The 69,883-nt window shown below is 41.0% G+C and overlaps 6 protein-coding genes across 10 annotated transcripts in view; 3 read left to right on the top strand and 3 right to left on the bottom strand.

The window, feature by feature from the left end:
- Positions 1–7,729, bottom strand: part of lonrf4 (LON peptidase N-terminal domain and ring finger 4) — a 13,850-nt gene extending 6,121 nt beyond the window's left edge. Inside the window, exons 1-8 of the mRNA XM_030062293.1 lie at positions 7,423–7,729; positions 5,372–5,490; positions 4,525–4,647; positions 2,983–3,171; positions 2,754–2,880; positions 1,524–1,599; positions 1,062–1,176; positions 123–244 (exon numbers count right to left, since the gene is read on the bottom strand). Of these exons, the coding sequence (XP_029918153.1) occupies positions 123–244; positions 1,062–1,176; positions 1,524–1,599; positions 2,754–2,880; positions 2,983–3,171; positions 4,525–4,647; positions 5,372–5,490; positions 7,423–7,720 (1,169 nt within the window). The 5' untranslated portion in view covers positions 7,721–7,729. The remainder of the gene's footprint in view (positions 1–122; positions 245–1,061; positions 1,177–1,523; positions 1,600–2,753; positions 2,881–2,982; positions 3,172–4,524; positions 4,648–5,371; positions 5,491–7,422) is intronic.
- A 2,486-nt stretch (positions 7,730–10,215) lies between these two features.
- Positions 10,216–12,044, bottom strand: med7 (mediator complex subunit 7). The gene is made up of 2 exons (XM_030062294.1): positions 11,913–12,044; positions 10,216–11,157 (listed from the first exon to the last, which is right to left on the bottom strand). The coding sequence occupies exon 2, from the start codon at positions 11,146–11,148 to the stop codon at positions 10,384–10,386; it is 765 nt and encodes a 254-aa protein (XP_029918154.1). The 5' UTR covers positions 11,149–11,157; positions 11,913–12,044; the 3' UTR covers positions 10,216–10,383.
- Positions 11,112–20,513, top strand: itk (IL2 inducible T cell kinase). Of its 2 annotated transcripts, XM_030062291.1 has the most exons (19): positions 11,193–11,540; positions 12,009–12,094; positions 12,854–13,012; positions 13,166–13,270; positions 13,469–13,550; positions 13,842–13,967; positions 14,277–14,314; positions 14,638–14,789; positions 14,920–14,985; positions 15,088–15,142; positions 15,707–15,786; positions 16,273–16,415; positions 16,722–16,796; positions 17,213–17,381; positions 17,464–17,680; positions 17,777–17,841; positions 18,039–18,157; positions 19,689–19,846; positions 20,008–20,513. In XM_030062291.1, exons 1-19 carry the CDS (start codon positions 11,531–11,533, stop codon positions 20,071–20,073), a joined length of 1,971 nt encoding a protein of 656 aa, XP_029918151.1. In that variant the 5' UTR covers positions 11,193–11,530; the 3' UTR covers positions 20,074–20,513. The 2 variants fall into 2 exon arrangements, with proteins under 2 accessions (XP_029918152.1, XP_029918151.1); XM_030062292.1 differs by lacking the exons at positions 11,193–11,540; positions 12,009–12,094 and adding an exon at positions 11,112–11,173.
- An 887-nt stretch (positions 20,514–21,400) lies between these two features.
- cyfip2 (cytoplasmic FMR1 interacting protein 2) lies at positions 21,401–46,655 on the top strand. Its single transcript, XM_030062290.1, has 30 exons — positions 21,401–21,549; positions 27,034–27,183; positions 27,271–27,360; positions 28,472–28,549; positions 29,216–29,317; positions 29,541–29,722; positions 29,869–29,965; positions 30,901–31,029; positions 31,133–31,237; positions 31,336–31,424; positions 31,593–31,830; positions 32,729–32,881; positions 33,249–33,388; positions 33,602–33,749; positions 34,570–34,723; positions 34,941–35,097; positions 35,202–35,298; positions 35,419–35,495; positions 35,614–35,722; positions 36,017–36,136; positions 36,386–36,585; positions 36,675–36,762; positions 36,950–37,093; positions 37,253–37,343; positions 39,403–39,533; positions 41,406–41,478; positions 42,019–42,113; positions 42,285–42,523; positions 44,180–44,327; positions 44,463–46,655. Exons 2-30 carry the CDS (start codon positions 27,067–27,069, stop codon positions 44,628–44,630), a joined length of 3,759 nt encoding a protein of 1,252 aa, XP_029918150.1. The 5' UTR covers positions 21,401–21,549; positions 27,034–27,066; the 3' UTR covers positions 44,631–46,655.
- Positions 46,656–47,583: 928 nt separating this feature from the next.
- hmmr (hyaluronan-mediated motility receptor (RHAMM)) lies at positions 47,584–57,732 on the top strand. 4 transcript variants are annotated; one of them, XM_030062785.1, is made up of 20 exons: positions 47,584–47,731; positions 47,983–48,084; positions 48,188–48,279; positions 48,401–48,475; positions 48,659–48,847; positions 49,281–49,367; positions 49,778–49,889; positions 50,019–50,084; positions 50,440–50,513; positions 51,744–51,817; positions 51,898–52,241; positions 52,342–52,490; positions 52,626–52,861; positions 54,874–54,990; positions 55,119–55,325; positions 55,417–56,100; positions 56,247–56,316; positions 56,475–56,651; positions 56,827–56,992; positions 57,150–57,732. In XM_030062785.1, exons 1-20 carry the CDS (start codon positions 47,686–47,688, stop codon positions 57,164–57,166), a joined length of 3,084 nt encoding a protein of 1,027 aa, XP_029918645.1. In that variant the 5' UTR covers positions 47,584–47,685; the 3' UTR covers positions 57,167–57,732. The 4 variants fall into 4 exon arrangements, with proteins under 4 accessions (XP_029918645.1, XP_029918644.1, XP_029918643.1 ...); XM_030062784.1 differs by having other exon boundaries at positions 51,898–52,265; XM_030062783.1 differs by having other exon boundaries at positions 51,898–52,265; positions 52,321–52,490.
- Positions 57,733–58,027: 295 nt separating this feature from the next.
- On the bottom strand, positions 58,028–60,696 carry insb (preproinsulin b). Its single transcript, XM_030062134.1, has 3 exons — positions 60,670–60,696; positions 59,037–59,237; positions 58,028–58,292 (listed from the first exon to the last, which is right to left on the bottom strand). The coding sequence occupies exons 2-3, from the start codon at positions 59,224–59,226 to the stop codon at positions 58,147–58,149; spliced, it is 336 nt and encodes a 111-aa protein (XP_029917994.1). The 5' UTR covers positions 59,227–59,237; positions 60,670–60,696; the 3' UTR covers positions 58,028–58,146.
- Positions 60,697–69,883: the final 9,187 nt, after the last annotated feature.

Below are 69,883 nucleotides of genomic sequence, written 5' to 3'. Positions count from 1 at the left end.
AGCATAAGAGCAGGCGAAAAAGAAAGCGGGGAGAGAGCGAGATTAAGACGCATAAAAAGCGTAATCTCATCATAGTGAAGCGCAGACATGGAGTCTGAGGTGTGATACTTAGAGGTGCCTACTTGGAGAGCTCAGCCATCTCGGCCTCGTGGACCTCTTTCCTCTCGGCCAGCTGTGAGGGAAAAAGGCGAGTCATGATGTCCTGTAGCAGCACTGTGGTGTTGTACTTTCTGTTTTTGAAGTACTGTAAAAGGGAAAAAACAAAGGAAATCAGGTAAAATCAAAAATACTAAATTAAAATACTACTAGAAAATTCTTACAGTGTAACTATTCATTGTTATGTAACAACCAGCACAGCCACAACCACAAACTACAGCAACAGCGTAAATAAGCATACAGGACGCTGTATAGTCCCACATCACATTTAACACAGTGAAATAAGAACTTTTTCAAACTGCCCTTTTTTTTAAACCAGATATTCAACTGGATTTTGGATGTGTCATGATATTGTGATATGGCATAAGCGTTAATGCCTCCTGATTTTTAAGGCTGTATCACAATAAAGCGGTGTGGTTTGCTGAACTTAGTAGGCTGTTTTGCTCTTTGCTCCTTCCTGCTTGGTCATCATATCAACACTGCTAATGACTTTGTCTTTATTCTTGCCTTTATTGTGAAGACTATGAAATTATAATAAAGAACATGACTTGACTCTGTACGTAAATATGTCTAGTATGTAAATATGGAAGCACCAGGTATTTCATCAAAGACACTGTGACATTTCATTTTGGTCCACACTGTATCATATATATGCCTATATAAATGCAGTATAATACGATAAATGGCTGTATTGTGGCAGTGCAAACTTATTCATGAAGAATGTTGTGTGATACCATGTGAAGGCATTTGCACGGTGCAAATGAATTCGCTGTGCCGTGGCAGTAATGCAGCATTAAGCATTACGTAGCCTCTAAAGAGGACATGTTCTTGTGCTAAAAGCAAGGTGTAGGAACCGTGTCTTCCCATTTGGTCTAAAATAAGTGTAAGTGTCTGTAGGTGGTTACCTCTTGTAGAGGCTGTTTGCAGAGCGGACAGCGGAGATTGTGGTCCAGGCTCCTCTCGATGCAGTTCTTACAGAAAGTGTGGCCGCAGGGAGTAGTGACTGGCTCATAAAACAATCTTCAGATAACAGGCAAAGAAATAAGGCTTAATCAGTGAGAACAGCCCTGCAGACAAATGATTACACTGTGGTACTAGTTCTATTTACAGCTGATTCACCGCCTATGCAGCAATGGCCATACAGCCACTGTAGTGTGCTTTTGGGAACACAGCAGCATATTTATTTCCTTCATAGGTGGAAGGCAGATGTGTGTGTGTGTGTGTGTGTGCGCATGTGTGTGTGTGTGTGTGTGTGTTGAATATTAACCAGAGACCGAGAGACGAAAGTGAGACTGCAATGTGATAAGTGGTGTTACTGCAGTGCAGGAGCACACACTAATCCATTATTGATCAGAATTAGTCCTGACCTGATGCAGAGGGGGCACTCGAAGTCTGACACAGTGAGAACACCCAGAGTTTTCTCTCTGGCCTGACTGCATTCACCTGGCAGAGACAGAGAGAGAGAGAGAGGAGACATAACACACTGGATCATTTTCACTGCTACGCTTTTTATGAGATTGCCTTGATGGATAGGGACAGATTTTATATTCAGTATCATGATATTTTACACCATCTGGTGGGAGTTTTGGTAATGATAATGGTACTGATGATGACAAATAGATTCATGATGCTGGTGATGATGATAATAACGATGATATTTGTGAAAGTAACAATAACGGTGCACTTTTTTCTCCATCTGCTTACCTTTATAATGGCCTCATTATTGTTTATTTGTTAGGAAAATTATTCAGTTAAAGGAAAATTCCACCCTAAAACACACTAACACTGTTTAAAATATTGATTGGTGACTTGAACAGTGTAATTTCTGTTTTCACTAGTGATGCACACAGAAAGCAAATGCAGCGACATATAATGGAGCTTCATAAGACAAAGAAGCGTGTTCTTCCTCTTCCTATGCTGCATTTCCCCTCGTATGTTTGTTCCCTGTAACACCGCTGCAAATCACTGAGCCTACAAAGAAAACCTTGCTCTTTTATTTTTAGGACAGGACCAAAGAAGTTGTAGGGGGTTGAATATTCATTAATCTGTTTGCTGCGGTCATCAGGCCAGTTCAGAATAAAATGGTGTTTGTGGTTAGTTGCTACAGTGACAGCAGATGTATAGGAAAGTAAAGTGTGTCACACTCGCTTGAGAACTGAGTAGATATGTTGTGCTGTGGCTGCTTGCTGAAAGTAGTGATAAATGTTAATAGTTACCACCTACTGGAGCGTGGAGATTAGCCTGGTGCAACAGCCACAGCTCTTTGCAACTGCAGCAATTCACATAAAAATGGCTACTGCCCCAACCAACCTGCCATGATATGATATATTTTGAAGTCCATTCTCCTCCAGTTCAGGTTCTGTGGGCTGGCCACTTACAACTGGCAGAAAACACTTTGGTTTTAGATCAATGACATTTTTTCCTCTACCAAACACCATTGTACAAACTGCCAGCAGAAATGTAATATAAATCACCAATCAAATGATTTAAATCATGTTAATGTGTTTATGGCAGGAATTTTCCTTTAAGAGATTTTAAAAGTCAAAGGTGTAATGATTACTCCTGTGTGTTTCCACAGTATTTGTGTACATGCATACCCCTGCCATGGCCATCTTCCTTCCTCATCATCATCTCCTCGTCTTCCTCAGCAGTGGGGAGGAAGGAAACAGCTTGGCAGAGGCTGAGGCAGCACTCAGTGCTGGTGCCATGTTTCACCCTGGAGGCCTGAAGACGCACACAGCAACATGGCAAGGTCATGATTTATATGTTCACACTGACCCCTGGTGATGAAGTGCACATGTTAGAATTACATATTAGAAAGCTTACCTGGTGCACCTCTCTCCTGCCATCACTCTCTCCCTCGTCACCCAGAGGATGTTTGAGGCTCTCAGGGTGTGTTGGCCCCTGGGAACCACTGAGGCTGGTGATGGGGCAGGGCTCTTTCAAGTACTCAGACACCACCTGCAGGATACAGGGAACTTCTTCTGGCACTGCCATGCCCTCTGCCTCCAGAATCTGTAAACCAAACCCACGCCATGAAACACAAGGTTACATAAGAGCTTTCACTGTAATAGCACCAGAGGGTATTGATGTAAACTAAACCTACGATGAAAACTGGTCACAAAAAATGGAAACAAAACATTACAGCAAGACTTTGTCAAATAACTGAAAAACTAACTAAAATAAAATATAAAAAATACATGCAAAATGTATTTTTTTCCCATCTGCTGTCAATGCACAAGGTAAAAAAAAAGGTAATGCTGTAATGCATCTATTCTGAGCTTCAGTCATTATACCTTCAAAAAATACACCCCAACCAAAAAGTCAGTGCTGAAACTTAAGAAACTAGAAATACCACCTCATGATTTTATGCCTCTGCCAACCAGTCAAGTGTCAGTTTACATCCATGTCTGTATTTGTAGTGAAGACTTTGAGGAATTTAAGTGGTGTTATGGTATTGAATAATGGCCAGAAAGGCCATTATCCTATTAGACATTTGTATGCCATGATTAGCGTATGAATTCTTGGGTTATTGCCAAAAAAATGTTTTGTGAGGTCAGTGACTTTGATCTCTCACCTTTAACCCCCAAATTCTAATTAGTTCATCCTTCAGTCCAAGTGGACGTTTTGCCAAACTTGAAGAAATTCCCTTAAGGAATTCCTTAGATATTGCATTCATGAGAATGAGACAGACAGACAACCCAAAAACATAATGCCCATGGCCATGGCATAAAAACAAACAAATAACTTAAAACTAAACAGTTGTTATATATGAATAAATAAATAGATAAATAAATAAGTACTAACTAACTAACCCCACTTAAAACTAACTAAAATTAAACTGAAATTGAAATAAAATTTAAAATCTTTATTAAAAAAAAAAAAAAAAAAAAAAAAAAAAACTAATCAAAATTCCCAAACTATAATAATTTCTATTACAGGAGGCACAAATTTGTGTGCATCTACTACTATTGGAAATTTTTGCTCTAACCCCTGTTTGCAATCATGCAAGACGGGCTTACAAGCCATAGTGTGTCTGATAACAAAAAAAAAAACAAAAAAAAAAAAACACATTTATCGTGTACTTAAGATTTCATCCCTAAAATCAACTCAAGCGCATCATTCATGGGAATGTGTCACGTTTACAAGGCTAAGATTGTGCGGTGGTAATCTGTTTGTGCTGGTGCTCCAACTTTACAAAGCCAAACACTTTCAGGTGGCAAATTCATGTTTTTGTCAGAGTAGCACAGCACCCTGAAAGTATATACCTGTACAAAGACAGACAATGATAGGCACTCTGTATAATACAATAATTTGTACATGTCCTAAGTGAAATTAACCTTGGAGTGGTCAGTGAGCTGCACTAACCTTTTTGATCTGGCTCTTGGCAGGGACAAAGTCGGCCTGGAGTTTTAGGCAACGGTGGAACTGGAGGAGAGCTTCTGTCTGCCGGCCCATTCCCAGCAGTACATTCCCTTTACGAAAGAAGCCCTGCACAAAGACAACAGCACAATCATCACACACCACTGCCTGTGGAGGTGAATGGCCTGTCCTTAGCATAACAATACAATGACTATACACATTTTACAACCAGTCAGACATATATAAGCACATTATTAGAGGAGTTTTATTCAATGTTTTTTCCCCCCAGAAAGCAGAGAAAAATAAATAGGAAATTAACATTTTCCTGCTGCTGCACTTGCTGTAAGTTGCTTGTGTAACAGCACTGGCTAATGACATAAAATATAAAATTAATAAGTAGCTTAACATTTAATGAACACAAAAATGATGTTGACTGTTTATTAAACTGTCTGCTGTTACAGTGGCAACTGGACACCGACCGAGTGATTCAGTTACATTATGACATAAGTAGCTCTTTGCATAACATTTGTAAATGACATAACATCAATAAAAGCTAACAGGAGTGCTCTATAAACACATCAACTTTGTAATATGTGGGGGAGGGACACATCCTGTCCTGTTTCACTGGTTATGTGCCGAAATTGCCAGACAAACCAGTGGAGTGATTGTCCGTGAGTTACTAAACTGCAGCTTGCAATTTTCTATCAATGATGGGGAAAAAAAAAGATTTTTTCTACTGCTGCAGCGAAAGACAGCAATAAATAAATACATAAATATATACATACATACATAAAAATTTAATGAAAGTTTTTAAAAATTACACATTTGGCCACCACAGTTATCTGTGCCTCACCTCAGTCCAGTTAGGGCGAAGGCAACAGAGGTAGTCCAGGTCTGTCAGGGCATCAGCGAATCGCATCAGGCCCACATTAGCTTCTGTTCTGTACACCTTCATACTCATATCATCTGGGGCTAATGTCAACAAAGGAAGAAATAAGTGAGAATTAACACTGATTAAAAATTAAATTGATTGAAAATTAATTTGAAGTTGTCCTTAAACTATAATCTTACTCCCCATTCGGTATCAATATTGGTCTCTTGGTCATATCACAGATTTAAATGTTAGTTTCAGATATCCATGTCAACATGTGTTCACATTTCTGAATTAAACAAAGCATCCAATCATGCATGACACATGCATGAATTATGTTGTATTGTGTAATCTCACTTGATATATAACCAAGTCACATAACCTCAGACTTCTTTAGGAGTTTTGGTATTCTTTAGGTGTGTCTCGAAGAGGAAAAACAAGACTCCTGTGACACTAATGTTCCAGTAAGAATATGCATGCACGCAAGGCAGGATCCACCATTACTGAAGTTTTTCAGGTTCATCTGCAAAACCCTAAATCATAGTCGACTATGGTTTCACAAAGCCCACACAATGAGGCAATGAATGATAAACAACCACCTCAGCCTTACATCTTAAATAAGGATGTGAAAATCCTCCTGTGAAAATCTGCATGTCGATCGTTACACAAGAACCTATAGTGCAGAAGCAGCATGCAGAGAGGGAAAATTCTTAATTTAATTGGATTGGCAGAGACGGCGGGCGTGTAGGTAGTTCTCCAGTACGTTGATTCACTATAGCACAAACACTCCCACAGTCCCCAGACTACATTCTGACTAGATAAAGAAACTAATCTAGGGCAGGAGTTGTCTCTTTTACTCTCTGGCTGCTGCCTGCTGCAGGAAGAAAATAAGGTCAATTGCACTGACAGACATGTGGAAAAGATAAGTGACGACTGTACGGATACGACAGAATCAAAACCTGATGACTTCCTAGGCTGTTTCTGGGACCCAAGGCATTCATTTAGTGATGTGAAAATGTTACACCACCAAGGCTAACCCAGTCTAGTGTATTTGTCTGTCCATTCCGGGTTACTCTGTCTGGAATTTCACTGCTGAAATCCCTAGAAAGCACTCTTTCTAAAAACATAAATAAATCATCACTGCCAGTGTTCAATATCTCTCCTAGACAGTCGGCCTGACAGCAGGAGCAGCGCTATTGCAAATTGATGGGGGTGAACTCTGCTCTGAACTTTTACAGCCCTATCATGTGGTGAACCATGTCTCCCACATTGTAATAAATATTGCATTGCTTACAATGTTTGATGTGTTAACCTACAGCACTGATAACTGGAGGATTAAAATGTTGCATGTGTCAGGAGAACTGCTGTGCATCCCAAAGACAAGTGAAAACAGAGCCCACAAATGGGCTCTCCTGGGTATCCATGTGCTTTAAGCATCGTGCTGCAAACTCGCAGAGGGAAATATCAAATCAAAACTCTTGACGTGAAATCTGAGATGCTGAAGGGACTTGGACATCTTCGCCAAACATAGAAGCAGCTCCTGAGTGTTTGCTGACCCAGTTATAGTGTTCACACAGTGAGGACAGATCAACAGAATCATCCTCTAGCATCCACATCTGTACTGATAGGGTTCCCTTCCTTTCTTTCACTGCCACCTGTCTTGCTGTGCATAGTTTCACTGGGTTGTGGAGAGCAGAATGGGACGCACACCCCATCCTTTGGGCACAGGCCAACCCGAGCAGTGCGTAAAACTAGAACTCTGAACTCCAACCTGTCTCGATTTTTTACTGCAGTGTTTCCTTTCCCTCTGCTGGGGTAAACAGGCTTTGTTTCAACCAGAAAACATCCACGTACATCTGTCTCTGCGCTTAACCTTGGCGGCTGTCTGTCAGACACAGCCTCATCTTGCGTAATATAGGAAATATTTAATTGTTTACTCCTCTGTAACACAGGCCTTATATCATGGGTTGCATAAGATATTTTTTTCGTCCACCTTGCTTTAGTTTCAGGTTTGTTGCGCAGATCCCTCTTACCTATATCTAGCCCCTCATTTGCGATGCGTAAAGCTTCCGTGAACTCGTTGGCTTTGAGCTTCTCCTGGATATGGCACTTCATCTTTGTCTCGTCGGGGTAGCACTTTTCAACGACACTGATGAGCAGCACGTTGTTCTTAATGCTTCTCACATCTCTTTGCTTTAACCTCTCCTTGCACGATGGGCATTTGGACGGAAGGTAGCCCCCCACGCACCTACGGCAAAACGAGTGGCCGCACGACATGGTCGCCGGCTCACACATCAGGAAGAGGCAGATCGGACACTCCAGCAGATCCATGGTGCTCCTCTTATGTCACCACAGCAAATCGCCCGCTGTGAGAAGTGTTGCAGGATTTTGTAGTTACAAGACTGCGGCCGAGGAGTGTTTTGTTTCTGTCTAGAGATTCTGCATGGGCGATTTAGGCTAAATATTAACGCACTGACAGCTACACAGTATTCCCTCTTTGATCACAGTCAGCCGATCGGTCATCGGTTTAACAACTGCTGGTTGGGCCTCTCAGGAAGGCTTTTTTCATCTGAGTCTAACTTTTACCGTACTTATCAGCTTCATCCATTGACACTATCCATTGTCAATCATAACTTAGTCTTTGGTTTGGGACACATAATGTCTTCCCTTTCCTAGCGCGATAAATAACTCCCGGTTCCAGTCCGTGCGCCGCTTTCCTCGCCGCTCCGAACTCCATCAACGCAACACGAATCCAACTGGAAATATTAGAGGGTGAAAACTGCTTTCGCTTTAGTAGTAAATTATCCCGTGTCCGTTTTTAACCCCTGCCGCGATGCACCTAGATCCACAAAGCTAGGTTACTGTGTAACACCATTTCATTACATAAATAAAGACCATGTGACGCAGCAGCGGTCGATCCGATTGGACGAGAGGCTGGCTTACCACCCTGTTGTGAAACCTAATGATGCCGAGTTTCATAACATAATTTCTGCGACAGTGTTAAGTTCTCGGTTTTTACGTTGAAAGTCATTTAAGCAAATATGAGTACCCGAGTTGCGAGTGCACTGGCGGATCTGCTCGTTATGACACTGATGATGACTAAAATTTCAAAGTGCAGGCAAACTACAGAGACCCGGGAGGCTGCCTTAGGGAATCCCAGGAAGAGGATAATAATAAAAACAACCAGGGGGGGTGGGGTGGCGAGCTGATGACATAAACCTGGTTCCCATCACCGTCGTGCACACGTTTAATGTTTACTGACATTAAAAATGCGCTGGCAAGGTGTGCTTCTTAAAAAACGTCTTGATATACATGGTGATTTTGGTGCGCCTATGCATTTGTGCAACTACAGAGAGCTGGCATTTCAGCTCTCGACACAAGTTAAAACTAACCGGGGAGGTTCAGTTTACCCTGTTACTGCTTGTAAAACTAAGTTTCTTCTTTCTGTGGTTGAAGGCTTGACAGGCTGGAAGCACGCTGCAGATCAGTGACATTACAAAATCTCGGTACATCAGTTATACAAGGAACTGTCAGGTGAGGTGAAGTCTTCATCGGGAACACTGTGTGAATGGGATGTGGCAGACTGGAGGCAGGAGTTTGCTTACATTTAGAGACTTATCATATTCACATTATATACATATATTCTGATTGCCTCAGACACAATGTATGTTGCATGTGCTTTACAAAACGACGTGTCTGACACAGCAGTGCCCTACCTACTGTAAGTCATTTTGCAGAAAAGCTTTTAGCATTCTTTGCAAACATTCACCACAAATTCCAGTATATCTTTAAGGTAATCTTTAGTAAAATTCATCCTTGAAAGATGTTTTGAAATTCTTGTCATCTTGAATTGTTCAACCAGTGCCTGTGGAACAACTTTCCAAAGAACATTGGCTTGATAATTAAAACCACCAAGCATTGCTTTTGAGCTTTTAACACTCAGAGACAATGACAGCCTGAACTTGTGCACTCACATAACGCCTGTTGGCTTTATCTCACAGTAATGCTAGAAGGTTTGAATCACAGTGCATTATGTGTACTTGTGAAAAATTACCCTGGGAACTGGCAATGTCCGATTTGAAAACAAAATCTGTATTGCCATCATCATTAATCCACTGTCAACTAACAATTTACAAAAAAGTGTCATTTGGCATGAGAATAGACTGTAGCAGTCAACACCGAGAGACGTGGGGCTGGTTATTCACAGATTGGGCCTTGTCCTGGAAAATGAAGAAACTAATCCATTTCCGAGTAAATGCCCATGGTCAAAGGCACACACCTGACATGAGTTATATTTTTTTCTAATTAAACACTTGAATCAGAGCTGAGCAAGCAGCCTGGTGCAAAGTTTTCTTGTAACAATCATTTAGGAGCAGCTTGCAACACAAAAATGTTGTTACATGGAAGGGAACAATGTTAAGAGTGTTAAGCATTTTTCTAGGAACCTGGGAGTAAGAGCTGAAGGAGTGGGGGTGGTAGGGATACATAACTACAACACGCTAACCTTTCCCTGACCTCACTGTTGCAACGCAGCACTAGATTAGTAGTGTGACAGTCATGCTGACACCCCACAAGACTTAAAGAGACTTAACCATTTTGCAAAAATGGTGGGCATTAAAAACATGGAATTCTCATGTTTTCCTTATACAAACTGACAAAAAATAAATAAAATTAGGCACAGCATCATATCACTGCAAATATAATCTGAAATAAATTGTGGTGGCAAATTGCATTACTGGATTTACACCCAAAAACTGAGAGCATCACAACAAAATGCAAATGTTTATTTATTTATTTATATCTGTAAAATTTTCAGATACTTTGTCTTGAGTTGTTATATCGTATTTATTTGACAGTTTTTAAATAAACATTATCCAGATGGGATTTCTGGCTTAACAAAACACAGGATAATCATAACTAGACAAATGACAATATACAAAGAAAAAAAATCTTACAGCATACATGCCCATGAAAGCAACTACTCAATAGAAAATTTAGGCAATTTCATCAATAATACTGCACATAGCAGCATCTTTGTCCCATACTTTGTCCCTTTTTGAGGCAGACATGCTCTTGTCCTGCTGCCCCACTGCCATACAGCTGCCCCCTGCCTCCTCCACATCCATAGGTTCTGTTTTCATTCTAGGGCCCAGCCCAGAGGAGCCTCCGACGCTACTTGCTGAAGATGCGCTCCTCGAACCATCGCCGGGTCCATTGGGACCTTCCATTTGGGGTAAGTCATCAGGTAGAGAGGCAAGGCAACTCTGGATCATCTCCACCACCCTCTCCAGATGTTTCTGGAACCTCTCAGCAGTCTCTAGTCTCTGTCTCTTCTGCACCTCCATCATTACCCTCAGGGTCTCTCTGGCTTGGTGTGGCCTGTACTCATTTATTAAGTGGTGCATGTGAACAAACAGTAGCTTTAGGTCCTCTAGCTTCTCCTCACGCTTTATACTGCCAGGGCTCCTGATCAGGATGTCCAGCAGGTCCAGGAAATTCACCAGAATGGACATGTTAAGTTTCTTAAGCTCCCGTTTGTGGTCAAACTGCATAGGGTGGAGCCTCTCGATGCCCTGGCTCTCCAGAGGTCGTATGATGAGGTCATCACACTGGAACTGGTTGCCAAACATCATGTAGCTGTCTCTGATGGGCGGAGGCGGCTTGGGGGCCAGACCCTTGCGGATGTTGTCATCTGTGTACTCCTTGATGTACTGCATCGGTGGAGGGGGCAGGGCACTCACCTGCTGTGGTTCTCCCATGGCGGTGACCTGAAAGAACAGCACGGTAAGGTGCATCAATCCTCAACTTGTTATTCTTACAATAATCCTCCACCAAAGCAGACAACAGGAGATGGAAGTCAGCAGTTCAAATCAACTTTAAAAAGCTGAGTCATGTATTTTAACCTCATGACACCTCTTTAGGCATACTTGTTGTAAGCCTATACTGGAGGTACAGATCCTCTATAACATAATAATGACACACAGTGAGAAGCTGGTATTGTGCTGAAGTGCTGCTTAATGGATCAAGTATTTGCTGATGATAATGGCAACAAAGAACACATACTGATCCTCCTAACAACGCAACTTTGGCCAAGAAAACAGTCATCTTTTACGCAGGGAAAACATTACTGCAATCAAAAGAATGCAAACCGGTGATTTAGTATTTGCTACTTGACTAGATACTCATTTAGCACATAATTAGCTTTCACATTAACTAGCGGCTAACAACTTTCTGATTGTTCCCGTTTATTTCGGTTTGCTTGTTTTATACGCCAGGAGTAAATGACAGCTACGTACACATAATCTGATTGGCCACCAAACTAGCTGCATTATGTGAGGTTAACTTATGTGTTGGCTAGGTTTAGCTTAGCTTTACCTTCATGTGTAACGTTAGCTGCTAGCTAATGTTAGCCGGGGAGATTGTCTCCAATTTACTCAATTCAGTAAAAATAAAAACAAGCTAAGAAGTTGTCACATACGGTGATGTAAATGAAAAAAATGGTGACGACGAAACATTCACATACCTCTGAAGTAACTCTTTGATTGCTGAATGTGCTATTTAGAATAATTTCACAACAGTAGTTTAGCCGATGTTTAGCTGTTGTCTGCTCCACGGATAGGAAATACACGTCCCACGGTACGCCAATCTGATTGGTTCAACTGGATACGTCATCAGGTTTTGGCTGTACGGATTGGACCGTACGCGGTGAGTAAACCAAACGCTGATTGGTCGTAACATTTAGAGGCAACGTTTGTTACAATAGTACGGGTATCGATGGCATGCACAAACTGAGTAATAAATATAGTATGCTAATCTCTGTGATCATATCAAAGGATGAAGTCATTAAATATTATATTTTATTTTAATTAAATTTTACACTGATTGCTTAAAAATAATGGGGGATCCTCCATTTTCTGTGACCAAAGACAGACATATTCAAAGACATGGACTGCACAGTATTGATCTCATACTTTCCAGTTACTGCAACACAGCCAGAGAAAGCATTTGTGTGTACCAACCATTTGTGTGTGAGAACCAACAACTGAGAAACCACCGTTCTTGTGAGCACATTTCAGGTTGTGAGGAGATTTTGGGTGGATTTTGGATTCTATCTTACTGGTGAGGGTTAGGGTTAAGGTTAGAATTAAGGTTAAGTTAAGGTTAGGGTAAGGGTTAGAGTTAGGAATGGGTTGGTTATGGCTAAGATTAGGGAAAGGCTGCAGAAAATGAATGTGTACCCATTGTTGTGTATGTGTGTGTGTATGTCAGGCTGTGTGTGTGTGCAACGCATTGCAGGCCCTAGCTGAGGATGTGGCTTACCTACTGTAACAACTTTGCGCCGGAAGTTTCATCTGCCTATGGCTCATCACCAACTAGTTTTTTTTTTTTTTTTTTTTTTTTTCCTCACTCCAAGCTGCTTAATCTCTCCCTGTAAGTCACAACCCATGTCTGCCTTTCCCACAGTGCTGCAGAGAGCTGTTTACCATGTACCCCAGGGTTATCTTGAAGGGAACAATGATCAAGAAATCTCAACAGAAGAGAAGAACATCACCGTGTAACTATAAGGAGAGGTTTTTTGTGTTGGACACCCAAGAACTGAAATACTCTGAACGTCGGCCTGGGGTGAGCTGCACTGTGGTTTTATTTTCATCGTATTCCTGCATTGTTAGAACTCTTTGGCCTAGAAATTTAGGCTCTTGGTAAGCAGCTGTAATGCTTTGTAATATGGATAATACGGAGCAGAGCAAATATAAGGGAAAGAACATATCATTTCAGAAAAAGCCCACACTGAAAGGTTGCATTGAGCTGTCCAGGATTAAATGTGTGGAGATTGTGTGTACGGACATCCCCATACCATGCAGCTACAAGTACCCGTTTCAGGTGAGCTTCAATTACAATTACAATTTTTCAAAAAGCACAGCCCTCAGGAAGAAAGATCTAGTCTCCATGCTTGAATATTACACTTAAATCTCTAGGTTGCTTGCGCAACATAGTGTGTTGTGGAAGTAGAATATCCATAATATGAAATAATAGAAGATAACATAAGTTTTTATTTTTTGGCTGCAAATATCTCTCCAGGTTTTTCATGACAACTACTACCTCTACATTTTTGCCCCAGACAACGATTGCCGTCAGAGATGGGTCAGGGCTCTCAAAGAGGGTAAGCAATTTTTAAAACGTAATGCTTTAGGCTTTGGTTGAAGGGCAACCAATGGTGACGAAACTTGGTTGGATATCATGATTAAGTCGTTGGAACTGAAATGTCTGAGGAATAAATAAAAATCACAGCAAAACGAGAGCAGCGTGTTACTCAAGCACCTCTTTTAGTTTATTTGCCGATAACACCTCTTTGCGTGTGCGTTCTGTCATTCTGTTCTGCCACAAATTAAAAATGTTGATTTGTTCATATGTGTGTTTCCTTCAGTATGGACTATTTTTGTTCCCTATGTAGAGACAAAGTTTAACAGTTTGGTTGTCAAATACCACCCAAACTTCTGGTTGGATGGAAAATGGAGATGTTGCTACCAGACAGAGAAATTGGCAACAGGCTGTCATGAATATGACCCAGTGGGTTATGGTTTGTATTTTTTCTTCCACTACTTTCATCTAAGGTTGAAACTTGATTATTATTATTTTTTTATATATATATATTTAACCAAAAGCTTTCTCATCCAAATGTAGGAGACAGGTTTGAAAAATGTGACGTAAAATAATGTGATAGGCTTACTCATTTGAGCTGGATGGCAAATTTGGAGCCTAGATACTATTTTTGAACTTGTTTGAACATGTGAATATTCTCTGAAATCCAATGTAAAATCAGTTTTTTTTTGTTTTTGTTTTTTTGTAACTACAATTCTACAATTCTGTATTTTTGTTTGCTCCACAGCTTCAAAAAAGCCTCTCCCGCAATTACCGGACCCAGAGGTACAAGTTCGCCAAACATAAATAATATGTGCTATTACATTATTATTGTTGCATCAGTCAACATTGTTCATATTATCACTTGACATAAGGGTTAAGTGAAAAATTAGTGAGTGGGTGTTTACTCTCTAAAACTCTAAAACCCTCTAAAACTTTTAAATTAGTTTCATAGAAACATTTCTGTTGTTGTTCTCATTTGTTTTTATCAGTACTGTACTTTGCAGTCATTGTTCTCTCTCCTAAATAATATTACTATAATAATGGGGACTATGGTATTTCTAATAAAATTTATGAGGGTAGGTTTTCTCTTTATCTCCGTCTGGCAGAGGACCCTGCAGGATCCAGGACAGAGGGTGGTGGTCGCTCTCCAAGACTACTCACCGCTCGGAGACAACGACTTGCCTCTTCAGAAGGACCAGGAATACATCCTGACCGACAACTCCAACTCCGACTGGTGGATGATACAGGATGACAAGGGGTACAGCACATCAGGACCCCCATCCCATTCTTTGTCACTGCTTTCTTTGTTTTCTGATGCTGAAGAATATAAGCTGAAATCGTATCTCTGTTTACGTACCACGTCTGTTTTCTTTTCTGTCTTGCAACAGGAACACAGGGTTTGTACCCAGTATATATGTAGCTGAAAAATCAGGCGCCAACTTTGATCGGTTTGAGTGAGTATGATTTCAGTGCTCTTCTACCCTTTTCATTATTAACTTGTGGTTAAACATATATCTATTCCAAAGATCTGATTGATTTAATTTTCTCTCTCACAGATGGTACAATAAAGACATAACCAGAGGGCAAGCGGAGGAACTGTTGATGAAGGAGGTAAAAATTATGGCATTTTACTCTGGGATGCAGTGATTATCCAGCATTGTGACATTTATTTATGCTTTCAGCCCTATAATTTCAGCAAAAATGGATGTATGAATGAGTGACTGAACGAATGAATGGATGAATATCGTGCTCCATATGTAGTGTTGAAGGTATTTCATTAGGAGAAAGTAGAACAGAGTATCTGTACGACTCAGTTTAGCAGTCTGATGTGACTTTGCGGCCTTTCCTACACCAAAGTATAGTTTGCATTTGCAAGATGAATCCAAACACACATACATATTGAGAATGTGAAATGAGACAAAAGATGTCAGGTCTCAAAACCACAAACTTTTGCTCCGATTCAGGATTTCCTGCAGTAAATGTGCTTCTGCATGGTTGTGCAAGCACAGGGTGAAATAGTATAGGCTAAGTGCTATCCATAAACACTGACTACCAGCTTAGACCTGGTATAGATTGCAGGAAACAGAAAAAAGGTCATCAGATTGCTCTTATACCTGTATTACAAATGTATTCATTAATGCTGATGACTCTATGTTTTCAACACTTTATTTTTAGGGGAAGGAGGGTGCATTCATGGTACGTGACTCAAGACAAGCAGGGGTCTACACAGTGTCGGTCTTCACCAAAGCGCCAGGGTAATGTAATGTCCCTTATATCTCTAATCTGATTTTATACTAAGCCATATATTTGGCATCAAGTGTGGTATTGTTTTGGTTTTTATTTTGTCAACTATTATCATAATTTTAAGGGTGCTTGTCTTTCAAAGGCACTCACGGGGAACGTAGGGTTAAAATGCCTTTATTGCAAATTGGGCATTACTACATTCACATAACATAACATAACATAAAAGCAGCGTGCCACGGCTGTATCTTATCATAATGATATTTTAATAAATGTCTAGCTTAAATTTTGGCCAAAAGGATGATGATTTCTGTCAGTAGACCTGCAGGACTGGTGTCGAATCCAAACACAAATGAACTGAAATCATTTGCATTGGCCTTGTCTTGTCTTTTATGTCTTTTTTTTGCCTTTTAAACTTATTTCATGCTGAATCTGTTCAGTTAATTTTTTTCCATTTCATACACTTACATTTTATAAACAGCATTTTCATTTACTCTCAGGTCAAATGGAGAGAAGAATCCACGAGTGAAGCATTATCAGATCAGGCAGACAGAAACAGCAGAGTCCTCATTTTACTTGGCAGAGAAGTACCTGTTCAACACCATTCCTGAGCTTATTCATTACCATCAGCACAATGCTGCAGGTAACTGTGGCTTTGCTTGTGCAGCAGCACTGCATGCAAACCACTAGAAGCTAAAATGTTTTTTTTTTTTCTCTCAGTTTTGCAGTTTTGTTGCAATCGGGGGCAGAAATGGTCCCTATCTTTCCCTATCTCTCACAGCACAGTGCACTACTCATATAGCTTTTCAGAATTTACCAGTCTGACACAATATAAATGTGATCCTCTTCTAGTTAAAGCTGTTTTTTGTGCTGTCCCGCAAATTCTTGAAATTACTCTGTCAGGGTCTGTGTGTATGTATCTCTTCATGTCCATACATCAACTCCACAGGTCTGATAACACGTCTGAGACACCCTGTTTCTCAGGACAGAGACTGCTCCCAGCACCCTGTTAAACTCCCCAAAGGTTAGAAATTAATCTGCTTATAAAGCTGAAGATGGGTCCGCTTTTTGAATTGGTGCTAAACATGTAATAATTTGGGGATTGTGTTGGGCATGTTGACCTACTTTGGATGAAAATTATATAAAGCTATCATCTTGTTAGAAAGTAATTAAATGCAACATAAATGACTTGACTTTTTTTTAAAATGACTTTTGGTACAGATTAAGAAATCAAGGACATTAGGTACAACCCATGTGTTGTGGTGATGTAACCACAACACATGCACAAAGAGCTGTAAAGCCTGGGCAATGAGACTCGAGTGTAAATTTTTCAACAAAGCACTTGCCCATGTACTGTATTTCCCAATATGCTCCAGTGGTTAGCCTCAAGTGATTAGGATTACAGGTCCTGTGGTTCACTATACGTTTGCTGCTTAACAGATGAGTGGGAGGTGGACCCCTCAGAGCTGAGCTTGGGGCAGGAAGTGGGCAGTGGCCAGTTTGGGCTGGTGCTGGAGGGGAGTTGGAGAGAAAAGAAAGTGGCTGTGAAGATGGTGAGAGAAGAGGCCATGTCAGAGGAGGAGTTCATAGAGGAGGCACGGATCATGACGTAAGTGCTCTTCATAGTAGTAATTCATATCATTTAAGAGTAACTGGAACCATTTAGCCAATATGTGTATTTGTGTTACCAGGAGGCTGTCCCACTGTAAGCTGGTCCAGCTGTACGGTGTGTGCACCCAGCGTTCTCCCATGTGTCTGGTGTTTGAGTTCATGGAGAACGGCTGCCTGTCAGACTACCTGCGGGCCAGGAGAGGGCGTCTGTCTCAGGACACCATGCTAGGAATGTGTCTGGATGTCAGTGAGGGAATGGCATATCTGGAGAGCTCCAACTTCATCCACAGAGATCTGGTAGCCCAACAAATAGCAAAGCTTTTGAAATACACTTGCATATCAGAGCTGTTGTTATGATAGTTTACCCTTCATCTGTTGCCCTTTCCTCTCCAGGCTGCCAGGAACTGTCTGGTCTCGAAGAACAACGAGGTGAAAGTGTCTGATTTTGGCATGACCAGGTATGGTCGTCGGTTAAGATTATGCCTATTGGAGACACTGTTTTGAGCCTTTGTAAAACTACAGTATTACTATAAATGTGCAACCTTTTTAATGTATGGCTTATATTTTTCTTACAACTGCTTAGCATAATGATGAGTATGTGTGTGTCCGTGTTTGTGTTTGTATGTGTGTGATGTATCCACTCCCTGTACTGCAGATTTGTTTTTGATGACCAGTATACAAGCTCCCAGGGCTCCAAGTTCCCTGTGAAGTGGTCGTCTCCAGAGGTCATTAAGTACTGCAAGTTCAGCAGCAAGTCTGACGTCTGGTCATTTGGTGTGTCTGCCTTTCTGTTTTTCAGTTATTTTTTCTTTGTCTGACTTGCTGTCTGTCAAACACGTCCTCCTCCTCCTTTGTAAAGATGCACTACATAAAATAGGATTGACCAATTGAAGCAGTGAAGACGCTTAAGGGGGATTTCACACCTTAAAGTCGGAGCCACAGTTGAAGTCTTTTTTACGTTTTATACATTTGACCCAGATAGTGTTAGTTTCACATCACAACTTTGCAAATGCATTAAAGAACTTGACATACCTACATCCTGCCATTATCACCTATACGTGGAGTGTCTCCCTAGACTTGGCATTGATTGGTTTGTGGACAGGCATGCAACATTAGTGTGTTGTCAATTCAGTGGGTGGCCTTGTATCGCAGTTTGAATTAATGAAGTAAAATAAATGAACAGATTAATTTTGTTGCCACTATTTACCAGAGGCACCAACTTCAACCATGATACTCAAGAGTAGTTTGAATTCACTACAAGGTTACTATTTGGACTCAAAAGTTTCTGTGTAACTGAGAAAGTTAGCTTTGTTCCCCACAGACAGACAGGGTTCATTTTGCTGCTGCGTGGGAGGTGGGTTAATTGGTCTGAGGGTCTGAACCATCCAAAGAAATGTTTTCACACTAACCATGGTCATGTTTTATCCTGACCGAGCCCACCTCTTTTCGGGAGTTATCACACCTGTCATTTTGGTTCTGATCAAACTGAAAAGTCGAGACCAAATGAGGTAGGTGAGAAGGGGCCCTTAGACTCAACTGACAAAAACTTGGAGCGATCTATCTGTGAGTCGGTCTGACAAGGAGAAACATGTCGACTCATCTTCAAAATACATGCTTAGTTTTTGTCAGGGTCCTCTCTTCAGTCCACCCAATCACAATTTTGCATAGTGCATCTTTATCAATATAAATAATTTCAAGGTTCCACATATAGCTTTTAAAGAAAAACACAAAGTTACTAGGCCCACTGGTTAACTTAGCTGTTAATAGTAATATTGTAGATCATTTGCTCGGGTGATCCATACCATTTAGCATACACCATGTCAAGTGGTAGCTGAACATTAGCATTGTTACAGTGCGCAGTGTGAAACTCAGATTTTATGGAGCAGATCTAATGCTGTTAAGGTATTTTAAAATCATATGCATCAATCATTTTGTGCAGAATATTGGTAAAAGTTACAGAAATATGACCAATGTTTCATGCATAAGAATGTATGAATAATATGCCAGGAACTAGTTTTTGTGTTTGCATAAGAAATAGTGAGTATAGAAAGAGATCACTGTGCAGCGTATAAGTAGACTACAGCATGTCCAAAAATAAACCTGGCTATCAGTTATATTGAGTTCATAATTTTTAATAATAATGTGTAGCTTTTTGTTATTAAGTCAGTCTTCTTGCTCGATTGATGCCAGCACAGTGCTAGTTGCTTAACATAGTTTATGTTAAAGAGCAATGGTGAAAATGATTTTCTGAGTACACCTACATCATTTTGGTGTTTATGTTCTCTTTCTGTCCGCCCCCCCTCAGGTGTGCTCATGTGGGAGGTGTACAGCGAGGGCCGTCTTCCCTATGAGCATCGCTCCAATGCTGAGGTGGTGGAGTCTCTGAACGCAGGTCTGAGGCTCCTGAAGCCTCGCCTGGCCCCAGACGCCGTCTACCTGCTCATGGAGTGGTGCTGGAAAGAGGTGGGGACAGGCACTACATGCACACAATCTCCCATGACAAGACCCACTTTCATATAAATATATTAGAGAGAAGAAATGAGTTGTATGGAGGAGAATACAGCCTGTGATGTGTTTAAATGTCTGCACTGTGACTTACACTTTTCATGTTGTGATTTGTACAGAAACCGGATGATCGCCCATCCTTTGCTCTCTTGCTGCACGAGCTGGCCTCCCTCTCAGACCTGTGAACCAAGATAAGACTTTATGCTGAACAGAATATGCCATACTGTACAAAATAAATGTATTTGTCTTATTTATTGATTTATTTTCTATTGGTTGTCAAGTGTTGTTGTTGTTTTCAAAGCAGGGTGAAGCAGTACCATGTGGTAACTTTACAAAACAATAATTTTCATTTCTCACAGGTGTTTTTTTTTTTTTTTTTTTTTTTTTTAGCACTCTCGGCTTTTGCACTTTATATACTGTAACTGTGTTGAACAGCTATGGTAGATTCTGATTATGTCCTCTAGAGGGCACACACGACCCACCCATACTGTCAAAATCATTGCTAGTTTCGGTAAATACTAGATATGATCTCTGTACATTGAATAGGACAGATGTTATTTGACCCACTGTTAATTACAATAACGCACTGACAATGACAATAAAACTTTTCTACATGTTTTCAGCACCAGCAGTGGTGGTTTATTTATTTATTAATAACACAAGCAAAGATGAATGTGGTTTTAAAGTGAACACAAACAGTGATAAGAATTTTGTTCTTTATGATGTGCCACAAAGTGTAACTGTAAAAGTATTTAAATTAAATATAATGGGTATATAGTGCATACTGTACATAAAAAACACATAATCAAGAAACATCACAAACATATAGATATCATCCTGTTGCCAACAAGCGGTGCAACTGAGCCAACGACACTGAGAAAAAAAAATCTGCAGGATATTGCTCTGGTGATTGAATTTTATTCAGTCCAGATGTGTCCTCTCTCTCTGTCTGTCTCACACAGACAAGCTTCCTGAGCAAAAACCATCCAGCAAAGAGCAAAAGCAATCTAATGAGATACATTTTATAACTATACTTTATGAATATCACAGCAATTAGAGGCCTCCTTAGGATTTACATAAGAATAATGAGCCTACCACAGCCATTTAGTGTGACATATTTAGTACATCTCACTGTATCAGTGGGTAAAAATATAGTAGACATACTGTTTTTTGTTTTTTGTTTTTTTTTTTTCGTAGGACAGGACAATGCACTTTGGCTGATTTTTTTTTCAAGTATCAAAGTTCTGCGCTCCTCCCCTCCTTTCCATGTGAATCCGGGTTGCAAGTCTGACATCAGCTTGCACTCGCCACATGTTACATTTTGTGCATAAATCCTACCCCTGTGCGTTATGTTTATTTCAGAGGGGATGGGGATGATGATGATGAGAAACACACAAACTCAAATGCATGGAAGCAACATGCCTGGGCCCCCTCAGCATCAGCTCCACACGCTGTCACTGTCCCTTTAAGAAAATGCACTTGCAGCCATTTTCTGCTCTTTGTGTGGGGTGGATTAGCACTGGGGTAGGCACTGGGCGAAACGAGAGCATCAATCGGCAAAAAAGGCGAGAAAAAACCTCAGGAATCCTTGAATCCCCGTCGCAGAGCGCGACACCGTCCGCCCGTATTTTTTGATCGCCGGACGGACATGCAATTTACAGGTAGGTGTGCAAAATGTAGCGGGATGGAGCTGCAGCGGGGCGATGTGCGCTGTGTAGTGATGATGGCTGGAGACCTGTCGGTGAATTGTAACATTTTCCTCTCGCGTCTAGTGCATCTCTCCCCTTCTCTCGGCCGCTTTGATACACACACAAGAAACACGATTAATCACCATTCCTCCTTTAAGCCGCCCTACGTGTGCCGCATTCAATCTCCCTGTTTCCGCGGATTATTCTAACACATGAATGGGATCCCCGTTAGCCTACATTGGCATCGTAGCTTACTCCGAGAGATGGGTGGGGTGAGGAGAGGGTTCCCGTGTAGCAAGTGCACCGATGACTGATGATTTACGGAGAGCATAAACAAAAATTTCTGCACTGATCGTTGTGTATGTATATATATGTGTGTGTACAGATATGGTATTTTCACTGCGCACAAAGAAGGGGTGCGCGTAAAGATGAACGCGAAAGATGCTGCCGTAGCTGGTTGCAAATTTCAGCCTCACCTCTTTCATCATTTTTTTCTTTCTTTTTTTTTTTTTCTCCATCACCCCCTTGGTCTGTCGGCCACCAGGAAACCCTATTGCCTGTATGTAGGAACTGGTGAGAGACATAACGCGAATAACAGTCATCCTAGGCGGCGGGCGTGACGGCCTTTTTAGTGATATACAAATGACAGGTTCACCTACTTCCGTTTCTCGAAACACTGTTTGATGGTGTGCCGAACTCTTCATCGGATCTATTTTTTTTTCTTTTTCCGTGATCTGATGAGACACCCGTCGCCAGTGATCACTGTGTTGGAGTAGACACGTCAACCTGCCTCTGAACGACCTGTGAAAATATAAGCGCCTCAACCAGGGGTGATGTAATGAAAAGCTGTAGATATTTTGGCCCTAAAATGACTCGAATCATCCTGTAGACATATAGCTAGTGGCTGTATGTCTGGTATTCAGTTATGCTTACATTTTTCCCTATTTGGTGTTATGTTATTTCGATCTCCTATGATACCACTGTAATATTTCTACTAAACGTCAAGGTTTCACTGTAGCCTACTGGCCTTCAAATGATTTAGCATATGATTACTGCAGCTTTTTTTTTTTTTTTTTTCTTTAATCTGACAGTGACAGCATGATCTTGAGCAACTCTTTGCAAATAGTGCCCTTGCTGTTTTTAAGATAAATGTTTGGTCAGTGTGAACTTCAGTAAATAAAGCAGCAGATAAGGCCCTGAAATTTAACCATTAAACCATTATGAACAAAATCAACTGCAGAAATGCACCAGTTTGTGCTTTTGTCCTTAGTAAGTTAAGTTTGTTATACTTAATTAATCCCCCATTGGAAATTGTTCCTCTGCATTTGACCCATTCTGGTTACTAGGAGCAGTGGGAAGCTGTGCACAAAAGCATAAATTACATCAGTTTAATACTTCTTGCCATGACATAGTCTATACTATGGCTTTAAATTATATTTTATTTTTATACTGAACTGGTAGGTAAAGTATTCTGCAAACAGGTTAAGTGAGTTTATGTGTGTTAACCCTCCACAGTATCCCTGCCTCCACCTCTACTCTTCTCTAGCTAGCCATCCCTTCACTGACCTGCCACAGCTTGGTCATGTGAGCCAGGCTTATGTATTTTCTCCTCCTCATGAATATTCATGTGCTGTTGATTGGTGATGGTCTAAAAGGGGAGCGTGACATCGTAGGGATCATTAGACAACAGCAGTTTTGTGGAGCTGTTTTTTGGGGTTTTTTTTTCGTGTGACAAGCAGCCTCAAACACACATACCACCGCCACTGTCCTACCATGTCATACTGACTGTAGTCTGCATAGATCCTGCTTGGGAAAAAGACACTTGATCGGTGTCTGTGAGCCATCTATCTAGGATCATGTATGTGCGTGTGTGTGTGTTTGTGAGTGTGAGTCAACGGATGTGTTGTAAATGATCATGTGTGGGTGTGTTAATGCTCAGGATTCCTTTTCCTCTCCACCAATCCGAGCTCAACTGAGTGTGAGGATGATAACATATTACAAAGATGGCCTTAGGGGAGATCCCATTGAGCGGTGTGACCCCAGACTTGACACACTTTCCCTTCTCTCTCTCTCCTCTCTCTCTCGCTCTCTGCCCATGCAGAAGTGCATCAACACTGTGAGAGCTAATACTATTACACAAATGCCTAACAACAATATTTAGATTTTTCCCCCCATTTTCCCCCCAGACTGTCATCTGTGCCATGCTGCTTCTTCCTTCCTCCATATTTAGAGCTTCATTCTCGTGTTCACTAGTCTTTTTTTATGTGTGTGTGTGTGGCTTGTATTTTTAGGGGTCTGGAGAGCCTCCTCGGCATCCTCTACACTCTTTTCTACACCCACTCTCTTTTTTGCTTTCTGTCAAGACAACAGTGTAACAGAATTTGCTTGCTTTATTACTGTATCTCATTAGCACTGAGATTATGTCTTTTTATTTGTGATTCAGTTTTATTTATGTCCCTTTTTCACGCTGAATTGTGTTTACATTTACTCTGGATGACAGTTGAGTGAAGATTGTCTTATCAGATTGTGGAGATGGTTTAGTGGCATCACAAGACTAAGCCTACAAGCCTACTTAATAATGATGTAAGGTAAGCCACACGGCATTTACTGTGTGTGTTATCATTGATGATATGACTGCTCATTAGGCAAGCATTGATTTCCTATGTTCAGTTTGGCCAGCAGTCCAACTATGAAAATGATAAAGAGTGCAGTTTTCTTGTGTGGTCTTACTGTGTCATTCCGGTATAACATAGGCCTATAGCTAGGTTACTAGGAATGCAGAGGAGAATGAAGGGGCCCATTGCTGTGTTTGGATACTCACACTTGCATACACACACACACACACACACACACACACACACACACACACACACACACACACACACACACACACACACACCAACTGTTGAACAGTCTCTGGTCCTGGGTGGGAAAGTTTATTCAGCCAACCCAGACTTCTGACTGAGTCTGTATTCCCAAGCACAGATGGGAGTTCAGTAGCACTGAGCATGTTTGTCTGCTTGACAAAACCTCTTCTGATAATTGCTGTAGCTACATGTTTCCCTCTCTATGAGCTTACAAATTTATGCTGTATTAGTCTGTTATGAGGACCAAGGCTATACCTTTAAATACCCTCTTACATGATTCATGAGTATTTTGATCAATCTGTGTTGGGGCTGAAACATATTTCTTAGCCCTAGTGCAACAGCACTAATAACCAGCCTGTATTCCAGCTTTTCCAGCTACCAACTTTTTTTTTTTTTTTTTTTTTGTGGAGCCAGCTAACGGTGCGTTTGATAGTTACATTTAACAGGAAACCCCACCTTCCTCTGCTTCACCCCATCTGCAGAAACTCAACATTAGTTGTGTTCATGTGAGCATGATCAACCACAGCACATCCCTTGTGATATAGACTGTTATCCACATATGCTTCTGTGAATGAGTGTCAGTGCTGGCACTGACGGCAAGCAGGGTCTGCTCTTGTAATAGGAGGCAATTTTACAGTTTGTAGGGTGTCAGCTAAGAGTGGTTTGCTGCTTCAGTAGGGTCAGAAGATTACTTAGATTAGCCAAGCTTAATTCCAGTGTTTAGATTAGGCTAGGCTACCTGCCTATTAAAGAGAAAAGACAAGATCATCAGGGTTAAAGTACATAATGAGATTTCTTACACTAATTAAACTAAGTGGTAAAGGCGTCAGCCCAAATTTTCAGACTAGGATGTGTAATGAAGGCATTGAGTAAAAGCTACAGTGCTGGATTTTTGCCCTGAACTTCAAAATTTGGGTTAGTGGAGCCAGCACCTGGTCAAAATCGTGTGTGCTTAGCTTTAGAAACGCAGCAGGTGCTTGTTGTCAGCAGGCTGCTGTTTTAGTTTTGACACTCGTATCTGTTGGCTTCAGCTGGTGTGTAGAAGGATTGGTGTTATAGACTGAGGTGGGGCCAGCTATCTGTGCGGTGGTTCCTCTGCGTGTAGATGACCTCCAGCCTTTTAAAAAAAATGACTGAATAGGACTTGGTGCCTTGATATTATCAATATCCAATAAACTGGCTTCACAGTTTTGCAACTTAGTGCCACACTGAAGCTAGGATAAGCTGCCATTAGGCATATTACTATCACAGACTAGGTTTGTGTCTTCCATCACAGTAAACCCTCTGTCTGCCTGCAGCCGGGAGTCGACAGACAACTCCTTGCAGCATTCTCTCCCTCCTTTCCCCTCTCTCTTTGGCCCCTGGCCTTCTCAGCTCTGGTCCTCACTCTGAATGTTCACTCTGGCTGTGGATATTAAGCCGATTATCAGCCATGTCAACCTCGTCTGTAAGATTAGAGGTAAAACAGACATTTATGGGAGGCACATGATAATAGGGGTGAGTTGGACGCGCACACACACACACACACAATAGTTTGCTGGACTGGTGATTTATGACGAGACAGCAGTACAAGGTTTTGTCCGGCAGAGAGAGAACCATTTTAAAAGGGTCTAGCTGTTTAGTGCAAGGACAAAACAGATGCAGGACAATAAATATTATATTATACTCAGAGTTTGCTGTATCCTTCAGTATATGTTAAACTGCCTAATAGCATTGTACAAAAATACCTGTGGTAAATGTGTCAGTTCACCGATATTTTTTGCCATAGATGCATTCAACAGCAGATCCTCTGCTTCTGCAAGATAGCCCAATTTGTGTTTGTCAGATGTCACGCACCATGTGTGACACAGTTTTCAGCCTTCCTCTTTTTCAAATGAATAAGGTTGATAGGCCTTGCCTTATTTTTGTATTCACGGAACAGATAAATAATTCCATTAAATCTACCTCAAATAATGGGGTGCTCTGGTGGCTCACTGCATAAGAGCACATACCATGTGTTGGCCCTGAATGCAGCGTCTGGGGTTTGAATCCGACCTTAGGCCCTTTGTTGCATGTCATCCCTTCTCTCAACCCCCAGCACTTCCCGTCTTGCTCCACTGTGTCTGTCAAATAAAGCAGAAAGGCCAAAAAATAATCTTAAAAAAAAATCGGCCTCAAGTAAAAGATATTTTTCAAAAGGAAACAATGAGTGGCCTGTGCGGTTGTGCCCTTACTTCCTCTGAGTGTTAGTCATGTACTATGGGAAAACAAGGGGAGGGCACAGGTGCAGACAGACATGCAAAATATTGTTGGGGCCCACATGTGGTTTCTGAAGAGGAAATGGAGACATCTAAATCAGTTCAGACAATATCTGGCATTTTTATTTTTAGAGTGGGAAGAATTTTTCTATTATGTGAGGGTGGTATACTTGTGAGTGTTTTGTGAGTGTGAATTCTCTTCAATGGCTTCAGGATCTGCCACCTTCATCCATTCTATTGATTCTGTGGTGTTGGAAAATATTCTGTTGGTGATCAGCAGTCCCATCCTGCAGCTTGTGACTTTCTGGCTTCTTCTTCCTCCGCATCTCATGATCATCTCTGATTTCTGTCAGACTGGGGTGTTGTGTGAGTGACCCCTCGTTACCATGACGACCCACGTAACCCTGGAGGATGCGCTGTCCAATGTGGACCTGCTGGAAGAGCTGCCGCTCCCAGACCAGCAGCCATGCATCGAACCCCCTCCCTCCTCCATCATGTACCAGGTATACACACATACACACACACTTGCACGTGCACCCATGCATGCAGCCATTTCCAATTTTAAACTCTTCTCCTTCCTCCTTTTGCAGGCTAATTTTGACACCAACTTTGAAGACAGGAATGCATTTGTGACTGGCATTGCACGCTATATAGAGCAAGCTACAGTCCACTCCAGCATGGTAAGAAAAAGCACCAGGGTTCCAGTTTCAAAATGGCATGTTATGACTTGCCATGCTACATATGTGTTTGTAGCATGGCATTTTACCCGATCAAAATGGGGTAAAATTGGGGAGTTGGCACAATGTGCTGCAAATGCTCAAGCTTTGTTTTGCTATTATCAGTGCTTGTCTCTTGTTGTCATTATATGCTCTCGATGTCTCAGTGAGCACAAAGCCATTTGTGAGAAGCACCCATACACAGTGAAAGAGAGCCTTGTTTTTGGGGGGGATTACTTATCATTTGGTTCCTCTCTAACGTTTTGGCTTGGCCTGTGGCAGGACACACACACGCACACATTCCCACACCCTTTACACACTGGAGAACCAGCCAGTGGACCACTAAACCTCTTTCTCCTGATGGGGGATGAATGGAGAGTGTGATTTGACTAGCAAAGAGGGGAAGTGGCGATTTACTTAACCTTATTTAAATCAGGCAGTCCCATTGAGGTGAAGCCAGGCTATTTGTGGACTCATCTCCTTTAGCTAGAGGGATGGAGGTTTCTGTCTCACCTACTTCTGACCGGAAAAATAGTTTCCTTGCCAAATTATTTATCACACATCCTTTATCTAACATGTGAATGGTTTGAGATGTTGGGTTTATTTCTGTTGTGTTAAAAGCATATGCCACAGTTACTTGAAATATTATCAAAATTACAGTGTGGCTAACTGCAATATCCAAATCACAGGAGCTGCAGTTTTTTTTTTTGTTTGTTTGTTTTTTTTTTTGATAAAGGTAAAATATGTGACATTGTTGTAAATAAAATATTATGGCACTACAGAGACACCCTTGGCATAAAAATTGTATTTCCCACATGTAAGAAAACATGTTTGTGTGGTTTCACAGCTTTTTCAGTGAAAATGAAAATTATAATGCAAAAATGATCAATGATAGTACTAAATTCATCAGTCGTCAGTCATCTCACAATCGCAGTATCTGTAAAATATGACTTTTTTTTTTTTTACCATATCGTTCAGCCCTAATGCCACATCCACCATAGTTTCAGCTGAACGTAATGCCGTAGCTTTGCGTTAACAGTGACATTTTCTGTTATATTTTGTCTGTTCGGGACAGAATGAAATGTTGGAGGAGGGACACGAGTATGCTGTAATGCTTTACACATGGAGAAGCTGCTCTAGAGCCATCCCCCAGGTAACACTCACTCACACACACACACACACTGATACACACGTAAACTCACACTGTATCCATTTCTTTTTACTTCATCTCCTTCATGATGTTTCTTTGCCTCCAAATTCGTCTTTGTCCGACGTACTGACTCGACTAAATAAAGATGCAGCGATAAACACATTCTAATTTCTATGCCTTTGAAAAATGAATATCGTTGGGACTTAAAAGGGGTGTTGTCTTACAGTGTCCGTCAAATGTTAAGTTACACCCGCTAGTTCCTCATATTGTACACGTTTAAACTGGGCTGTTACTTTAGTCATTCACACACACAGACCATACTGTATAGTGTACCACTGACAGCTTAGAATATGTTGAATCATTATAAATATTTATGCACACATATTTCATTCTTTTTTTAACACTCACAGGATATAAATATGTTGATAATGCTGTGAATGTTCACTATGAGCTTCAACATGAAGAGTTTTCTCTTCACTATGAGTTTAAAAGAGAGCAGCATGTTCCTGTTTGCAAACACTAAACACCGTGCACTATAACCTCGACATAAACTATTTAGCCTTGACCGTATTGATCAGATCATTCAAGATATTTCGAAAGAGACCATCACTATTTGTGTACCATCCAGCCATAGAAAACTGTGTGACAGTGCCCTCTTGTGTTTTTCAGGTGAAATGCAATGAGCAGCCCAACAGAGTGGAGATCTACGAGAAAACAGTGGAGGTGCTGGAGCCTGAAGTGACCAAACTCATGAAGTTTATGTACTTCCAGGTAAGACGGAACCAGAGCAGCTATTAATGGTGGACAACTACAGGTTCAACTCACTGACAGCTAGTGCTGATCTTTGTAGAAAATCTAAGATAATTACTGGGTAAAACCCCTTATTTTAGCTCATTTACTCAACTTACCTGCCCATTTTGTAGGACATAACAAATAATGGTGATGAAATGGCCAGCAATCGGTTCCAAACATCTTGATTTCTCTGTCTTCCCAGCGGAAAGCCATAGAGCGTTTCTGCAGTGAGGTGAAGCGTCTGTGCCATGCCGAGAGAAGAAAAGACTTTGTGTCTGAGGCCTATCTACTCACCCTGGGCAAGTTTATCAACATGTTTGCTGTGCTGGACGAGTTGAAGAACATGAAGTGTAGCGTCAAGAATGATCACTCTGCCTACAAAAGGTAATGTGCCATAAAAATAGAAATATTAAGGGATTCACTACACAGATGGCTATATCTTATGTTGTTGCATCAAGTGTAAACATTGTGGAATGACTCCTTTCTTTGCACAGCCAAGTTTAATATTACTTTTTCCCCTGTGTCCCCAGGGCAGCCCAGTTCCTGAGGAAGATGGCCGACCCTCAGTCCATCCAGGAGTCCCAGAATCTCTCCATGTTTTTAGCCAACCACAACAGGATCACTCAGGTTGGCATGCGGCTATATCCTCACTGTCTGACTAGTTCTTTTAAAAGACCTATTTTCTTTTTTTGGACCGTCTAACTGTTGTAATTCAATTCAAGACCGATTCATTTGATTCACTTTATTAAAATGATTTTGTAGGCTGCCTATATGCTTAAATTACTTTGTTTAAATTTAGTCAAAATTAACATCTGATGCAGCTGAATTACAAACCCATACATTAGAAAATGAAATGATGGAGTTGATGGATGCATGAATCACTCACATTTTCCCTGTATCTTATGGCTAAAGGTGATGCTGCCTACATGTGTGAATGGTTTGTTCAGTCCAAATGAAAGAACAACTAAGCTACTAATCTCTATACTTGAAATGAATAAATCATATAATATTGCACTTGCATCTTGTAGTATGCTAATTAGTCCTAGTAATGACAGGAAATTTGTGGGAATGTTGTGATGGTGGTTGATAAAGCTTGTTTTTTGAGAGTGGCCTCACAGCATTGAGATCATTGCCAAAGTAGGCAAATAATAACTCTTTGTTCAGAGTGAGCTAGTTTTGTGTTTGCAGGCACATCAGCTCACTTTCAGCTGTACAGCCCAACCACAGACACTGAAGAATGTAAAAGTTCGATTCACTATTGTTGGGAAACTAATGTGAAAATATATCAAGTCAACTATTGATGTGTGAGTTGACTTAGGACTCAACTCCAAGTTTAGAGGTTTAAACTGAATTTAAAAGGTTGCATCATTCCTAATGGAGTGAACATTTTTGAAGATCCAAGGTTCATCAAGACCCATTCCAAAACAAATTGCAGGATATCAAAATTACATTGTCGATTTGAGGAAAAAAAAATATGAATTCCTCTTTCAATATTTTAAGGTGACCTTGTTGGCCTCTGAGAGTTACCTGTGACATGTTGTATCACCCCTGTCTCTTTGCAGTGCCTGCACCAACAGCTGGAGGTGATTCCTGGCTATGAGGAACTTCTGGCAGACATTGTCAACATCAGCGTAGATTATTATGAGAACAAGATGTATTTGACACCCAGCGAGAAACACATGCTGCTCAAGGTACACGCCGCTAACCACCTGTTTATTCTCTGTGATGGAGGATACAGACCTATAGCTGTCGTTAGTGCTTTAGTAAAGCAAATGCTGTCTTTCTGTGTGTAAGGTGATGGGCTTTGGTCTATACCTGATGGATGGGAATGTGAGTAACATCTACAAACTGGACGCCAAAAAGAGGATCAATTTGAGCAAGATTGACAAGTTCTTCAAAGTAAGGCTCTCGGTTTTTCTGTCTCTTATTTTACCTGGGTATTTGATGGGATGAATGGCTTGAGAGGTAGACAAATGTCTCCTGTGTTTGTGTTTCAGCTCCAAGTGGTGCCGCTGTTTGGAGATATGCAGATAGAGCTGTCACGCTACATTGAGACCAGTGCTCACTATGAAGAAAACAAGTCCAAGTAAGAAAACCCTGGCCTTGCGTATGTGTTTTTAACGCTCATCTTTTGAAGTTACAGAAACCTCTCAACATGTAACTATGCCGCAAGAGCCTTTCTTGATCAGCTTCCAGTGCCACAAACTTGACCACCTTGCCATCTGCTCTCCACCTTCCCTTCTTTTTTGACTAGGTGGACGTGCACCCAGAGCAGCATCTCACCACAGTACAACCTTTGTGAGCAGATGGTGCAAATCAGGGAGGACCACATCCGTTTCATCTCAGAGCTGGCGCGCTACAGCAACAGTGAAGTGGTGACAGGCTCCGGCCTGGACAGCCAGAAGTCAGATGAGGAGTACAGAGAGCTGTTCGACCTGGCACTGAGGGGTCTGCAGCTGCTCTCCAAGTGGAGCACACACGTCATGGAGGTGGTGAGTAGAGGAAGGGATGTGTGCGTGTGTATGTGCGCACACTGGTGCATTAGTGTGTGCCTTTGTGTGTTATGGATAAAAATAAGCCTGTGTTGTGTTTGCCAAAGTGCTGCAAAGTGGGCAGCCAGGGATTCCTGAGGCACAAATCCCATTCCCAGGCTTCAAATTTTGTTGCCATGCTGGTGAGAGTGAGCTGTGCAGCTTCAAGTCTGCTTTATACATACATTCTTGTCTTGTTTCATCAACTGTAATGCAGCGTTTTGTTCCTGATTGTAACTTCCAATCTTAAAGACATTATATGAATGAAAGAATTAATGAATGAAGGTTTTTTTTTTAAATTTTCCTGCCATGAGGTCCATAGCTTGTCCTACATGGCATTACAAGACACGTTAAAAATATCGCATACTAAATTAGATTACTGGCATTTGGCTTTCAGAAAGCAAACATTTAAATTACTATTCCATACAACAAAAGATACTACCTTTACCTGATATACCTGAAATGTATGTCAGTATATTTTGTGGCTTTAGCTGGTATCCTCACCATAGTAATAGGTGATGAGTTTCATAGGCACTTTAACATTTAGTGCCATATGATATATCAGACAGACAGAAAAATGTAATTTCTCAGTATCAAAGTTAAAACATTTAGAACTGACAGCAATAAAATAACCCAATAGTATTGTTTACTTATTTAAGAGACTTCTGTGATTTTGAGAAGAGTAAAACTGCAGTCGTCATTAAAAGTAAAATTCAAAATGGGGAAAGACAAGGCTGAAACACTTTCACAAGCTGCTACTATCCACTTTGCAACTGTTGTAGATGGGTTTACTGTTGTAGCCTTGATTCTTGCACACCGGTCCATTTATCTGTCTCTCACATCTCTTTTTTTCTCTCAGTACTCCTGGAAGCTTGTCCACCCCACAGATAAGTTCTGTAACAAAGACTGTCCAGGCACGGCAGAGGAGTATGAGCGGGCCACGCGTTACAACTATACCAGTGAGGAGAAATTTGCCCTGGTGGAGGTCATTGCCATGATCAAAGGGCTACAGGTAAACCACTGGAGGGCATCTCACACATTCAAGTGTCTAGTCTGAAAACTCAGTTTGTATGGTAATTCTGTCAACAGTTTATGGTCAGAGGAGATTAATCTGAGAATTAAAAAAATCAAAAGTGGGATTAATGTTAGAATTCAGTTTATTTATTTTCACGTGGCCCAAATCCTCTTGTATATCAAATAATTTACATAAATTGTGAATGTTTTATTTATTCTAATAACTGCATTCAGTAAGGAAGATTATCCACAAAAATGACTTTAATGTTATGCACACTGATCCTTAATACTGAGTTGATGGTTAGTATAAAGTTTTTGTAATCACAATGAATGATGATGATGATGATGGTGTGTGTACTGTACAGGTTCTGATGGGCCGAATGGAGTCGGTGTTTAACCAGGCCATCAGGAACACCATCTATGCAGCGCTGCAGGACTTTGCCCAGATGACCCTTAGAGAACCTCTGCGCCAAGCTGTTCGCAAGAAGAAGAACGTCCTCATCAGGTACAGCTGACCACAAGTGCTTTAAATGTGCACTTTATGGCATGGTCCTACGTTCTCTAATCTGATAACCCTAAAATAGATCTATGGCCATTGACAGCCAGTGTTTTAGTGGTACTTGATGTGGAATGAGAGGATGATGATTTTCATTATCCTGATTTTTCAATTTTGAAAAACGGTGCAAAAATCAGGAAATTGCATTCTCTCCTGCTACAGCGTGCTCCAGGCCATCCGTAAAACCATCTGTGACTGGGAGGGGGCGAGGGAACCTCCCAATGACCCCTGCCTGAGGGGGGAGAAAGACCCTAAAGGAGGCTTTGACATCAAGGTGCCTCGCAGAGCTGTAGGACCCTCCAGTACACAGGTAAATACAGGGGGGGTTAGGTTAGGGTACCATGGGAAAGAGGCAAGAGTGATTTTGTGGTTGGCCAGTCTCACTGTTCTATACATTTTACTTTTATAAACTGGTTAGAAGAAGCAAAGCAAATATCTTACATTTTTCCATGTCAGAGTAAGCTGTTTTGCATTTAAAGTAACTTATTTCTTGACTCAAGCATCATCTCTGTGGAATGAGACTCTAATCTAATTTACTGAATTTACTCACTCCTTGGTGACTGCGCAGATTTATAAGCATAAAAAATGCAGAAAAACACTCAAATTGTGGCATGAGGTGTGAAGGCAGAATGAGTGATGGTATTACACAAGCCACAGTCGTGCTCACTGGATAGTGTAACTAGGCAACACTCCCCTAAGTTAGCTCATGTAGACACTAGGGCAGATTGGAAAGGAAGGAGTGGATTAGAAGACAAGAGACTGAATGAGCTTTGAAATCCACGGTTTGACAGCTGTTCAATTGTTTCTCCCGGCAAACGCCCCCCACTAAAGAATAGTAATTGTTATATGAAGTGCTGAAAATGTTTTAAAATCGTTTCTGAGCTGTCAGAGTAAGGGTTACATGCAGAAGGTTAGAAAACACTTTCATGCCTGGCTGCATTTCTGTTCCTCAAGAAATGTTTATCATTTTCCAGTCTTCATTTTCATTCTTTGAACCAGCCCAGCATGCGGTGTAATCAGAACATGACAGGCATGTTAAGCAATATGTTGTGAAATGATTTATAATGATTTATGTGGCTTCCTCCTAAAACTCGGTGCACGGAATAAAAGCTTTTCTCTCTCTCTCCAAGCTGTACATGGTGCGTACCATGCTGGAGTCTCTAATAGCAGATAAGAGTGGCTCTAAGAAGACTCTGCGCAGCAGTTTGGATGGACCCATCGTGCTGGCCATAGAAGACTTCCACAAACAGTCCTTCTTCTTCACACATCTGCTCAACTTTAGCGGTGAGGGGAAGCATGTTCACTCTAGATTAGCTGACTGCTGGCGTAAAATTAAAACTCATCGAGATTTTCAGTCAATAGGTCTTGAAAATGTTTGCATGTCTGTTAATATGTTGGTGGATGTACTGTAACCACCTGCGCTTTCATTTGGTGGTGACTTTGAGGTAATCCTTTGCTTTTTTTAATCTTCGCTGTGTGTCGCTGTCCTCCCGCTGTCCAGAGGCCCTACAACAGTGCTGTGATCTATCCCAACTGTGGTTCAGAGAGTTCTTCCTGGAGTTGACCATGGGCCGCAGAATCCAGTTCCCCATCGAGATGTCCATGCCCTGGATCCTCACCGACCACATCCTGGAGACCAAGGAACCCTCCATGATGGAGTAAGACAAACTTCTGATAGACTGTTCCAAATATTGTCTGTGCCTGTATGCTTTCTCTGTTGGAACAACATACAATATTGTAACTGCAATTCTCCTTCCTGCAGATATGTGCTATATCCTCTAGACTTGTACAATGATAGTGGATACTACGCTCTCACAAAGTTCAAGAAACAGTTCCTTTATGATGAAATTGAAGCTGAGGTAATGTCTCACAGCCTTCACTTAAATTAATCTTGTCCTTGAAGAACCACATAAATAAATATGTGCCATTGTAGCATTCCCTTCAAAACAATAGCTTGATAATCTGCTCTTTGTTTTCAGGTAAACCTCTGCTTCGATCAGTTTGTCTACAAGTTAGCTGATCAGATATTTGCCTACTACAAAGCAATGGCTGGAAGGTAAGGGAAGGACGTTTTTCCACAATTTTATAATTATTAGCACTGAGTAAACTCTAAACTCAATCTATTGAATATGTTTAATGGATTATACATAAACAGTATACCCTGTGTTCTGCAGTGTCCTCCTAGACAAGCGTTTCAGAGCAGAGTGTAAAAACTATGGTGTGATCATTCCATACCCCCCATCAAACCGCTACGAGACCCTGCTGAAACAGAGACACGTACAGGTACTGGGCAAACAAAGTTCCCTATTTGTATAATTAAGTAGTGTAGTACTGTTAGAAAACAGTTAGAAAAGTTTTTTAATGTCTCATCTGGATCTTTTGAGGGTTTCATGTTTATCTTGAATGATACTGAGTGTTAGACTTCATTGGAGTATTTGTCATGTTAAGCAAGCAAACAATTTTCTGTAAAGCTTTTCGGTAAATTTTCCACGTGGTATTTAACTAAACAACACTACTGGCCTGTGTGCAGTACGTTGCAGTGCTCATCTGCTCAAGCTTTTCTCCTCTGTCTTCCAGCTGCTGGGGCGCTCTATTGACCTGAACCGCCTGATCACCCAGAGGATCTCCGCAGCCATGTACAAATCTCTGGACCAGGCCATCAGTCGCTTTGAGAGCGAGGATCTCACTTCCATAGTGGTAAGCGTACACATCAGGGATGTAATCAGACACCAGCCGCAAACAGAGATGTAACGCGGTCATGTGCAGACATACATATCCTCATCAGGCTCTCACACTCAAACAAGCATTCCACTTTATCTCCTCCTGTGTGTTACAATCTGACTTTATCTTTTTGACGCCGTTGCTTTTCTTCCACAGTCTTCTCTAAACCAATTGTTCAAACCAACTTTCTCATAAACGCCATTCCTTCTGTATCTTCCCGGACAGGAGTTGGAGTGGCTGCTGGAGATCAACAGACTAACCCACCGGCTGCTGTCTAAGCACATGACACTGGACAGCTTCGATGCCATGTTCCGTGAGGCCAACCACAACGTCTCTGCTCCCTACGGACGCATCACTCTCCATGTCTTCTGGGAACTCAACTTTGACTTCCTCCCCAATTACTGCTACAATGGGTCCACAAACCGGTCAGTGTGTTGGTGTATGTCTGTGTGGAAGCACATTTATTCATGTTGTTGTTGTTTTTACTCTTTCTATAACATCTGTCTCTCCTCAGCTTTGTACGCACAGCCATCCCCTTCACCCAGGAGCCTCAAAGAGACAAGCCAGCCAACGTGCAGCCTTACTACCTGTATGGGTCCAAGGTAAGTCACTGATGGCTGTTTTTTGTGATATGAAACTGGACCAGCATGATCATTCATATTTTTAGTGTAAACATTAAGACAATCCCTTGATCACAGGTTTGTCTTTTAAGAGTATTTCTGAGGAAAGCCAATCTTCCTATTGTCCCTGATTGACAATATTTCTTTCTGTTTTTTTCTTCCTCCTCAGCCACTGAACATTGCGTACTCCCACATATATAGCTCATACAGGAACTTTGTTGGCCCACCTCACTTCAAGACCATCTGCCGTCTCCTTGGTTACCAAGGCATTGCTGTAGTAATGGAAGAGCTGCTTAAGATTGTCAAGAGCCTGGTATTTACTTTCATTTTCTGTTGCATTTTTCAATACACGTTGTACCTTCTTTCTTACAGTACACCAAATTGTCACACTAGATTTTTCCTGTTCTTATCCTCCTCATACTCTGTTTTCTTTTGAACTGCTGTGCTGCCTATCTTCCCTCCTGCTTTCCAGTTACAGGGAACCATCCTGCAGTATGTAAAAACACTGATAGAGGTCATGCCCAAAATCTGCCGCCTGCCACGCCATGAATATGGCTCTCCAGGTAAGCTCAAAGTCAGCGTAGTTACACTGAACAAAGTGCGTCTGCACTGAGTTGATGGTTAGTATATACATAGTAATAACTATATTATGGAACATTTTTTTGTTAAAGTAGCAATACATGCTCTTTGTGCCCATGATATATAAGAGTATATTTATTAGTTATCTAGTGTATCTCTTCCATGCTCTTACTGAAAGAAAAGCCATTGTCGGTGATTCATTATTATCGTTTACTATATTACTACTAATACTAATACTACTACTAATGTTACTGAGAATAAAAATAATAATAGAAGAATAGCAGTAGACTAATGGTAAACTGATTATAATTGGATTAAGGCAGTTATCACATTATTCAGGTGGTCATGTTTATTGCACAGGGCAAAAACCTTTATCGGATAAAAGCCATTATCTGATTGTGAGAGCGCCGAAAAACACACTGTCCATTTCATTTGGTGCATGTATATCCCACTGTTAGTCTGGTGTATCTTTTGTTTTTTTGTATCTGCATATGTGCATGAAGACAAAATAAGTAACTTGACACAATGAACACACAACATGAAACACTACCAAGAATAAAAACCTAATCTAATTACTGACATAGGCATGTAAACTGGGGTTTGCAAGTAATCGGATTAACACAACACACGTTTCCCAGTTCCCTGCCTTAACCTGATAACTCACAGTATTCTGGTTTCTTGTGAGCATGTAAATTTGAATGTGCTAGAAATGTTATAGGAATACTATAAGCGGCAGCATGTCTCTGTGCTTCTCTTGCTCTGCCCACGACCACATTTTGCTCGTCACTTACATTTAATTTGATCAATTGATGTTACCTTTGTTGGTCACCACAATAGAAAACCACTGACTAATCTACCATTGTGAGGACATTTCCTCGCTAAAAGTGAAATCTAACAATCTTACAACCAAAAATGAAACCCAACTGCAAGCCCTACATCTCATGACATAAATGGTGAACAGACCAATCAAATGATATTTCCTTTTATAGAGCTTTGAAACATGTCGCCACCACTCAGTCCATTCAGAGAGTTTTATTCTGTAAGTTATATCAGTACTGGAGGAGAGTAAATAGGGGTTCACCGAGTCACTGAGTTTACAAGTGGACCTCAAGAGACTTTCAAACTGTTCATAGTTTAAAAATCTGTGTATGCACTCACTCCATACACAAGATATGCAACGACATGGTGACTGTGTCTGGAGGCAGTGCGTATGGATCAGTTGTCCATTCTTTGTTTAGTAGTTTGTACAGATTTACATCACTAACAAGACATCACCACATGGCTTCCTTTGTAAGCTTTTCCCTGTATAAACATTTTTCCTTTGTACATTCTTTGTTCATTAGTCACCAAACAAGCTATCAAATCCATCCAACATGTGCAGCAAAACCAACATGTAATGCAAACAAAAAATTGCCACCCTCCAGTCATGTCAGCACAATGCAGTATGCGTCTAGCCTACAAAGTGATGCCAATTCACAAATTCAATCTTTGCTATCACTAGAGGGTCTAAATATAGTTCATTTCTTCCTGCTGCTTCCTCTTTGGGTATTAACTCACCTGTCTCCATGTGTATTTGCTCAAGCTGTGTGTGCAGATTAGAGGCCAGTCAGATGGGATATCCCTATGAGCAGGGTTTAGTAATCTGTAGATTACTGATGTTCTGTACTCTGAGTGCTGTACTTGGCTTACTGTCTGTGATCTTACTGTCAGCAGTTAATGATCCTCCTGTCCTCTACTGTTAGGGACTGATATATGGAACAAATGTGGGTCAGGGCAGCCACTCAGACCCACTGACACTATTCTGATTTAGACTGATAGAAATAAACTATCATCTCACGGTCATATCCCTTTAGGTTATAACCTGGATTACATTAGAAGGCATTGCTAGGCTCTTGCTGTTTCACTATACCTTTTGGCTGCTGAAAAAAAGACCATAAAGTGCCATAAAAGATGTTGTATCACAAGTGTGCTACATTATCCGAACATAATCTGCAGATAAATGTCTCAGGGTTCACTGCATGGTTCTCCTTTCTCCCATCACAGGTATCCTGGAGTTCTTCCACCATCAGCTTAAGGACATCATTGAGTATGCTGAGCTGAAGACAGATGTCTTCCAGAGCTTAAGGGAGGTGGGCAACGCCATCCTCTTCTGCCTGCTCATTGAGCAAGCCCTGGTGAGACATTCCTCTACCTATCTACCATTACCCATTGCACTATATATCATATTTCTATACCTTCTCTCCTGTCTCCTTTTGTTCTGACATCTTGTCGTACTTTCCATAGTTTTCTGCCACTTTTATTCTCTACTGTAAAAGGTGTACTACCTCTTTCCTTACCTTTCTTCTGCTGATTCCCTCTGTGGTCCCTCAGCATGCTCAGTGAGAGGGACTGCTAATATGTTGCCATGTTGACTGTCATGATTTTGTGTGGGTGACCAGTAACCTGGGTGCCTGAAGGTCTCAGCTTAATTCACTGTGCTGATTCACACCGTAAATCATCAGCAGATTAATACTGTGGGCAGAAACTTTCAGGTCCCCAGTCCAAGTGTCCCTGTGTGTTTGATCTTGATCTTTTTTCTGAAATGCAACTCTATTTTTCATTACACGCTGGCAACTACCACAGGTGGTAAGGATTTAGGTCTTGTTATTGGTAACAAAAGAACATAGAGACCAGATTTGTTGTTTTCTCGTTATCTCTCTTGTTGGTTTGAGCTGCTGTGTTTCTGTTTTTTCTATTTCACCATCTTAGTTTGGCACACAGAGTTTCACCTCCAAACAACCATGGAAGCAAAAGGCCTGAGACCTCTTTAGTGACATTTTATATATTAACCTAATTAATTACTTACTTGGGATTACATATCAGAAATTGTATTTTTTGACACAAAAACTTATTGCAGCTATAGTACAGCTCAAGATAGATACTTAAAAAAATGGCTGCAACAAAATCTTGGTGTCCTTGTCTTCCATGGCAGAGGTGATGGTACATTTCTGGTTGGTTGTTGGTACAGTCTTGTGCTTAACTCTGCACTTTTGCCTCCATACTCTGCTGGTTCTGGGCGCTTGTAATGCCTGTCTCACATAATACGACTCAACTGTCTGTTGCTCTTTCTGTCATTTCTCTCTGACTGCATTGATCTGTGAATGTGTGTTTAGGATGTTTGCATAGTGTGGCCATGTTTGTATGTGTGTTGGTTCAGGCTGTTTGTAGATGTGTGTGAGTGTGCGTGTGTGCGTGTGTGTGTGTGTGTGTGTGTGTGTGTGTGTGTGTGTGTGTGTGTGGCTGGGTGGCTGGGTGTTGCAGTGTGTGTTGCATTTATCATTGCATGGCTCCCTTTTCTCATCCATCATCCTTTAGCAAAGATTTGAAAATCTGCTTCTCTGTATTTAGTTTGATTTATTGCTTGTGTCTTCTTCACTAACAATCACTATGAAAACCACCCAGCTAAACAAACTGACAAAAGGCAGGGGGATTTCATCTATCAGATTTGTCTGATATGATCTATCTGATCATCATCTGCAACCACTACTTGCATGCACATACAAACCAGTACTAACTTAGTGGGCTTGTATTAATAAAGATTGATGAGTCGACTGTGTCTGGTTGTAAATTTGACCTCTTGGTGCTAAGGCAGATCAGTTGGGATGTAGTGCTTAGAGAGTGACTAATTGTAATCTGGGAAATATTTAAGCTGTGACTGTCACAGATAGACTCATCAGATACAAACAGGTACACTCACTCATTAATCCTATTTCCTTCTCTGCATAAGCTAGAGACAGTCTCCAGTAATCTGTAATCATACAGTCATGGGCCAAATGACAGTTGTATGGCTGTACAAGTCTAAAACAATGGCTATAAGTTAGAGTCACTATGCCTTCTGAAGGTGTAACACAACTGTATGTAAATTAAATAGATTATAAGCCTAAATGAAGAAATTTATAGGAAGGAGAATCAACAATTTCATGCTCAGTAGGAGCATCTACAATGCAGCGTGGGTGAGCTGCTCTTGGTTAAGATGACCCACCTTTTTTGTTGTGTTTGAACCCTAGTCCCAGGAGGAAGTGTGTGACTTGCTTCATGCAGCCCCTTTCCAGAACATTCTGCCCAGAGTCTACATAAAAGGTACGTCAAGGGGTCAGATAGAGAGGTAAAGATGGATCAAAAGCCCTTTACTCACATTTCAGAATTACCAAGAGTTTTAACATCCCACCACCATGGTGTGTGTGTGTGTGTGACATGTATGCAGGACATCATGTCGTCATGGTGCAATCTGTCTGTGTGGCGAGACATTCATGTGACACACAATACAGTGAAAAAACAAGGCAGACACTTACACCACAATGTCCCCTGTTTAGCATAGATGATGTGATTAGATTTTGGCGCATCTTGTTGCATACATTTGCATAATAATAAGACAAAACTGTATCTGTAACTCAGTGTTTCAAGACAGTATATCATGTGAAAACAGGAATTTTTACTTAGAAACATGTTCTTATTAATTAATTATGCGTTACTGAATGTACTAAATATATCATGGCAATAACAATAGGACATTGGGTAGTTCAGCTGCCTCTTTTGTCTGGTGGACTTTGTCTGGGTAACGTAACTGAAATGCTTTTGCATGCATTTTCCCTCTATTGCCGGTGTTTGTGTGTTACATAGAGGGAGAGCGTCTGGAGGTGAGGATGAAAAGGCTGGAAGCAAAATATGCCCCTCTCCACCTTGTGCCTCTTATCGAGAGGTTGGGAACCCCACAGGTGAGTGCGAAGCCATCACTCTTCTCCTTTCACCTTTCAGATGGACATATAATCGAGTTCCCTGCAGATGTCTTAGTTAGTCCTTTTTAAGTGCATTTTTATTTAATAAATAACTTAAAATAATAGCAAATTTTATTAATGAGTTTTTGGGGTATTTTTTCTTTTTGCCAGCAAATTGCCATTGCACGTGAGGGAGACCTGCTGACCAAAGAGCGTCTGTGCTGCGGCCTTTCAATGTTCGAGGTCATCCTGACACGCATCCGCAGCTTCCTGCAGGATGGGGTGTGGCGCGGGCCTCCACCCACCAATGGAGTAATGCATGTTGATGAGTGTATGGAGTTTCATCGCCTGTGGAGTGCCATGCAGTTTGTCTACTGTATCCCTGTGGGCACACATGAGTTCACAGCAGAGTAAGTGACATGCCTTTGTGTGTGTGTGTCTGTGTCGCTTTGTGTGTGTTTATGTTAAGGGTGCTGATAGGCATTCTAAATGGTTTGATCGGTGGTCTCTACAAAGGCTGATCAGATGAGCCTAGAAAACATGCGAGACAATTTCTCTACACGCTGCCAAAACGGCTTCACTGGTCTGGCAGTTGTAAGTGGTGTCTGAAACAGACAATACTTTTGAATTTGCAAGGTGTGTTCCAAGGAAATCCCTTGTGGAGGAATGCAACTGAAAAATTTCAACACCATCGATCTCATCAGACATTTGAAGGTCAGTCAAATCATGGGTTGGGCACAGGGCAGCGTGTGGGTGTGTATGACACATACACACACAGACACACAGAGTAAAGCCGTGGTTATTACAGCGTGCTTTTCTTGACATCCCCAGAGATTTGAACATAAATGGATGGAGAGACACTGACACACAGCCCTACAAGTTGATAAAAGACAAGTGGCAAAACTGCAACTTGCAGTGGGCCTGGTTTGTTAGGCCTGCCTGAGAAGTGAGATAAAGTTACAGATACAGATAGAGACAGATATTGAGGTTTGTTTGTTTGTTTCTTGCTGTACACTTTATTGCCTGTGCTCCATCATCTCTGAAATGCAGAGAAAAAATAAGGTTGAGCTGAGCTGAAACGATATTTTGGCTCTAGCCTTTTTGATGCCATTTTTATAGTGAAGTTGGAGTAAATTAATAAAGGCCCTGTGTTTTGTTCCATCTATTGGAATTGATTTGTGATGCCTCTGTACATAAAGTGTATTGCGTTGTTGGTGGGATGTGCACATGTAGCCTTTATTCTAATCTTATTTCATAAAATTCAATTTTTTTTATTCCACAAGAAAGCTACAATTTTTAAGCTCTAATATCCTCCCAATAACCAAGCATAGGCTGCTGTGGTCTAAGTTGTGTCTCCAAAGGGCGAGAGCAGAACACATTTAACATGTTGCCTGCCAATAAATAAACAGTTGTCATTTAGTATACTTTCTCATCTTTTAATTTTAATACTTAATATACACTGTTTTCAAGAATGGTTAAATAAATAAATAAATAATGCTAGACAATAATTAGAAGGCTTCAGCGGTCACGATGAGCAGTATGCTTCCAGCGACTGGTGATTGGCCCCAGAATTCCTGATCATAGCACCCTTACTTTATGTGTGACTACATATTTGCTGTATTCTTTGCCCAGAGACAGAAATGAACTGGAGCTCAGGGCAAATATGCCCTTGAAAGTTTATAATATCCCTGTCACATTTAAAAATAATGGGGGTCAAAAATGTTCTTTCTCAAAGGAATGGAGTGGATTCTGCTCTGAAGACAATTAAGTATGCAGCCTGAAACAGTAAAATGCCTGTGTTTATCTAAGGGTATATTATGATTTACAATAATACAGATCTCACTGGTACACATTGTTTGCCACTATACAGCGCAAATATATTATTTCATAGTGTATAGTTCCCCCCAAAAAGAACCAGATACTCTTAAATCAGTTGAAGAGATCAAAGGATTGAAAAAGTTCCTTACTCACCCTGCCTTTGTCCTGGTGGAGTCAGTTCTTCTTGCTTTTTTGTTTGAAGGCTTGATGTTTTATTCAGTGCTCGTCTGTATTGTCTTGCCCTCCAGGCAGTGCTTTGGGGACGGACTGAACTGGGCCGGCTGCTCCATCATCGTGCTGTTGGGACAACAGCGCCGCTTTGACCTCTTTGACTTCTGCTACCACCTGCTCAAAGTCCAAAGACAGGACGGCAAAGATGAAATCATCAAAAATGTGGTGGGTATACTTTAGTCACTACAGTTTCACGAACGCACACACAAACACACACTCTAGCTCTTGCTTTTGATGTTATGAGCCACATTTTCCCCTCGTTAACTAATTGCCACCCCCTCTCTCGGTGTTCTCCGTCAGCCCCTGAAGAAGATGGCGGACCGCATCAGGAAGTACCAGATCCTGAACAACGAAATATTTGCCATCCTCAACAAGTACATGAAGGCTGTGGAGACGGACAGTTCCACTGTGGAGCATGTTCGCTGCTTCCAGCCTCCTATACACCAGTCTCTGGCTACCACCTGTTGAGAAAAACCCTCACACCTAATAAACACACTCCCACACGCACACACACATACACATGCACACACAAACACACACACACACACACACACACACACACTCCCCATAGCTGTGATACTAATTCTGCCTCTTGCTGGTCTGAAAGTTCTAAATTTGCCAAGATGGCATATTGCTGTTCTCCATATTGGCTACATGGATGCAAAGACAAATGAAGTCAAACTGTTATCTTGTCTGAGATGTGGTTGTCTGGGAATCCCTGAAGCCTTGATTCCTGCTGAATTCTACACCTCAGAAAAAAAGTAAGCCCAGCTTTGTGTATGTGAGGCTCTGATTACCTCCCACCAAAATCCCTAGAAGTCCATAAAGTGGATCAGACCAGAGGTGGAAGTGTAACATTCACACCTTTTCTTTTTTTACTTTACTACCTGTGTGGCGCTCACTCACACCTGTGCATGCCTTCTTTTATTCCTTCAGCTGTACACCTGTGGATTGGACCAGTGACACAAATTCCAAGAGAATAGTTATTACACTGTAATCTGTATCCCTGTTTTGTTCCCACTTGTTCAGCGTCACAGCCTCCCAAAAAACACCCATTGACGAATTGTAGTTAACAGCTGAGACGCCAGTAATCCTAACAAGGAGTAAACAAAACAACGAATCCCTAAATAACACAACAAATGACTAATTTTATAAGTTACATAAAGAGATTTTAAGTGCAACACGGTGCTCTAACAAGTGCTACTGCGACTGCTAATAGTACTACTGCGGGCACCGTTACTGTTGTATTATGACCCAGACCTGTTTTATATCATGGTACATTTCAAGCTCTTCATGTGTGTGCATATTAATCTGGTCTGGCCATGTTCATGATACATTAGGTGTTTCTAATGATACATTTGAAGACTTCTTACAGTATATCCTGCTTTCAAAGGAATGACGATCCATCACTCTTTTGCTTTGCTTTTATTTATTTTACCCTCATCTGGTTTTCTTGCCTCCCAGCACATTTTATTCGGCACCACTTCCACTGTAAATTTCACTGTTGAACTAAGTGAAGTGTTGATTGTTGTAATTGTTCTTGTTTTAATTATTAATAATTTAATTTACATCCTTGGTATACTTGCCTCTATTACTGACCGGAAACCTCATAAACTTTTTTTTTTCTTTCTCTCTTAATTTCTTTCTTTATTTCTTTCTTTTTGTCTGTTTGTTGAAAAGTTTTTATATTCTGTACATGAATACAGTGCTATTGTTTACCATTTTGACAAGACACATCTTCATCTGGGCAAATGTGTTTGCTTTTTCCAGAGTAAAAAGACAAAAAGAAGCAAGCATTAGAAAATACCTCTAGGCTGTGTAAAGACAATGTTGTACTAGATGAAGCAGTTTTGAGTTTGGATGGATACTTTGGTCTACAGAGACAGACGTACAAAATACTCTGACTGTACATTCAGATCCTCTGTAAGGGAAGTAGTGTCCCTGCTAGTTTAAAAAATAAATAAATAATAATGATGATGATGAAAGGACAGTTTCCTAAATATATTCAGTATTTACTGTTGTTGGACTTTTTGCTTTAGATTTAGCAGTGTTATCAAAATATGCAAATTTTGCCCCCTTTTTTTCATAAGAAGGAAATCAAAGTTGTTCAGAAACAACCCTCTCCAAACAGCCCTGTTCTTTGTCAATCTTTATATTGCTCCATTTGAATGAAGGAAGTTTCTTTTGTAATTCCAGTGGTCCTTTTATGATATTTATTCACACAGTTCCAACTTATTGTTCATTTAAAGGTTATTCTAATGGAAATATGAAGGTACCAATGCATCATCTTCAAACCTTAGCATGGCAAGTGTAATTTATTGTCATCAATGGCTCCATTTGTGACATGAGGCTTTGTTTATGATATTGTTGTACAAGTGACCATGTTTTGAAATACAAAAAAATGGAGAAAAGAATATAAGATGTACAACAATGGTCCTGCAAAGGATTTGAAATTATGTTGTATTTCCATGAAATAAAAAATGTCTAACTGAATGGAAGAATGAAGTTATATGTGGATTTCCAGAATAGTCGACTCTGACCTCAAGTGCTCCTCCACAGCCCAAACTTACTTTGAGTATGAGTATTTGTATGAGTGCCTCTCTCTCTCTTTTTTTTTTTCATACAGCATGAGAATATATTGCTATTTAGATAGTATATGTATGCATGTGGAGGAAGGGTGGAGGTCAATGCCCCTGTTTTGCTCTAGGTGCCCTTTTCAGATTAGAACACCGAGACAAAGACATATATTTCTAATGTTTATAACCTGAGATGTAATCCAAAAGGGGTTTATAGCCAGTCTTTTACCATCCATAGCTTTTTAAAAAGCACAAGATATGCCTTACCACATCTCAATTCCTTAACTCACTCAGCTATTTATTTAAAATCACATGAATGTTTTCACACATCCAGCAGGGGTTGTTTCTTGGGTATAACCCTTTTTTTTTCCATTTAATTCTGCATCTGGAAATGGAGACAGTCTATCTTGCTTAATAATGAAACTACTTCGGTATGGTCCTATTTAATACTTAAAGTTCACTGTCATTTTGCTATAAACTTGAATACACGCAGTGTTTCACCTTCCTTCTTAAGTTTCTGTCCCTAAAGAAACGCCCTCTAAACACCACATACCGTGCACAACGTTTCCCAGGGTTATTTCTAGAGTTGTGCACTTTATCCATGGAGGTTGTGATTTCCGTTAGTAAAAGTTTCAAGAGGACGTTAAATACATTTTTTCAAGTAAGAGGGAATCATAGAAATAACTACACGCAATATAAAGTATAAAATCAAGAAACTAAACAAATAAGGTTGATGGTAACATGGTTGTTTTCACACGGGGGAGGGGGCGGGACACAGACGCCGCTGAGCGAGACGCTTATTGGTCAGTTGTACGTGTGACGTTATTTTGAAATTTCAGCGGCGGAGCGTTTGTTTTCGTCTGTCACGGGGAGCTGCACGGCTATTGCAGAGCCAAAGTGCTACAGCGGGAGGTCTAATCCTGTAACACTGGTAAAATTAGTTAGACATGTCTTTTTCAAAGGCACCTTTGAAGAGATTCAACGAGCATGTTGGTAAGTAACGCTAACTTGAGCAAGCTAGTCGCATATCGGCAAGTTATCCACCCAGGCTAGTCATCGCCAGCTAGCTAACAGTTAGCTAACGTAGCTGAGCTGACGTTACATATTCAGCCAAAGCTGGTTTATCCAGTCTCAGACTCTGTAAGAAGACACTTAAAACAGCAAGAATTAGACTTGGCATATGTTATTTGTTCTTGACCACAATACCCGGTACGTCTTACTTGACGTTTTGACTTTTCCCGAAGGCTGTGCCCCTCCGCCGGGGTCCTACGAGATTAAAGCCGGGGGGGAGCTGAAGGGACCGGTGTCCTTCCACAAATCTGAGCGGTTCAAACCCGCCAAAACAGGTGGGATATCTTGTAGCATGCATCACCACAATAAAACACGAAATCACACTGAATACGAAATACTAAATGTGTATGGCTAAACTTCATGTCTGGGTGTCTCCAGCCGGTACGCCTTCACTGCCTCCACCTCCGCCATCGCCCTCTAAAAGTGTCCTGGTATCACCTGTTCGCAGGACCCTGTCTGTTGATGGTCTTGTAAGTTGTCAGATGATAATTTAACTCAACATTGAGTCATTCAGACAATTCAGTGATGACACCTGTCTCTTGGCTGCTGTAACCATACAGTAATCTCTCTTTATACTTCATTATTACTTAGGTTGAGGGGTCGACTAAGAAAGAGAGGAATGGGATCACTCTGGAAGACAAACAACGGAGACTCTTGGAGAAAGAGGTACATTTTATCAAAAAAGAATTCACTGCATTACTCTGCTTAGTATTCATAACAAGCTGTCTGTGAGCAATGGCTCTTGTTCTGCTGTTGGTGATCTCCAATTTTCCAGCAAACTATATACCTTCTAATCATTGTATCCACTCTGTGTGTTTGAGTCGTGACCTGAGCTTTACCCCCTTCCAGATCCGGTCCCTTGTGCAGCAGCGAGGGGAGCAGGACCGGCGTTTGCTGGCCCTGGAAGAGGAGCTGAACAAGGTGGAGGCCAAGCTGCTGGCAGCAGTCAGAGAGAAGACTGGCCTCTCTGCCAATGGTGCCACCCTGGAAAGGCAGCTTGCTGAGCTCAAGAAAGCCAATGAGTTTCTAAAGAACAAGGTGTTTGGCTTTGATGCTCATCTTTAGGCTCAGTTATTTTTAGAAATAATTGCACCCAGATGAGACGTCTCTGCTATTAAAAATTGAGCATAGCATTAGTTCAGGCAGGCCACTAAGTCAAGCTCAGCTCACAATCCCAGCTGATCTCAAGCCAGCCACATCAACTAATTGCTCAGCTGATTCCCCTCTGTGCAGTAAACTGACAAAGCTCATACAAGGCACCTTATTTAAGCAGCATCACCAGTCCTTCCCCTGCTTGTTCCTCTTTAAGTCCTTTTGCAAACCACCTCCACCCAGAACAGAACGATACTTCCATATATAATTTACTACCTATGGCAATAAAGTTGTCCTGACTGAACTTACATTGTATCTTAACAGTGTGGTAGCAGAGTTAGAGTTATGACTCAGCATTTTTTATTATTATTTTTTTTAGGTTTCTGCTGACACTTCGAAGAAGAGGATCAACTCTCTCACAATGGAACTGATGGAGGCAAGGAACAAGTTGGATGTTAAAAACAAGGTATGACTTAGACACACTCTTTGCAATGAAATCCTTTTTTAAAGAGCTGAAATGATTCGCTGATCAAGGGAAAATTAGTCAACTATAATTTTGTGAACTGAGTAATTGTTTGTCATTCATCAACTAAAATATTGGCTGGTTATTGCTCAATAAATACTTAAGGTTTATTGCTGTTTTCCATTTTGTGGCCAGACTATGTAAGCAACTTTAAGATATGTTTTTGTACTCTGGTAACCTATGATAACACTTTATGGATTAAATTAATCGTTAATAGAAAAAATATTTATATATATTGATCAACAGTTTGAAAAATCATTAGGTGTAGATGGAATTTTTTATCACATTTAAAAATGTAACAAAAATTTTGCCATCATATTTGGAAGTTGCAGTGATGTGTGTGTTTACATCAGGAATTAAGTTTCCTCCAGATTAACACTGAAGGCCAAGTGAAGGCGTTGGATGCGGATCTACAAGCTACCAAGGCTGCCCTTGCTGCTCTAAAGGACAGGAACAAAGACTTGGGTAAGACCTCATCCAGTGGAGAAAGTCAGCACTGTGACAAATGTGTCTGCCACGTTTATGGATGAACAAACATTGGTCATCCGTAAGGATCAGATAATCAGGGTTAAACTCGGATCTTGCTTTTTGCAGAGGACCTACAACAAGCGACCAAAACACAAAACGAAGAGCTAGAAAATGAGACTGATAAGTTGCATGGTGAGTCCTGTGTAAGGCTCTGTTTCTTTTGTGTTCCTTTCACTGTGTTGAACTCACTGCTAGAGAAAGGTGACTGCAAAAAAAATCAATTTTGCCTCATAATTTTACTTGACTTATTAGTTTGTTGCAATAAAAAAAGTCAGTTGCACTAAAAACACAATTGTCCATATACTTTCAACATACAAATAACAGCCATTTTTTAAAAACTGTAACATTTACTGGAACTGATCTTCAAATGAGCCCAGGAGTCTTAAAACCCACCCCCACCCCCAGGAACTCCTGTGCTTTTGGTGTGTTTGTTTGTGTTTGTGGCTTTTCTTGTATATATTTAAATCTGTAATCCTGTGTTTTCCAGCTGTGATTCACGAGCTGAGGGAGGAGATCAGAGTTCTGCAGGGCTACCTAGACACAGCTAACGACCAGATCCAGGTAGCACTACGGTCTTAAACGATAACAAAGATCCAGTTTTTTTCCCCACTTTCACCCTTAATGCCCATGAAAAGTCTAAACTCACCTGTGTACTTGCTACTGTTGGTTTGCTGCTGTATGTTCCTGCTGCAGGTTTGCTTTACTTCCCAGAGGATATAGAATCCCGTTATTTTCATATATACATAAAAAACACTGCCTGCAGAGATATGCTGTTGTCTTGATTAACTAGAGCCATCATCTTAAACCAGAAAGGTGGTCGTCTTCCTTAACACAACTTTGCATGTCCCCAATTATTGCAGTGGCCATTCTATCAAAAGTAGTTCCTCTGCTACAATTCATTGTGAGGAGGTCATGAGATATTGGCCTCCCACACTGATTTAAAGCCCCACCCTAACCCTGGTACAATATTTACTCAGTATATCATTCCCTATATTAATTTTGACAGTGTAATTTAATGACTGTAGAAAAAAATGCATGTGCATTCCTTGGTACGCTTCCCCGTGAATGGCGCAGGATGGTTGTATAGAACTGGAGTAGTCAAGAGTAGGCATCAAACAATTACTAATAATTAGTAATAACTAGGTTTTTTTCTGTTTATCTGGTCATTTTCTTGCATTTCTTTTACTATTATAATAATTTCAATTAAAGAGTGAGTACAGCTGAAGTGTTGGTGTGATACTGTTAATTTTGCTATAGGAATTTTCAAATTTACAAATGAATATTGGTCCTGAATATCAGTTTATGGTGTCCTTGATTACTAATAATATTGGGCCTGTTGAGTCTGGAAAATAAACATCGGTGGATACCTAGTCAGAATACCATTTTGTTGACCAAAAGAACTGTCAAAAAGAATATATCCAGTTGTATTGCTAGGCTGTGTAACCCTAACCCTAACCCTAACCCTAGGCATAGGTTAGATTTCATTCAGTTTATCCAGGCTTACCAACTTCCATAGCAAAATTGTTTTGTTAGCTCAGAGTAGCTGCAAGTAAAATATACTGTAGCAGTATGTGCACTCTTTGTCTCTCTCTCTCTCTCTCTCTTTTAACAGCGGGGGCCTTTGAATTTGAGGAAGTCAGGCATCGTGCTATAGCAAATATGTTGGAGGTTTCAGGCTCACTGTGGACAACAATGGCCATAGGAAAAAAAAACCCTCAAAAATCACACTGACGGCTTTCAGTTTGGTTTGTATGTTGTGAAATGAATACTTGACAATTTGTGTACCTGTAGGATTTGCGCTTGAAGCTCCAGGAGAAGACAGAGTTTGAGCAGACTGTTACAAATTCTCAGCAGGAAAAGACAGGGTAAGACTAAATGCCTAATGGCTTGTACAAGAAAACAATGTCTCTGTTCTACTTGACACTCACTTGACACTTCTCTGCAGGCAACTACAGAGACAACTAGAACAGTGCACTACTGATCTACAAACCACCCAAGACGTGCTGAGACAAAAACAGGAGGAGTCAGAGAAATATCAACAAGAGCTACAGGCATCCGAGGATGCTGTAAAGGAGATGGAGAAGAGGCTGGAGGATCAAGAGCTGGAGCTGAAGTCTTCACAAAAAGCAATGAGTGAGATAGAGGCACAAGTAAAGCTGGCCAACCAAAAAGTTCAGGACTCTGAGTCCACGGTGCATCAACAGGAAACAGAGCTTACCAGGCTGAAGGAGGTGCTGAGCAAGACAGAACTGGAGCTGGATGAAAAAGTGGCATGCCTTGCAGAGAAATGTCAGTTCTTTGAGGAGGAGAGAAGTATGTCCAGCTAAGAGTCCTGTTTGTCAAATATATATTACTTGAATTGAAAAAGTATGTTCCTGTTTGTTTTTAGGCAAGACTCAAGAGGAGGGGTGGAGGAGAGTGGAGGAGCTGAAGGCAGAGCTGAACTCCCTAAAGCAAATTGAGAGAGATGAGAAGAAGAAACAGATACAGCTCCAGCAAGAACATGCTGCTCTTACTGAGGAACTGGAGAAGGAAAAGGTTACACAAACAGGGTTTTGCCAGATATAGTGCACTCATTTCAAGCCCACCAAGAATGATTGTAATGCTAGACGTCCAAGGTGCAGCTCTGTTTTATTCCACACACACATTCACAATCTGTTCCTATTTCTGCAGGCACTTGTAGACTCCCTGTCTGTGTTGCTGAAGCAGGAGAGGGAGGAGTCTGAGGAGCGGCACAGGCTGCTAAAGGATGAGATGGAGGAGGTGCTGGGAGAGCTCTCTGTCATGGAGGAGCAGGAGCAGCATAGGCAGGAGGTGATGGAAAAGAGCCAGGAGGCTCTCCAGAGGCTGCAGGCAGAGAACAAAGACTTGGAGAGACAACTGCAGGATACCAGGGAATTATTAGACAGGTGAGGAACAAAAGGCCAAAAAAACAAACACCAAAAAGGAGCACTGATAGGAAAGAAAACGAGTAAAAGGACAACTCACACATCTAAGCCTTCTTGATGCGGATGTGTCAGTATGAAGCATAAAAGTAGTAGGATGAAAGAGACTCACAGTCATGTGACACTCATTCATACCTTCTAATCACCCATTTTATCCTATTCAGTGTCATGTGGAGCTCGAGCCTATCCTAGCATACAGTTGGCAGAAGGCAGGGAAACAGCCTGGACAGGTTGAACGTCCATAACAGGGAAACCACATATAGGCAGACAATCACTTGATCTTACATTCTTACCCACAGGATTTTTTTTTTTGTCGAATTTACCTGACTTACATGTCTCTGGAATGTAGCAGGAAACTGGAGCACTCAGAGGAAACCCATGTGAATATAGTTGGAACATTTAAAGCTATAGTGCAGAACTACTGCATATAAATGTTCATTATAATCCAATGCCAAACATGTTTTTATAGTGATGATTAAGCTCAGGTCACTCACTCCCTGCATTTTGCATTATTGTGAGCATCGGAAAGATGTTGTCTGGTGACGTTTCTGTGCTGGTGCAAAGTTTACCATGATGATAGTGGGGTTTTTTTGTTTGTTTGTTTGTTTTGTTTTGTTTTTTTTAATGTCAACCACACTTCACAATTCCTACTGGAATTATATGATTAAGGGATCACTTCACTGATGTTCAGTCTTATACATATTAGGAATATAGTGTGAAAAAATGTGGCCAATGTTTTGTGTGTCTGGGGCTCAGCTGAAAAATCTGTTTTACTTCCAGCACCTGCACCGTTATTTGATGCGCACATTGATGTAGTCAGGGTCAAGGAAGAACTACAGGCAAATTCAGTTTGGATCTAGTCTCTACCTCTGGGTAGCCAGTGAGTGTGCTCTTGATGCCACCAAAAAACACTTCCTTGTTGTCTTCACTTGTATTGCAAACTGGATTAGTCTCTAACAGCGACAGAGGCATCCCACAATATGAGTGCCAAGGATTTAATGGATGTGGATACATTTTACAGTGTTTTGACTGACTCAGATATTCATCCATATTTGTTCATGCCAGAGTATACGAACATAGAAATGCAGCTTGGAGAGGCTGCATTCAGACAGAATCCGGCAATGTGGCACCTTCCAGCAAGGTTGTGCAGAGGTGTAGGAATATTTATTTGTAATCCAGAACGTAACAGCTGTGAAATGGAGAATAACTTTTTTCTGTGATTCACTCCTTTGCTCTGTGTTTCCCATGAGAAGGCATGTTTGCTGCCAATAAAACTAATCAAATGCAATTTATTTAGTTTTCCCAATCATCTGATCAAAGAGAAGTTTTTAAGACAGCATTCTAACTTTTCCTATATGGAGTTGAGTGAGCTGGACGAATTTTTGGAAGGATTTGGCCAATGGGCATCAGAAGCTCCCAGTACATGTTGGCGCTGCCGGAGTTTTCCATCTCTATGAGCCTCAAAACTCAGATTTCTCTGTCAGTATAGCAAACAGTGAGATTTATTGCTTCAGTGTACACATTTATCATCGACACTGATTGGACATCCACATAAGCATTGGTGAAATTTCCCTTGAAGATTATAGCATGGCCTGTTACCTCGTCTGATGGTTTCTTGACTCTTAAAGTGTTTTTTTCCCCTCAGTTTTTCTTTACACGCAGATTGAAAGGTATTTTGCTGAGTTATCCAAATGTGCATTTTTGAAGCAGCATTTAATTTACTGTCAGAAGGGGTAGACAAACCATACAGGTGGAAAGTTCTATGCTGCAGGATCAAAGCACATTTGCAAAAATAAAAGCCCTTACCATTCACAAATCACAATTACTATGCAAAAAAGGTGCAAAACAACAATTTTGAGCTACATTTATAGTAATAAATAAATGATACAGATATTGGTATTAAAGTTATGAGGATAGGAGACATTACTTGTCAACCCCTTTTTAATAGCAATCACACTGTATGGTTGGTGTTTTAGCAAGTGCAGTAATGTGGCAGCGTTGGAAGAAAACCACTTGGCAGCCATGAGGAAACTCCAGGAGGAGCACACAAAGTCTCTTAGCAAGATAGGAGATGTTGTCACAGAGCTGGAAAGGTGAGCACTCGAGTTGCAATATGGCTTGGTGACAGGAATGTCAGTTTCATTGATGTGCTTTTTATGTGTTCCCAGTGCTAAAAATTTATGAACATGTAAGCCTCAAAGATTGGTGTCTTCCCTATTAGCACCAAACAGGCTCTAAGGGGAGCAGAAGAGAGAGGGGAAAAAATGGAGGCAGAGGTGCAGAGAGTCATCCAGCAGATGGAGGAGAAGACGGACAGAGTAATTCAGCAGAAAGAGGAGGAGATGAAGAAAATGAGGGAGTTGGAGGAGCACCAGGGGAGACACTTCATGCAGCAGGCTGAGGAGAAAGCCAAGGAGGAATATGCACAGTACGCTTTACATTCTCACCGAGTATTTTGGAACAGAAGTTTCACCTTTCCACCTTTGATTTTCCATTTTTTTCTTTTCTCGGCTCTTTAGGATGCTGTTGGAAGTACAGACTCGCCTCACACAAAAAGATGAGGAGATAAAGGCCATTGAGGCAAGCCATACAGCTCTGATCAGTCAACTACAGAGGGAGATAGAACTGCACACAAGGGAGAAAGAAGAAGCACTTGAACAGCTAGAGGAACAGAGAGGTCAGATTGTTATTCAGCTCCAACGTGACAAGGAGGAAGTGCAGAGACTACTAGAGAAGGCCAGACAGGAAAAAGAAGAGACACTGGAACAACTCCAGCAAGAAAGAGGGGAGAAAGTTAAGATTCAGAAAGCCTTTCAGGAGGCCAGGGCAGCAATGGAGGTTGAGAGGAGAGACTCTCAACAGGGCAGGTCAGAGGTGCTCAGTCTACAGACCCAGCTAGAGAGGGCAGAGGAGGAAAGGATGAGCCTTCGTTCTCAAGTAGAATGCATAGACCATGAAAGGCTAGCTCTTGAAAATCAACTGCAGACGGCAGAGCACGGCAGAGAGCAGCTTCAGTCTCACCTGGACCAAACTGAACAAGAGGTCCTGAGTCTCAGGACACGAGTAGAGCTCACACAGGAGGAGAGGCAGGCTCTGCAGGAACAAGTAAAGGTGTTGACTCAGGAGAAGGTAACCCTGCAGTGGGAGATAGAGGAGCAGCGGCACAAACTCCAAAGGCAACTTGCTGAAACACAGGAGAAGAGGTGAGCAGTAACGAGTAGTCATAGGTTGAGCTTTTTCATATATGTTTATATTTTTTTTTCTTTTTCTTTTTTTTTTTGTTAGTTTTCTCTTAAGAAAAAAAAAAAAAAAAAACGCTAAATACACTTCTGTCCTGTGTTGCCTGCAGCTCAGCTTCAGAGACTGATCACTGGAAGAGACAGTATGAGGAGCTGTTTGCCAAAGTCAAGCCCTTCCAGGTCTGTCATTTCCATAACATTTAAGAACATTATGAAATCTCTGAACAGCCGAGATCTATATTGAGCTGAAACACATTGCAATTCTCTACTACTGTGTGTATTCACTGGTTCCAGCACGTTCTCACCCCTCACGTTCACATGTTGATGTGCTCCTGTAGGAACAGCTCAATGGGTTTGCAGCAGAGCGAGAAGCACTGCTCAGTGAGAACGGGGCAAACCAGGAGGAGCTGAACAGGCTGGCCAATGCTTACGCTTGCCTGCTGGGCCACCAGAACCAGAAGCAGAAGATCAAACATGTGGTGAAGCTGAAAAATGAGAACATCACCCTCAAACAGGTAAAACATGAGAGGGGGGGGTGGTGTCTGTTTTCTAAAGCACACACTAGACAGCAGGCTTATATTCCTAAAGTGCACCATTTAGCTGTTTTATCAAGTTTACCATATTATGTTTTTGTATTATGTAAGCTTTTTGTGTCTCCCCCTAATTTCCTGACTGTGCATTTGTGTATAGGAGCTATCTAAGCTGCGGTCCCAGGTGAACCGGCAGAAGAATGAAATGGAGGAGCTGAAGTCAAAGCTCCCTGGAGCTTCCCGCCGCAGGTTTGATCCCAGCAAAGCTTTCCAACATGACAGTAAAGAGAACAGGCAGCCAGAGACAACTGCAGCCCTCAGAGAAGGTGAGTAGTGCACTGACCAGTCGCTACATCACACTGACCCTTTGTAGAGACAGGGATGTGCTAGATAAAAATAAGAAATGTTACCAACCACAGAAATTCAACATTTGTTTGAATAATGGTTTAGAAGCCTAATTGTTTGTTTCATTTTTTTTTTCAGGAAATCATTTTGTGTAGCGGGGCTCTTCCACTGGACAAGAATCTTCAACTAATCTGTGCCATGCTAACAAGTCTTTCTTCTAGGTTTTTGGTCTTCTTTTAAATATAGACTCTGCCTCTTACTTGGTTATATTTTAGTCTTTAAGTTCACATTTAATTCAATGTATTTTTTTTTTTTTTTTCACAAGACTCTATTGAAAATGTGAACCATAACTTAAGCTTCACACCTACTGTATGTTTTAAAGGATTTTCTGTCATCAAAGTGTATTTTGCATGCAGTCTGTTGTCTGTCGTGTAGAGGGGAAAAAATGTAGGGAGCAGAATGTTTGTACAGGAACAGCATGCGCCAAAATAATGGGCAAATATAAGAAGATGGCCACGGATAGAGGGCACAGAAGGCAGACAAGTATATAAAATGTGAGAGTCATTTTAGTTCTTATATGGTAGTATTAACAGGGTAGCAGGTTTTTTCCCTCCATTTTTCTTATTTCTGAAATGTTGGGTAAAGGTTATCCTATATACTTGATTTCCCCTTTTTATATGCATTTGCTGTTTATAAATAAATGCAGATTTGTAAACTTCTAAAACTGAACTGAGATGTATTTATTTATACTGCACGTATTTGTAACTCTAATAGTTCTCTCCACTGGGTTTACACATTGACCAAGCCATTGTTGCTTGGACCTTTATTCTTATGTTGTGCACCCCGTGTCTGGGCCATGTCTGTCCACAACCAGTAGAGAGCACTGTAGGACTGCAGCCATAGGTGGGTGCACAATGAAGGCCATTTACAACTCATGTTACATCTTGACTCTATTCCTGCTACAAAGAACACAAATTCACATCCTCTCACCGACAGCCGTGGGTTATGGGTCAAGCAGCTTTATTTCCTTTTAGTGAGAATTAGATAAGACATAGCCAGCAAGTACTTGGTCAGAGATTGACTTCAAGACCTTTTTACAGGCTATGAGTGGTGCTAGCTCTGGAGTAGTAGTTAGTCAGTCGCAGTAGCCCTCCAGGTGGTAAATGGTGCAGGGCTTATGGCAGCACTGCTCCACGATGCCTCTCTTCACCTTGGGCTCATCACGGCCAGACAGAGCCTTCCACAGACGCTTCTCCTGTCTGGCCCTTTTAGACAGGAACCCTTTGAAGTGGAGAAAGTTTCCATAGCCCTGTGTAAGTCCACTGCAACACACACCTCCAGTTCCTCAAACTACCATTTAGGCTGTTCACAGTTTAATGGAGACTTAATGGCTAGGTAATCTGATCTCTCCAATCCATTTTGTCTTGTTAAAGTCTCTGCTTCAAGGGGGATATGAGAGAACTCCAACAGAGACATATCATAGCTTACACCTCCAAAGTTAACTTCAAAACATCAATAGAATCTTTGAGGTGGTTTTAACTCGAGCATGAGATCCAAATAATGCGGTTTTGGGGAGGATATAATGAGGAATTTAGGGATTTCACAAGATTTGTACAATCGGATTGGTCACACAGTTGATGTTGGAAACAGTCTCAATAAGAGACCAAAAGAACAGCCACACCATGGACTTCAAAGGAGCCCAGAGAGAAGCTTTGCACACTAATGATGGGTTGGACAAATGCATAGATTTTAAATTCAGTAAACTTTTCAGCATGTTGTCCCCAAACATTTTTCCTCCAGCTAACATCCAAATTGGCATTCTCATTAGGCTGAGCCTGATCTTTGAACGCTGGCTGGAGACTGCACAGACACAAAGCCAGACTGGGGTCTTGGGGCAATGTCATACTGTTCCTTTCTGAACTCTCACTTTTGAAGGGGGTAATTAGAACTTATTTTGCAGTAGAAGTTTGTTAAACTCTGCCTTCTGCCTATTGCTACCCTGCCGCAATATTATTGTGGCCTTACCAAGCAGAGGCTGTAGATCCCTCTTTTGGGTTCGGTTTGGATTGTAGAAAAACCCCCGATCCCCACACACGAAGTACAGAGCATCCACCAGGTGGGAGCCACAGAGGTGCTGGGCGGGGGGAGAGACCACCCCTGGAGAATGCAACACCAGCAATAACAGCATGGACACAGCCCATGGTACCACGGCCATAGGAAGGAAACCTCTTAGAGCACACAAAACAAATTACAAGCATAAACCAATACATATCTTATACAGTTGTGATGACTGAAAAAGTACCTAAGACAAAGTGAAAATGAATGCCCCTATCAATTGTAAACCTCACTGCCTAGAAACACTGTTCAGAGTGTTAGAAGCTGGTACTGATTAAATGGGACCTTTGGGCTTTTGACAGTTGGACATTACAGATTCAGATCTATTTAATGAGTTCTGATATGTATTTGTTTGCAAAAACAGGCACCCAGAAGTCAACATGAAGATGCGGTGCTCATGTGATAGTGGCACACAGACAACACTGAGGCATACAGCTACAGCACAACTACAAATAAGGTCTTTGCGATGTGAGCAAAAAGCTAAATAATTCAGTCTTTCGTTGAAAATCAAAGGCCAGGATGAAAAGCCTCTGTGAAATAAGGTCTGTAGAAAAGTAAAGTAATGATATCTGATTTGAATCTCTTTAAGGCTTACAACCCAGTCAGCCTAAGCAGACTAAAGTGAAAGACTAACTGAGAAGAGTTCAAAATGGCGTCTCAGCGGCCGAGATGTTCTGCAGTGTTCCTCAATGGTATGATCGAATGATGTTACTTCTAAGAAAAAACAAGGCCTTTTCAGTTGTGCGTTTTTTCTAAACTGAAGGGGGTTGTAATGGTAAGGTAAGGGTCCACCCTAAAACAGTTTCGTAGTCATGTTATTCCTTGGATGTTAAGAGTTAAAATTTACAAACATGAATAGCATTCCAGATATCCAGGCTCCAGTGTTTGACGTCACCACTGGACTGGTCCAATGAAAATCAGTTGGTAACTGATAGTTTATTTGTTCTTCTCTTTAACCTCCAGTGATCTCTTTTGTCCCCTCAGAGGCACCAAGGATGAAGGATGCCCATGGCTCACTAAAATCCTCATCCAGGATACTGTCATGGTATCCTCAAGGTCAGTCCCGCTAGCTGATGGCGGAGTAGCCACAGTGTTTGTATCTCAATGGCGTCCTTAAGATTGGGAGAGACTTGTCCAAGATCACAGTTCCTGTTTTTTAAATTCCCATTTGGGGTGGATTTTCTTGTTGAATTTGAAGTTCACCTCTTTTTTCAAGGTGAGAAACATGTTTAGCAGTATTTTATAAACTAAATAGAGCATTTGTGGACATCCTAACGTGCACTGCAGAGCATTGGATGGAAAATGAATCACTTTAACAGTGTCTTTAACAATGCACCTGTGCCAGGCATTACAGCATTGGCAGAGCATGCTATGTGGCCTGCCATTTCTCTATCCCTCTTGGTGGTATGCCAGACTATCCTTGGCACAGTAGATTAGTTGAGTTACAGATCCTGCAAATGCTACTATTTTCTTTTATCCTAGTTGCTATACACAAGGATTTTAAAAGTTGAAATTTGTAGGGAATACAGAGAGGCATGCTTACCTGTGTTTGAGGAGACCTCAGTGCAGCAGAGCAGCTGGCAGTTAAAATGAAAAAGCCTATAGGGTTATACAGGTGCTGAGAACATCTCTACTTGGCTACCTTTCCCCTTTATAACCCCCAACCCCCCTCTCCACCTGGCCTTTGTCAGCCTCAGCGGAAAACACTAAGGCACTCATTAACACCCTGATCTGTAAGTATGTTGATCTGCTCTGAGAGGCAGCAAGGCATTACTGTGTGCGGCCTACAGGAGACGCCCAGCAGCAGAGTTGGGACAGAGTTGAAGGAGTAGTCACCCTGAGTGACATCTCACATCACCCCTGCTGTGTGCTGGCCTGACTGGCACACTTCTCAAGCTTACAAACAAACACCATATGCCACCTGCTGATCACGCAGAATGCATTAGACAGTATCAAGGGATGTTAGTGACCACTAGTGGAGTGTTAGAAACATAGAATTAAGTAGGTTTATAGCTTTATAGCTTTTGTGTCTGAAGGGTTGGTAAGACACAAAATACATTTTGTGTAAATGTTTATTTATAATTTCACTGATCTATATATCTAGATAGATAGATAGAAAGATAGATAGATAGATATACATGGGTGGTTGACATGATGTGGACTGTTGTCCATTGCATCAAACACAAATAAATTAAAAATTTTATATTGTGTTCAGAACATGCTGCTTTATGTGAACATACTGAACATTCATGCAGTTCATCACAATTTATCACTCACTTTTTTAACAATTTTCAACAAAACATGAAAAGCACTCATATGATGTGACTGTCCCGAGCACATTTCACAAACTTTAAACTTGAATAAAACTAAGAAAAATAAATGCAACTCTCCCCAGTAATGTACAAAATGATAATGCAGATGTCCATTTGTGAGTCTGGTCTTTTCCAAGTCCAGACATAATATTTTGAAGCAGCACTGATCAAAAAGAATTTGTCCCAAAAACTGATATGATATGGTGTGACACTGTTTTGTGATATTTTATGGGCAATTGTTTGGAAACACTTGGGGAGGAGGGGACCTTGTTCAACAAGGATGTACAGAAAACTCCAAGACAGACCTATAGAGGGTTACAAGGTGAGCTGTCTCTTACAATTTTTTCAATAGATCAAATCTTTTTGGCACTCCCACCTCAGTACCCTTTTCCAGTGTCTTTTGGGGTGACGCTTTTTATATAAAAATGCCAAAGATAAATGACCTTTTTGTCATTGTTACATTTAAATTTAGGTTAGCATGTTGCAGTGGCTGTGCTGTTGGCATGCTGGCATATAACCTCAAAGCCCAGTGTTGTGTTAAGTGCATGAAACCTCATATGGTGTGACAGGTTTTGCTTGTCTCTCTATATGATATGAACTGTATTTTCCTACAGACATAATAATTATTCATTTTAGCTAACAGTTTATTCTTATATTTTATAACTACTAGCTAAGTTTGATGTATGTTTTGTCCTTTTTTTTTGTTCTTCCATGTGCTCAATCAAGCCACTGTAGTTCTTCAACTGGAGAGCACCAAGTACAGCCAGCCAGAAGTCACATGAACCCAACCTCGAGACAAATTCAGATAAAGAGGAAAAATACATTGAGAGACAGTTTGTTAATGGTAAATATGAGGGCAAACCAGAACTTACGCCATGCAGTCGGTTTGTCACACTCTTAAAATATTACAGCCTTATTTATGAAGATGAAGATGAGGAGATAGGTGAGGAAGACAGGAGAGGAGAGGAGAGGGAGGAGAGATGAGGGATGTGGTGGAGAGGAGAGGGATGGGGGAGACAGAGTAAGAGGGAACAGCCAGAAAAAAAAGAAAAAGGAGAACAAGACATGAAGAAAGGTAGAGAAAGAAAGACAAGGAGGGGGAACAGAGAGTGGAGGGGGGTGCGGGGGTTTGCGAAGGGGGGGTGGCAGATTTTGTTTTTGCAGCTCATCACACACAAAATCCTCAGCTGACATAACACGAAAGATTGAGTTGCTTATTAACACATTCACTCATTTACATTTGTTATAAACGACAACTGAATTTAAATTTGTTCTAAATAAATGTTTACTGTAAAATGTTTAGCGGCACAGTGTTCCACATTTTTGTGTGATTTTTCTTGAACTGAAAATCCCGTATTTTTGCACTGACAAACTGTGGTGTGGTGCGCTTCATCCTGTGGTGTGCCACAATATCATTTGGTGTGACATTTAAAATTGTGACAATAAAAAGTGGAACACATGTAAAACAATATCGGCAAGAGTGACAAGCATTTTTTTTTTAGATTTAGACTAGGGTTTGTCAGAATTTATCCAAAATATAGTGAAAAATTGAATAGATGCCTTACTTCGCACAGTCATTTACAAAAATAATACAAAATGTGGTGGATTTGAACCAGGAAATGAAGGATTTCAAGATAGTAACGATAAAGAATTATAAAAGCTGAGAAATGTATACCCCATTTTCATTTTATATACAATAACTTTCATGTCACACCATATGACAATTTTAGTCACTAATACAACAAATAGGTGAGAAAATTCAGATTCCAATACAAAATCTAAAAGACCACATATATTTTAGGAAATCTAAGAGTCAGTACAACACAACTCAATACTCGCTTTACTTCTCTGGATTTTATTTTCTATTGCGGATAGTAAGCCCTCCTGGTGAGGCGCTGGGGTGAGGAGGTACTATCTTCTCTACCAGAGCCCCACACGAGTGTTTTATCTTTTTAAAAAAATCAACAAGACCACCTCAAAATGGCTGCATCACCTGAACAGTATCACCGTAACTAAGAGATTATCTGAAAAAAAAAATGCATGGATAGATTGTCAGCTATGACACAAGTTTTGCTTTGAATTTCCTGGTTTTAGACAGTAACCGACAGAAAACCCCAAAAAAAGTGTGTAGGGCCAAGACAAGTAGAGCTGACACCATATAATGAAAAAGGGGTATTGTATTACTGGGCTTCCAGCAGCAGCCCGATCTCTGGAGAGATGTGACATACGGTATATTTTTGTCTCAATTGATGACTCAATTTTCGGCCTTGAGGAAGCGACACAGCTATCACCCCTCTGCGTTTGTTGTTAAATTTCACTTTCATTCAGTGTAATTTATACTGGGCAGTGCTCCATGAGCAAAGCTTTTGTTTTTTCTGAAATGCCCTGTGCACCTGAGTAAATTAAAAGTGCGATGCAGTTATAAAAAATAGAAAATTGGAAGAATGAACAGACGTCATCATTAACCATAACAATGTAAAAAAGAACAACGACAAGACATTATAACAAAATAACACCTAACCAGTGTATTTAAGCAAATAAGATTTCATCTCAGAAATGTTTGATTGATAGAAATCCACATCGTCATTATTGGTGATCCTTGAATATGATTTAAGAATGTTCACTTTGAACGGCGGTATGCTCATGTTCACTAAGAGAGTGCCACCCATTTTAAGTATTTATGCTTTTTTTTTTTTTTTTTTTTTTTTTTTTTTTTTGTACCCAAGGACAGTTCAGACAGTGTGAACATATGGCCTTCTCTTTCCCAAAGCTAGAAATCTGAGAGAGAACATTTGAATTTGTGAAAGCAGTGGGATGTAAAATCATAGGATGCTCCACAGGCAATGAATAGAGTCAGGATGCTAAATTGACTTGTCACACCAAAACGAAATTTATATTCTAGGATTACTAACAGGCAAGGACACAACTTTAACTCTAATTCAGGTGTAAGAAGATAAAAATCCTATGTGTCAATAAAGTCAGGGTCCCATTCTATGTTTATGGAGTGGTAATATCACAAATTCAATTCAGTTTTTAGTTTTTGTGCGTGGTCACAGGTGCTGGCTGAAGTGTCCCAGAGCACACAAAGAACTGAATATGAATTGTCAAAATGGGCATCATCCCCTTCCACTCTCTCTACAATCTTAATTTTATTCATTCTTAAATATTTTTTATGTATTAGGTGTATGGACACCTTGAAAAGGATCATACAAGCAAATTGCATACTAGATCCAAGTTTTAATGAATGAAATAGACATCGCTATAATTTCATGGTGTCGTGCGGAACTTTCAAAAAGAAAAGCGATTATGGAGTAATTACTTCACTGTCTGCTGTATACTTGGTAATTAATCTATAGGACATCTGAATCCAATTCTTCTCGCTAATGATTTCAAAAGGAGTATTATCTCCAAAAAAAAAAAAAAGAAAAGAAAAAGAAAACTCCACAACTAAAAGGCACACTTAAAGTGCCAGATCCGCTGACACTCTTTTGGCTGTTCCTGGGTATTAAGTCCATCTTTGGCCCAAATGCATGCCATATTGGAAGAGAGCAACGTGATGCAGAAACCAGCCAGAGAGCCCACTAAGATGCTCTGTGATGAACTACCATGTGCTGCACATGAATCAAACCCAAGGAAAGTTTGGTCCATATTTCCTACCAGGCACTGATAAGAGGCTAATTAACCTGGTGCTGAACTGAATGTTCACTTATTTCCACCAAGGGAAATGAAATCTTTTTTTTCAGATGGGCAGACAGTGAAAATCTTGTAAATTTTTATTATTTTTGATGTATAACATTGCATTTTCTTTCATCAAAGTTGGCAGTCACACGATCAAATAGCCTTTTAATTCAAAATAAGACTATGAACATCCCATTGGAAGAGGCACCATATGTGAGGTATCAAGATAGCTGCTGGGCAGCGCATGAATCATCTGACGCAGATGTTCAACTCCTTCAAAGACGAAGTTTTAGCTAAATGACGGTGGAAGGAGGGCAGGTCTCTTGCAAACCCGGCTAATGAAAGCAGTCTTTGGAGGGATGATAAAAGAAAAGGGTGGGAAGAAAGCTATACCCAGCACCTTGGCACTGCGATTTGAGAGGGTGTTAAATGTAGAACCGGGAAAGGTCCAACTTTGCCAGGCTTTGAAAGTGGCTCCTCAAGGGAATAGAGCAAAGCAGCAAGAGCTGTGAACAACAGGCACATCCTTCTCACCCCAGTCGCATGGCTGCATCAAACACACATCAAATAGCAGAGGACTCGCAGACACCCTAGACATGCAGAGACAGACAGAAGTTGGTTGGAAAGTCGGCTGGGTCCCTAAGGTGGGGGTTGCGTAACTTGTCTTCTCTTCTACTGCATTTGAGGAGATAAAAGGGAGTGAGGAGTTCAGCCTGCTGAGATGTCGTTAATCTGCTCTGATAGTGAGCCTTTTTACTCCCATAATTATCCCTGACTTTCTGAGGATGAAAACTGGAGAGACTTGGAACATCAAAAAATCGTTGACTGATGCAGTAGACAACAGAAACAGCTTGGATCATTATGTTTTTATGTGAGTGTTTGAACTGTAGGAAGCCAGAAGTAATGAGATAGATATCCATAAGTTGACTTTGAAAACCGTAGTGATATACGGATACAAAGGCCCCATGAAGAGTCATATGTGCTTAGATTAAGCTAATTTGCCCTGTATGGTTTTTGAAAATGTCCACCCTTAAGATCGCTCCAGATGGAGAGGGAGAAAGAAAAAAGTCAGAAAAGTGTCAGAAAAGTTGGAAACTTTCTTTCATTTAATATGTAGCAAGGGCAAGTGCTTTCGATTCTGGCAGGTCCAGCTCCCATGCACACAGACACCCTGTCATACACAAACATTTTCTCATGCGTGTCAGTGGACATACACACACTCGCATATACACATACGCACACACACACATGCTGAAAATGCAGTACAACTCTTACAGAGAATGAGTGTTAAAGCCCAGACAGACTGGACACGTCCGCCTGTTCCAGACATTGCCCTCCATGTGTGTCACGGCCTGCTGGCTCAGATCCATGACAGAACGGCCCCATAGTTTGAGAAAGTGTGAGTCTCTGCGTGAGTGTGTGTGTATGGGTGTGTGAGAGAGAGGGGTGCCCTGGTGTCTGAACTCTGCTGTCCCGGCAGTGACAGTTGCTAATGTGGTACTAACCTCTGTCATGACCTACTTTGTGCTATGCCACCCATATCCAGACTATTGCAGAACATACACACACTCTCACACACATTAATAGTGCATAGAGTGAAAGGGGTGAAATGCATTTAAACAAATCTCCTTATAATTCCATATTGATTTTTTTTTTCACATAGGATAAATATCATTGGAGGTGTAGCACTTATGAACACACACACACAGACACACATTTGAGCAGATTAGAATTAGGAGCTGACAGGTTGAGTTGGGGGACAAAACTGGGTGAGAGCATGGTTTGACAGCTGAGAAAATGACTGCATGTTCTAAATGTGACAAGTCCCCCAGAGAGAGGTGAGTCAGGACGGGACGATGGCTAGTTTGATTTTCAGGCCAGAAAATAGATTTCTATTTAAACCCTCATGTGACTGGCCTTTTCAAGTTGAACTCAGACTGAGACGAGAGAATTGCATTTAGAATTGGCATTTTTCTAGTTTGTGTGAGCCACTCTTAGTTTGATGGATTGATACGAGAGCGCCTCGCTAGCTCTCTGAAGGGATTGTTTTTTGATTATTTTTTTCCCACCAGATCTGAGTGAAGAAGAATGTCGTTTCCCTTTGTGTTGTAACCTTCCCAACTGGGCATTATTACCCTTCATAAGTAATATCAGTTTGAAATGTGCTTGATCTCTTACAATTCTCACAGAAAGATGGTGTTGATTCACCATGGCTTAAGATAACTTGATACAGTCATTGTCTTGTTGACAGCTCTGAATCCATTTCACAGTTGTATCCATTTTATAAATAGCAGTAGCTGGCTAAATCAAAGTCTTGTTTGTCAGAATATTGCTGGTGAGCTCCAGTGTGTGTGTGTCTATGAGCACGTGTGTGAGGGAAGGAGGAGGGAGGGGGCAATATATTGACCCCAGTAGAGGAAGAAGTTGTAAGAACGAGATAGGGATTTTTATATAAATTAATATGTAAATGTTGCTGGGGTTAGGTGGGATTGAATCTTGAGGATTATGGCAGAGCACTTGTCTGTAGAAGCAGAAAACAGTGACTTAGTCAATCGATGGGCACCAATCTTTACTCTGGACAACCATGTGCCTTCAGCAAATGTGTGTGCGTGTGTCTGTATTGAAGAGAGGGAAAATATGTCTGTGTGTGTGTGTGTGTGTGTGTGTGTGTGTGTGCGTGCGCGCGCATGCATGCAGCAGTGATAATCTCAGTGTTTCTGTGTGTGTTTGCACAAATCGATATAGCTGGTATCACCCCCCTGAGTCTGTCTCCCTTGCTCCCAGAGATAAAGCAGAGGGAGCAGACCTACAGCCAGACATATGAGTGGGATTAACAACGGGCGCTTATTTTGGGGAAGAAAGAGGCCAAAGCTAAAGATAGAGGGATTTCAACATTTTTTCATTATTTTGTGGAGAATGTGTATAGCAGGTACTGTCAAGGAAAAGGTCAGAATCAATCAATCCAATGTTCTCTACCAACCTGCCTCAAATTGCATATTGACTCAGTGTTGCTGCCCTCAAGAGTAGTGCATTAGATGCACGTTGATAACATTGGTGTTACACTGGGAGCTAACTGGAGGAATAAGTAAATATTCTAATACCATGCAACGTCCCTTGCTGCTCAAGTTGATGTTACCAAAGATACTTGAATAAAGGAAGATGCGTTGCCCTTGGCACCAATGGCATGAAAATGGAAAACACTTCCTCTCTCCTAAGTGGGCATGATCAGCGTCTGTGCAGCAGGGAGCGCCAGCAAGCAGTGTTTGGCTGAAACAGAACAGACCTCGAACAAACTTTTCTTCTTATTTGTTTGTCTGTAGAATACCAATTTAGGGTCAGAATGTTGGGAAGATCTGTGGCTTGTGAAAAATTGGTCCAATATTTACTTCAGTGACTACGGGACATAAAAATCAGGCATAATCTGTACTCAGGTATGCCTTCTTTCATTGGAGTGAATGGACTGCTGAAGTGATTCAAAGCTTTCGACTCCACCATCTTGCGAGAAGAATGGGAAAAAGCACTGGGGCACAAAATTACTGTTTCAAACTCGGTCTGAAGCCAACACTGCCTGCTTTGCTTAATATCTTTGGATTTATAGTGGATGTCTTTATTTGTTGACAGGGCATTGAACAAGTTTTAAGTCACAATGAAAAAACAAGAAATCAGAAAATCACGAACATCGGCTTGCTTAGCGTTATAGTGGTTGACATTGAAGTTAATGTCTTGGTTACATTTCTGGCCCTAGTTTGATGAAAATCATATTTAAAATGAAGTTGATAACATGTAATGGATCCACCTTATGGTCTCTCTAATGTTTTGTATGTTGTTATTGATTGTTTTAGCTATATATCCTAACTTGATTATGCTTTTATGTTGTCTATGGGATGCACTTTGTGCATCTCGCTTGAGAAGTGCTACACAAATAAATTATTATTATTAGTAGTAGTAGTAGTACCAGTGGTAGTAGTAGAAGTAGTAATATTAATGTCTTTTTTTTAACATATTCAAAGGAGGAAATTATTGGCAAACAGGAACCAGCAATGCAATTCATTTTCACCATGAAAAAAAAAAAAATAAAGGAACCATATGTGCCCTGGAAGCCCTGATCACTTTGGCAGTGTTAAGACTCAGGATTTGCTGCTTGTCTGCTAAGGTGAGGGGGCAGCAGTGTTCAACTCACATTACGCAATAGAGGAAATAATTCAGAGGTGGGTCACCTTGCTTCTGAACGGTCTACGACAGATACTAACCCCATGTTGTTCATCCTGTTCCTTTCTTCTCTGCCTTATACCTTATTTTGTCTCTTACATTGTGTGGCTGGGGTTACTATTTTGTGGTTATATGTCACAAAACAGTATGCCAAGCATGTCTATGTCTGTGTGCATGTGTGCGTGCGTATACCTGACATCTGTGGGTTATTATCTATGTGTCTATAATAATCTGTTATCTGTAGGAACCGTAAAAGGGATATATGATTGGTGTGTAGTTTTGGACTGGAGCTGTACATTGGCCTGTTACCTCCTAGTGGGTTTGCATTTAGCATGTTGAACAGGAGGTTCAACAGCTTTGATGTGTTGATGAGAACCTTTTATGTCGTGTGTGCTTGCATATCTGTAAGAGAGAGAGGGATTGTGTGTGTGTGTGTGTGTGTGTGTGTGTGGTGTGTGTTGTGTGTGTGTGTGTGTGTGTGTGTGTGCGTGTGCGTGTGAGTGAGTGAGTGTGCGTGTGTGTGAGTGTTACACTCCTGGTTTTGCTCGAGAGCAGGGG

The sequence above is a fragment of the Myripristis murdjan genome, chromosome 10 (assembly GCF_902150065.1).
Source record: "Myripristis murdjan chromosome 10, fMyrMur1.1, whole genome shotgun sequence".
Classification (NCBI taxonomy): Eukaryota; Metazoa; Chordata; class Actinopteri; order Holocentriformes; family Holocentridae; genus Myripristis; species Myripristis murdjan.
This window is presented reverse-complemented; position numbering and strand designations above follow the sequence as displayed.

Excerpts from the sequence above, each read along its gene's own strand:
- med7 (XM_030062294.1), bottom strand. The coding sequence starts at position 11,148 with ATGGGAGAACCACAGCAGGTGAGTGCCCTGCCCCCTCCACCGATGCAG.
- itk (XM_030062291.1), top strand. Across the intron at positions 13,271-13,468 it reads GCTACAAGTACCCGTTTCAG|GTTTTTCATGACAACTACTA; the intron begins GTGAGCTTCAAT and ends ATATCTCTCCAG. Across the intron at positions 13,551-13,841 it reads GGTCAGGGCTCTCAAAGAGG|AGACAAAGTTTAACAGTTTG; the intron begins GTAAGCAATTTT and ends TTCCCTATGTAG.
- cyfip2 (XM_030062290.1), top strand. The coding sequence starts at position 27,067 with ATGACGACCCACGTAACCCTGGAGGATGCGCTGTCCAATGTGGACCTG. Across the intron at positions 29,723-29,868 it reads GATCACTCTGCCTACAAAAG|GGCAGCCCAGTTCCTGAGGA; the intron begins GTAATGTGCCAT and ends CTGTGTCCCCAG. Across the intron at positions 37,094-37,252 it reads TTAAGATTGTCAAGAGCCTG|TTACAGGGAACCATCCTGCA; the intron begins GTATTTACTTTC and ends CCTGCTTTCCAG.
- hmmr (XM_030062783.1), top strand. The coding sequence starts at position 47,686 with ATGTCTTTTTCAAAGGCACCTTTGAAGAGATTCAACGAGCATGTTG. Across the intron at positions 49,368-49,777 it reads AGTTGGATGTTAAAAACAAG|GAATTAAGTTTCCTCCAGAT; the intron begins GTATGACTTAGA and ends TGTTTACATCAG. Across the intron at positions 50,085-50,439 it reads TGAGACTGATAAGTTGCATG|CTGTGATTCACGAGCTGAGG; the intron begins GTGAGTCCTGTG and ends TGTGTTTTCCAG.
- insb (XM_030062134.1), bottom strand. The coding sequence starts at position 59,226 with ATGGCCGTGGTACCATGGGCTGTGTCCATGCTGTTATTGCTGGTGTTG. Across the intron at positions 58,293-59,036 it reads GGATCTACAGCCTCTGCTTG|GGTTCCTGTCTAAAAGGGCC; the intron begins GTAAGGCCACAA and ends TCCACTTCAAAG.